Source organism: Juglans regia, chromosome 1 (assembly GCF_001411555.2).
Source record: "Juglans regia cultivar Chandler chromosome 1, Walnut 2.0, whole genome shotgun sequence".
In the NCBI taxonomy this organism is placed as follows: domain Eukaryota; kingdom Viridiplantae; phylum Streptophyta; class Magnoliopsida; order Fagales; family Juglandaceae; genus Juglans; species Juglans regia.
In genome coordinates, this window is record NC_049901.1 from 10875961 (window position 1) to 10936908 (window position 60948).

At 35.9% G+C, this 60948-nt stretch overlaps 7 protein-coding genes and 1 long non-coding RNA gene across 13 annotated transcripts; 3 read left to right on the forward strand and 5 right to left on the reverse strand.

Moving 5' to 3' along the window:
- The first annotated feature begins 2130 nt into the window (after positions 1-2130).
- Positions 2131-13619, forward strand: LOC108996276 (probable LRR receptor-like serine/threonine-protein kinase At5g63710). Of its 6 annotated transcripts, none has more exons than XM_018972070.2 (13): positions 2131-2317; positions 2423-2517; positions 4554-4724; positions 5096-5228; positions 5403-5474; positions 7192-7335; positions 7582-7653; positions 7793-7858; positions 9780-9850; positions 9928-10071; positions 10420-10761; positions 11973-12367; positions 13038-13619. In XM_018972070.2, exons 1-13 carry the CDS (start codon positions 2265-2267, stop codon positions 13044-13046), a joined length of 1767 nt encoding a protein of 588 aa, XP_018827615.1. In that variant the 5' UTR covers positions 2131-2264; the 3' UTR covers positions 13047-13619. The 6 variants fall into 6 exon arrangements, with proteins under 6 accessions (XP_018827615.1, XP_018827608.1, XP_018827611.1 ...); XM_018972063.2 differs by having other exon boundaries at positions 2142-2317; positions 13050-13619; XM_018972066.2 differs by having other exon boundaries at positions 2142-2273; positions 13050-13619.
- Positions 13620-14848: 1229 nt separating this feature from the next.
- Positions 14849-19636, forward strand: LOC108996396 (uncharacterized protein At1g10890-like). The gene is made up of 4 exons (XM_018972279.2): positions 14849-15099; positions 15286-15501; positions 18089-18308; positions 19183-19636. The coding sequence occupies exons 1-4, from the start codon at positions 14954-14956 to the stop codon at positions 19441-19443; spliced, it is 843 nt and encodes a 280-aa protein (XP_018827824.2). The 5' UTR covers positions 14849-14953; the 3' UTR covers positions 19444-19636.
- A 2102-nt stretch (positions 19637-21738) lies between these two features.
- On the reverse strand, positions 21739-22862 carry LOC108996103 (geranylgeranyl pyrophosphate synthase, chloroplastic-like). Its single transcript, XM_018971878.2, has one exon. The coding sequence runs from the start codon at positions 22792-22794 to the stop codon at positions 21832-21834; it is 963 nt and encodes a 320-aa protein (XP_018827423.2). The 5' UTR covers positions 22795-22862; the 3' UTR covers positions 21739-21831.
- A 7800-nt stretch (positions 22863-30662) lies between these two features.
- Positions 30663-32020, reverse strand: LOC108996098 (geranylgeranyl pyrophosphate synthase, chloroplastic-like). The gene is made up of 2 exons (XM_035695808.1): positions 32003-32020; positions 30663-31931 (listed from the first exon to the last, which is right to left on the reverse strand). Exon 2 carries the CDS (start codon positions 31715-31717, stop codon positions 30755-30757), a length of 963 nt encoding a protein of 320 aa, XP_035551701.1. The 5' UTR covers positions 31718-31931; positions 32003-32020; the 3' UTR covers positions 30663-30754.
- Positions 32021-37571: 5551 nt separating this feature from the next.
- On the forward strand, positions 37572-41097 carry LOC108996071 (trafficking protein particle complex subunit 2-like). Its single transcript, XM_018971831.2, has 6 exons — positions 37572-37676; positions 38174-38260; positions 38850-38935; positions 39074-39135; positions 39784-39869; positions 40724-41097. Exons 2-6 carry the CDS (start codon positions 38180-38182, stop codon positions 40814-40816), a joined length of 408 nt encoding a protein of 135 aa, XP_018827376.1. The 5' UTR covers positions 37572-37676; positions 38174-38179; the 3' UTR covers positions 40817-41097.
- Positions 41098-41211: 114 nt separating this feature from the next.
- On the reverse strand, positions 41212-44687 carry LOC108996069. Its single transcript, XM_035695774.1, has 4 exons — positions 44616-44687; positions 44034-44152; positions 43764-43841; positions 41212-43615 (listed from the first exon to the last, which is right to left on the reverse strand). The coding sequence occupies exons 2-4, from the start codon at positions 44133-44135 to the stop codon at positions 41300-41302; spliced, it is 2496 nt and encodes an 831-aa protein (XP_035551667.1). The 5' UTR covers positions 44136-44152; positions 44616-44687; the 3' UTR covers positions 41212-41299.
- Positions 44688-47541: 2854 nt separating this feature from the next.
- LOC108996283 lies at positions 47542-50250 on the reverse strand. Its single transcript, XR_001996984.2, has 4 exons — positions 49859-50250; positions 49672-49737; positions 49502-49571; positions 47542-47903 (listed from the first exon to the last, which is right to left on the reverse strand). It is a non-coding gene; the product is annotated as an uncharacterized LOC108996283 (long non-coding RNA).
- A 1299-nt stretch (positions 50251-51549) lies between these two features.
- Positions 51550-60687, reverse strand: LOC108996282 (CBS domain-containing protein CBSCBSPB3-like). The gene is made up of 14 exons (XM_018972081.2): positions 60264-60687; positions 59978-60146; positions 59760-59892; positions 58608-58775; positions 57138-57216; positions 56924-57037; positions 56383-56449; positions 56077-56182; positions 55902-55960; positions 54999-55105; positions 54790-54917; positions 53023-53105; positions 52814-52903; positions 51550-52142 (listed from the first exon to the last, which is right to left on the reverse strand). Exons 1-14 carry the CDS (start codon positions 60401-60403, stop codon positions 51966-51968), a joined length of 1620 nt encoding a protein of 539 aa, XP_018827626.1. The 5' UTR covers positions 60404-60687; the 3' UTR covers positions 51550-51965.
- Positions 60688-60948: the final 261 nt, after the last annotated feature.

Consider the following 60948-nt stretch of genomic DNA (forward strand, 5'->3'; position numbering starts at 1 on the left):
AATCGAGAGCTACTACTTTACCATGTTCCAAATTTATCAATGAACCCTATTTAATAAAGAGAGGGAGTGACTTATTATGCGTTTTGGTTATTTTTAAGACATTTCAGCCATAAATCAGAAGGAGAGAATCCAAAATACCAAGAACTGGTTGGCCTGGTACACACAGCTTATTCAGTAAATTGGCATTGCAGGCATCAAGGGTCGCTTCCATACAGTTGAGCTCAGAGCAAAAGGCCGATGCGATAAGAATTAAGCAGCAGAATCACGTTCCCTTGGTGCAATGGCACAGAAAGAAAGGGCCATTTATTTATGCAAAGTGCCCGCTAGTTTACATGAGCTCTGCAAGTGTTGGCATCATTTCAGCCTTTTTTCTAATGCCCAAGTACAGACTACAGTAGGGGTTTCTTATTCTATCCACTTGTCTGCCCAATTTCCAACAGAATCCTCTTTCACTGTCAGCTTCTCCTAGTTTTGCTACTTAATGCTCTTATCTTAACTTAATCATGTTTTGACATGGATGGACCTTCTTGTGTTTTTTACAGGATACCTGCTCTTTCAGTTCCTCATTTCCATGGAACAGTACTCAACATCCCCAAAGCATTATTTCAACTGCCTCGTTATCATTAATAATTTATTCGTAAATTAAATTAAGTCACGTAAGTCATTCGAAATGAGTATATATCAACATAAAAATGTAATTTTTGTTTTGCTATATTAACTAAGATAATCATTCATTCATCTATTATTCTTTTGGAAAATGCTAGAGCTCCCGCTGGGGGCTCCCGCTGGGAGCTCCCGCTGGAGCTCTAGTGTATTTTTTTATGTGTATTTTTTAATTTTTTTTTATGTAGATGTTTTTAATGATTTTAAATATTTGTAAAAAATAAAAAAATTTATAATATTATTAAATAATACTTGCTTAATCACGAAGTAAAATATAAAATATTTTTAAATATTTTATATTTTACTTCGTGATTAAGCAAGTATTTTTTAATAATTTTTTTTTACTTTTTGATTAAGAAAGTGTTTTTAATAATGTTCTAAATTTATTTTATTTTTTAAAAAATATTAAAAAATATTAAAAAAAATTATATAAAAAATAACTTAAAAAAAAACACATACAAAAATACACTACAGCCCCAGCGGGAGCTCCCAGCGGGAGCCCCCAGCGGGGGCTGTAGCACGATCCAAATTGATAACACTGGGATGTTAAAAAAGTACAGAATATTATTATACAACAGGGAATAATAAAAGAATAGGGTGGTGCTACAGCCCCCGCTGGGGGCTCCCGCTGGGAGCTCCCGCTGGGGCTGTAGTATTATTTAATATATATTTTATTTAAATAATTTTTATATAGATTTTTTAATATTTTAAAATATTTTAAAAAAATAAAATAAAATAAAAATATTATTAAGAAAATATTTTTTTAATTCAAAAGTAAAAAATATATATTAAAAAATACTTTCTTAATCACGAAGTAAAATAAAAAATTATAAAAAAATATTTTTTTATAATTTTTTATTTTACTTCGTGATTAAGAAAATATTTTTTAATAATATTATGATTTTTTTTAAAAATATTTAAAATAGTCATATTACAGCCCCCGTTGGGGGCTCCCATTGAGCTTAACATGTACTTTTTTATGTGTAATTTTTTAATTTATTTTTTATATAGATTTTTTTTACACTTATAAATATTTTTAAAAAATAAAATAAATTTAAAATATCATTAAAAAACACTTCCTTAATCAGAAAGTTAAAAAAAAATCATTAAAAAACACTTCCTTAATCAGAAAGTAAAAAAAAAATCATTAAAAAACACTTCTTTAATCAGAAAGTAAAAAACAAATCATTAAAAAACACTTCCTTAATCAGAAAGTAAAATACAAATCATTAAATATTAATTTTTATTCTACTTCGTAATTAAGAAAATATTTTTAAATAATATTATAATTTTTATTTTATTTTTTAAAATATTTAAAATTATTAAAAATATCTATATAAAAATAAATTTAAAAAAAATATATAAAAAAATTCTACATGCCCCAGCGGGAGCTCCCAGCGGGAGCCCCCAGCGGGGCATGTAGCATTTTCCTATGATAAAATCAAATCGTTCAAAGCTTGCCCAACTGAAGTGACTCCTCGAGTCCGACCGAGAGTCTCTGCTCTTAGAAAAGGCTTAAAGCTACAATAATGGAGATATTATCAAACTAAAAGCAGAGTGACCCATTAATTAGTGGGATTCTCATTCTCTTTCCATTACCAATGCACCAAGTAGCTTCCATATTCCATGCCATTAGCCTTCCCAGGATTGATTTGTATTTTCCACAATTGCTTTCCCTGATTTTTTCTTCCTTTTGGCATAATATTGCGTAGTGGGACCCTTGCACTAACCCATCATCCAATTCTCTTGATCATGACAGTCATGATGATCTTGGAAATCATACTCGATGTCTCCCTCTTCTTCTACTCTGGCATATTTTCTTTTGGTGGGTTGCAACAGCCATGGCTGAAACAAGTAAAGTGTCTTTCTTTTCTTCTTACTCCTTTAATTTAATCTTATTATCTGTTTCTGCAATTGTTTGTGCGTTGAATCTTTGTTCCATTGTGTTTGGTTTGATGTTATGTTGCACCCGTGATATGCATTCATTTCGTCCTATCATGGGTTCTTTGAGGTGGGAAGGTTCTCGTTATCTACGGTTTCTAGCTCTCATAGAAGATTACTTTCTAGCACTGTTTGTTTATCTATAATATATGCACGTGCATGGAGGGTAAGGGGCCGGGGTTCATTATTAGGTGGTATATTTTATAGCTGCAGTTTGTGAGGAAGGATGCAGCTCTAATCCGCCTGTAGAGATGTTAAATTTGTAGGAGAAGAGAGTAGGATAAATTTGAGTCAAGTCTGCTGCGTTTGGTGTCCTATGAGATTTATGGCTCCTAAAAAGGGAATCCCATGTTTTTTTGTTGAATTGGGCTTTTAAAGCAGAAAATTCTGCTTAGTGGAGATGAGTCTTTCAAATCCTTTGAAGAAAAATCTTGAAAAGTTGAATCTTATAACTTCGTTTTGCGACATACTTGTATTGATAGAAAAGAGAGAAAGCAAGAAGAGGTAGATAATTATTGGTAGTTGCAGGGCTAGATATATATATATATATATATATATAGAGAGAGAGAGAGAGAGAGAGAGAGAGAGAGAGAGAAATATGTGATTGTAGTTGCAAGCTATGATGAAGTTTCCATGGCGGGCATTTCGGAGTTTGGATGGTACACAGTACACCTAATCTATATGTGTATCTCTGGATATGTTTTTAGTTTAATCACTTTTTATTCAAACAAAATTTTCTCAGATTTCAAGAAGATGATCACACAAGCCTTTACTGTTCTTTTCTTTTGGGGTGGAGGTGGGATTTACATGGGAGGATTATAGAGTACGTATCAACTTGATTTATCATATTTTCTCTTTTTGATTGCAGATAGTGTGTAGGAAGTGAAGAGAGTTTACTTTTGGGGAAATGAATTTTTGTTGAAGAGGAGAATATTGAAAATTTGACTACTTATGAAAATGATTTTCCTTTTTCTCTGGGTAAAATAATTTCTGTTCGATGAAGCCTCTTATATATGCCTTGGTGGATATGTATTTTACACTTAATTGAACAGTATAAGCAGAAAGATAAGAATACAATTTGTTTCTAGCAAACCAAATAGGGTAAAAGAATTAGGAATTAGAAAACAATTAGCAAAATCATGAAATAGCTGAAATTGATTGACTCGGTTGTGTCACCTAGACTGCCTCTTGATGGTTTTTAAATGGTTGAAATGGTGGTAGTGCATCAGGTTTTAATTTTGGATCATGTATGTAAGAGGATATCAATGCTATAGCCTCCAGCCGAGGAAACTTTGTTTGACTAGTAGGGAGATTTTAAGGGATTGGTATCAACTGGCACCCACTTTAAAGAAAAAATGACTTACCTTTTTGCGTTAACAAACTTATTATTGTTGAACTACTTTGAACACTCTCATGACTTTGCTTCGACTGTTTCTGCTAAAATGTATTTAATGGTAAAAGCCTTGGATTTCCAAGTGCAATTGAAGTATTGAAAGTGGTAAATTCATGCAAAAATGCTGAAGGGTAAGACTATATCCAAGCCACGACTCTTAGGACCTCTCTTACGTGGGACCAGCATTGGATGCTGATCTCTGCCTTTTGTTTTGTTGTCATTTTATTATTATACGGATGGTGAGTTTTTACACTCCGAGTCTCTCTGCCCTATAATATAGGTGAATTTATAAACGACTTGCACGTTAATGAAACAAAATAAGCATGTTCCTAAAATGCGCAAGATCAAGTGGCAGACATGAGCCATAGGTAATATATACATATATGGTGTTATTAGCAATTTAAGAAGATTTTTATTCTTTTATCAAAAGGCATGCCATTTTTAAACTCTCATGTATTGTGGGACAAAGAGAGTAATGGATGAAGTGTTATTTTGCATTTCCAGACAAATAGTATTTAACAATGTATTCCTTGGTGCTTTATTTTCCTTTATGTAGAGTTCCAGAAACTGGGCAGGAGGTCACCAAGCGAATACTCCTTGGAAGTTGAGGACTGTTGCATGTTTGGAAATGTTATAAGCTGGCATCCTCTAAAGCTAACCATATGCTGGCTAGTACTCCTCATTTTGCTAACCATCAGTTACTCATCCAAAGAACCTGATGTGGAAGGTATAGTGTGGTTTAACCTTTGTCCTTTGTTCCGTTTGTAACTTAGTTTTGTACTCTATTGATTAACATATTTTCCCAGAACTTCTCTAAACACATTTTAGAATTAGAGGGAGAAGACATAGAATCTCATGAAAACATGATAAACTGGTCCAATTTCCAATAGCCTCAAGACACTCTGTTAGTCACTAAAAAGAAGGAAAAGACACTGTAGCTGATCGGGTCTGAGTCACGTTAGTACATTTTCTTTAACTTCTGATTCTTCTTAATTTTGAATTTTATCATTTAGCTTAGATTCCTTTTCCCCACCCATCTTATGAGATGCTTTAATGTTGCTATTTGATGTTTGGATTCTTCATGCTGCCAATGCTCAGGTGAAGCTTTGATCGATTTTCTGAAGGTGCTCAATGATTCTAAAAGTCAAATATCAGATTGGAATTATAATTTAGTGAGTCCGTGCTTTAGTTGGTCCCACATCACCTGTAGGAATGGAAACGTCATATCACTGTAAGTTCATCAATTTAGAATATACGTAAGTATTAATATACTGGGACTGTCACAATCTTCCTGATAAGTAAAACTCCATTTTTATTCCCTGTTTTAATTCACTTGCATTGTTGTTATCAGGGAAACTGTTTATCTTGTGCAGTGCATTTAGTTTCTCCATGTACTGATTTGCAGGAGCCTGGGTTCAAAGGGATTTTCAGGAACGCTTTCACCCTCAATTACCAAACTGAAATTTTTGGTTAGCTTGTAAGTTATTATATCATCTTGATGCATAGGTTTCACTTTTTTCTTGACTTGACAGGTGGTAGCATTCATCTAATAAGCTACAGTATACTCTTAGTATGTATAGAATCTGTTTGAATTTTTTGATATGATGATCTGGAATTATCTTTGTTTAGTAAGAAAGTAAAAGATTTAGGAGATGTTTGGATTCGCAGATCATCTCAACTCATCTCACTAATCTCACTATTATTTATTACTATTCAACAATTTTAACTCACAAATCTCACTACTATTCACAATTCATCTCATTACTATTCACAATCCATCTCAATTCATCTCAAATCATCTCAACTCATCTCCAATCGTCTCAAGTCATCTTTAAATCCAAACGTATAAAGATATCGAAGAAGGGTGATACCCTAATACGTGGGGGCCCAATATAGCTTGTCTTCTCCACCCATCTCAAATGGATGACATACAACAGGTTGAAAAACAAATAAGAAAGTTCCACCTCCCAATTGTGCTTCGCTTTAATAAAATGTCCTAGGAGTCATTAGAAAACTGAAGGTGGTCTGCCACGGAAGCATCCTTGGCACGCGCAATACTGTATATTTCAAGAAAGTTACTTTAAGGACTGATATTCACACCACACGTCATTCCAGAACCCAATCTTATATCCATCTCCCACCTCATCTAAAATCAAGAAACCTCCCCACCCCAAAACATGTTCAAATATTTTTCATTGACAACCCTATACGTCCCATATTTGATGTCCACACAATGATCCAAGTCTAAAGGTATATCTTGCTGAATCTCAATGAATTTTATCTTGAGGAGTATCTTCATTCTGTTTGGACCACATTGGGTTATGCTTCAGTGGAGCTCTTGGCTTGATGGAAGGACCAGTTGGTTGTCTTCAACGTGAATCACTATCGTAAATGATGCCACCATATCTAATGCGGTACATTTGGATTGAAAGAAATTGTTGATGTGAGAAGATGGTGGCTGACCTCAAAGATTTTTTGTTTAGAACACCTTTTTATAGATAAAATAAAATTTTATTGATAGAAGAGAATGTTATGTTTAGAACCCTTTTCAATATGGTTGTTGCTCATTACCCGTTTTTCTGTTTCTAGTTTTCAAGACTTTATTATGGTTTTCTTTTTTCTTTTTCTTGCTACGTGTACCTCTTGTATACTCACCGTGTACTTGGGTATCACTCCTTTTATGATGATTAGTAAAGTGCTTTACAATGCATGGACATTGACTCACAAGTGTTGATTATGTGTGTTGTGACTCTTACACTATTGGTATGGGATAAACTAAAAAAAAAAAAAAAGTTGCCTCTGAAAACAGCCTTAAGACACATTTTTCCGGAATTTGGAACAAATGTTATTTCCGATTTAAATTGTAATGATAAGGCTCCTGTTAACATTCGGTGTTACACTTCCCACAATTGAGGAGAATTTAATTGGTGTATTGACAATTGTTTGATGCCTGATGAATGATAATTCAAGTGATGATAGGATTTTTCATTGGTACCATTTACTGGTACGAAATTCCATATTAATTCAAAGGATATATAAGATCTAAACATATAGTAACTGTCCCTCTTTGTTTTTCCATATTGGAAGGATTTCCAATCTTTCCTGACTTTTCGAGAGTTTTTTAATCAAATCTTTGAGTTACTAAGCGATGATGAGAAATTGCTAGAATGCTTTACGTACTCCATCTCTTGCAGGGAATTACAGGACAATAATTTATCTGGTGTACTACCTGACTACCTTGCCAGCATGGCTCAACTTCAAAACCTAAATCTTGCTAATAATAATTTCAGTGGCTCTATTCCTACCACTTGGGGTCAGCTTCCCAGTCTAAAGCATTTGTAAGACTAAAAAATGTGCTTCTTGTGTAGTCAAATTTTCTTACTATTCTCATATTTATGGAAAAACATATATTGTCTTGGAAAAGTCCTTGAGCTTGGTGATTGTTTCTATCAATTTATCTGTTTATAATCATAAAATTTTTGAAAGTATAATTCTTTAACCAAGTCTAGTGTACACATATCACTATTCTATCATTCCGGCCAAAAATAGAATTTGAACAGATGCTGCTGTTTCCTTTGATTCAGGGTATTGAGGGGAAACCACTTGTCTGGAACCATTCCCGATTCAATTGCAAATATTACTGGGTTGACAGAACTGTAAGGACTATTTATTTTTAAGGCTTCTGCTGCTGTTAGTCTTTACGACTTAATTTAAATCTCCTGTCCTATCTTTAGCATTTATACTGTATGCCAAAATTCATATTGTTGATGTTTTGTTGTTTTTTTTCCTTTACAGGGATCTTTCATCCAATGATTTATCCGGAAGAATCCCTGTGCAACTATTTTCGATTCTATCATTTAAGTAATTCAATTACAAGTTCTATATCTCTTTATATTTTTCTAACCTTATATAATGCAAAAATGGAACATTATCTCAGTCTCCCTAAATAAATAATTGAATTGCCAAGAGTGTCACAATGAAAGTTAGATTTTAGCATCTTAGTTTTCTTTTAAAAAAAACTTGAATTAGTGGGAGAACAACATTTCTGTTAACCCAATAAATGATTTATCATGATAGAACAGAAAGAATCATGTTTCTGTTTAATCTTCTATGTAATCAAGTTTGTTACTAGGGACTTGTTCAGAAAACAGCTGCCATACCTATGCAGCTCAAAGGCGGGCCTTTTATTACTTAAACGAGTGCTGCTGCCTTGTTCTAGCTGGATTTTTTAATACAATCAGGATCACAATGTGTTAATGAAGATGCCAACTTGCACAGGGTAAAGTTTGTTAGTGGTGATAAAGAGGACTCAAGTCAATTTTTTTCCGGCCATATTTTATTTGCAGATCCATAACATGTGTCTTTTTCTGATTTTTTTTAAACCTGAGACGGCGAGCATCATTCTCTTCCACATCTACTTTCTGTCACTGTCTCTTCTTTATTTTGAACTCATATATCTTTGCAACTGTAGATCCAGTCTTGGAAGGTGCTTATGAAACCTTAATTTAGTATTAGGATTAGGCAGTATAATGTGGCAATGTTATAAGTTAAATGGTTAAAGCCTTCTCACTGATCTTTAGTATTACCAAGTGGTCTTTCTTTTGGTATACTTGATTATTAGCAATGTTAAATCTACACTATTTTATTGTTTGCGAACGATTCTTACTCTTGTATCTGTTCTTGACATGAATTCTGGATGTCAGTTGGGAGATGAACTTGTAAACCTACTATAAAAGATTTATACAGTACTGATATGACAATCTTTTTATTCTCATGGCTATGTTTGATCAAGTGTCTTCTAATGTTGTGCTTTAGTAGCAACAATCTGGCCTGTGAAACTCCAATAGCATGCTTGAAAAAGGGTAGATATTCAAGTGGGAGAAATCAATTGAAAGAAGTCAAAATGAGACATTTAGTTGGGGTTATGTAAGCAAATGAACTCAATGTTCAAAAGAGATATTGAAGGGAAAAGAATACCTGAATAGATGTCAAAGATAGAGTATCTTACGAGTCATAAAGAGTTATCACTTTGAAACAAGCCTGCAACCCAGAAAAAAATGTAGTCTGTAGTTTGAGGGTAGTTGCACTGAGAAACTAGAAACTTTGTTTCCCAAAAAGACTAGTCAATGAGACAATTGGAGCCCCATCAAAACCATTATAAAGAGCAAGAACTTTTCCCTCCCAAGCAAATGTGGGACCTCATACACCACCTACACTCATCAGCCAATATGGGGTATGACAATCTCCCCCCTTAAATTCCCAACGTCCTTGTTAGACCATTCCATTGTAAGTGACATGGCTCAAATCCGACACTTCTGGTTGGGATAGGCCCTGATACCATTTGTAATGCTGCAAGAGAAGGCCCAAGCCACATCTGGGCCTATATTCCAAAAAGATTAGTCAATGGTACAATTGGAGTCCCATTGGAACCATATATAGAGCAAGAACTTCTCACTCCCAAGTAATGTGGGATCCCATACACTACCTACACTCATTAGTCATTATGGGGTATCACGTATATTATGCAACTATCATTGCTCCAATTATGTTTATTAATTGTGCTCCGTCAATCTAAAGTATCATTTCTGAACAAATCAAGACCAAAATTCTATTCCAAAATTATTGATTTGTTAGCCTTAGTGTATTGCTTATGATAATTCTGAGGTTTCTCTGTGGTGTAATAGAGAAATGTTTGAGTTATATGCGTACCTTAGCCAAAGATGTATGCTTTCTTGTAGATCACTTCATGTGTGGCTTGTTATCAACTGCATTGTTCTGTCAGTTTTACAGGAACCCGTCTTACTTGTGACCCTGGAATGGAGCAACCTTGTGTTTCTCGCCCTCCGCTTCCAGGTTTATTGATATTTTTTTTATCATACCCTTCATGTTTAAATAATCAAGGTGATACTTAACTTTTAAATATTTTGCAGTTTCAACCAGAAAATCAAAACTTGGAGTGGTAGTAACTTCTGCAAGTTGTGGTGCATTCCTACTCTTGTCACTTGGGGCTATGTTTGCATACCTTCACCATTATGTGCACAAACTCAAACATGATGTGTTTGTTGATGTTGCGGGTAATTTTGCCTTGGTCTTTATGATCATTTACTGGTCTTATATATCTCTGTTTGCAATAATGATATTAAACTATGTCAATCTGATCTATTTACCTTTTTGAGTCTATCGTCACCATATCATTACCTAGGATATTTTTTTATAAGTCATTAAACGAGGCTGATAAGAAATGATTCTCAAAGAAGGTTAATAAATCGCTGATGTATGCATGGACTCCCTAAGATAACATTTGTGTTGCATCTTTTCTACAAACTGTATTCACATTCTCGTAACTCAATTGAAGTGGGTGAATATTTGTTAATCCTGAATGACTCATGTGAAAGTAGCATCGAATATTTTGGCCATTTTAGGTGAAGATGATCGTAAAATCTCCTTCAGCCAACTGAGAAGATTTTCTTTGCGTGAACTCCAACTTGCAACTGAAAATTTCAGTGAAAGCAACATGATTGGACAAGGAGGCTTTGGAAAAGTTTACAAAGGTGTCCTCTCAGACAACACAAAGGTTGCTGTTAAACGCCTTACAGATTATAACAGTCCTGGTGGAGAGGCTGCATTCCAAAGAGAGGTTCAACTTATAAGTGTTGCAGTTCACAGGAATCTATTGCAGTTGATAGGATTTTGTACAACCTCGTCGGAGAGGATCCTTGTTTATCCATTCATGCAAAATCTTAGTGTTGCATACCGCTTAAGAGGTATATCCTTTAACAGTCACGTTGCTTTAGTTCATTCTATTCTGATTTTATCTAATTCTTTGCAATTATTAGTGAGACAAACTTGCATGGAAGTATTTTCTTACAATGGTTTACGCATCATAAGTGGAACAAAATCTTGAAGCTGTAAATGCCTAGTCGAAATTGCAGTTTCAAGACCTGAAAACAGGCATCATACCAGTCAGAGGAATGAGTTGCTTGGATATTTTCGAGTAAAATGGGACAAATAAAGAACTATGAAGAAGTACAATGTTGTAGATTTTGTGTGGTGGCACATTTTGGAAAACTCTGTTTAAATAAAGGCCCAATGCAAAGTTTGCATAATCGTTTGGATGGTAGAATCTCAACCTTCTCGGGGTTTCTCTAGTTCATATAAAGTCAATTAGTTCAGACCAGTTTCAGTGGGCTTCTACTAAGTAGTAAAACTATAATGCCAGAAACAGATAATTTCCTGTCACTGTCACCAATTTGACTGGCGATCCATCCTGCAAAATGCAGGGGATTCTAAGTGGGAAAAACTTATTGAACCTTACTACACAAATATCTTGAAATGTTTGTTAGGTGGGAGATGCACTTGGCAACAACCTTTTCCTTCCATGTGCAAATTCTTTAAATTAAACAGTGCATGTCAAGGTTGATACTAAGGTGAAAACAGACCCATGTTTCAACTCTAGTTCAATCAGGTGGTTCAACGGCTCGATATGGCTTTTAAATCAGATGGTTGATAAGGTAGAACCAGAAAAAACTTAAAGCTGGTTTATCATTGAACTGGCTCAGGAGTCATTCAAATCATTCTGTTTTCTAAAAAGTGTGCACATTATATCTTGTTTAACCTTTTGATAATTTTTCACCAATTAATGACGTTTTACAAGATCAATATCTTATCAAATACACGATTGGATTTCATCAAAATGAATCGGATGTATATCTCATGCAATAAGTCAAGTTTATATATTTAAACTGCCTATTAATAGCATGAATTTTAATTAGATATCAGATGACAACCAGGAAATTCTTTATGCATGACAAGCTTGTAGATGACATGCTAAGGATGGGCAGGAAAAAAAAGTATGCTGAATATAAATAAATTGAGAGATGTTATATTACAAAGAGCTGCACCTAATGCAACTTGAAAATTTAGTCCATCTTTGTTATCGCCATCTTTCTAATTTTTTCATTAATGTGTGCCATAGAATTGAAACCTGGGGAGAAGGGCTTGGACTGGCCAACAAGGAAACGTGTGGCTTTTGGTGCAGCCCATGGCTTGGAGTATCTACATGAGCATTGTAATCCTAAGATCATACATCGTGATCTAAAGGCTGCAAATATCCTATTAGATGATGATTTTGAAGCTGTTCTTGGGGATTTTGGGCTCGCAAAGCTGGTTGATACAAAATTGACCCATGTTACCACTCAAGTTCGTGGAACCATGGGTCACATTGCCCCAGAATATTTGCACACAGGAAAATCTTCAGAAAAGACAGATGTCTTTGGATATGGCATAACTCTTCTCGAACTTGTCACTGGTCAGCGTGCAGTAGATTTATCTCGCCTTGATGAGGAAGAGAATGTTCTTCTGCTTGATCATGTAAGATTTTAAATCTATGGTCTTAACTATGCTAAATGCTGTTTATCTGCTACTATGCATACCTATCTCTTATCTTGAGGCTTTTCTCTTTTCATTTCTTTCCTGTATCGTCTTTATTAAGATATATTGGCTAATGAAAATCATGGCCTTTTTATTAAGAGATAAATAAAATATATATTCTTGTTGACACTGTTCTCTTGTATGAGACGTGTCTGTCTGTTTAACCTGCATGTTAGGGAAGCACTGGTTTTCAAAAAGCCTTTGTGATCCTAGCACTGAAAGGAGCGCCTCCTGAGCTGTTCATAATTCCCATCTAGTTCTCAATCTGAGAGTGCAATGTGATATTTAAGGCCTTTATGTCTAGGTGAGAGGGATTTGTGTTTTCAATTGTATAGCTTTGTAAGTTCCAAATTATTGATAGTCCATATTTGTTCAAACTATTTCTGCAATGCGGGTACTTCAAGTTTTCAATTAGTGAGCCAAAGTGGACATCACATCATATGCACTCAACTTCATGTCTTCCTTTAAGCTGCACTAGCCAACAGCCTCCATTTGTTGTTATTAGAAATCCAGATTGTATGAGGATCCAGTGAACCTGATAGTGTTGTTGCCCAAGAAATGAGATGCTTGTACCTTAATGTCTTTTGAGCTCTGGTTATATAGTTTGTAGATTATTTGACAGATCAAGAAGTTGCAGAGAGAGAATAGGCTAGATGACATTGTGGATGGGAACTTGAAGACTTATGATCCCAAAGAAGTTGGGACTCTTGTTCAGGTTGCATTGCTGTGCACTCAAAACTCACCCGAGGACCGTCCGACAATGGCGGAAGTGGTACAAATGCTGCGGGGAGTGGGTCTGGCAGATAGATGGGCAGAGTGGGAGCAGCTTGAAGAAGTAAGGAATCAAGAGTCCTTCCTAGTGTCTCATAACTTTCCTTGGGTTGAAGAGACAACGCACGATCCAGAAGCTATACAGTTGTCCAGGGCGAGATAGATAGGGGGCATCTACACCTGAAAATCAAATTTGAAATGAACCTTTTGGAAGCATATGGTTCTAATATTGTATATCTCATTACAAAGAATACATGCATAAAGAAAGAAAGAACAAGGAAGCCATGTGTGGGAGGGAGAGGGAATCTTGCCATGGCCATGTATCTATTACACCCGATACCTGTGTTTTGCAGTATTAACTATGTTTGCTAACTTTGGTCGTTTAGAATACTTCTACAGCTTCATTCACTCTGCAACTGTATACACTCGGCTCCTTATTCAGCTGCTTTTTGCATGAAGTCAGAGAATCAAAAAATGAATAAAGAAAATCTTATAAATATTTTTATCAAGTTGCAACATTTTATGTTGTTATTGCATTCTAAGATGTTGGTTGTGTAGCCAACAATAATAAATAAATTTTAATATAAAAAAACAAAATAGTAAATGTCTCAGAAAACATATTAAGGTGTTGGTTGTGTTGCCACCCCTACATCTGCAGCCACTGCTGCAAATCATTTTGGTTTTCTTTTAGTGTCCTAATCTTAAAAATATATTTTTCTTGATTCTTATTTTTGTTGATCATTTTTATTAATAAACAGGATCTTGTTAATGAAACTTGATCAAACTGAAAGGTGGGGAATGGATTAAAATGATCAAATTCAGAACTGAAGTTCAAAAATGAGAATAAGATCCTTTAATTAAACCTAATTTAATATTTAACTGTATATATATTTAAAGATAATTGTTACAGACACAAATAGATTACATAAAAGTAAACTCACAAACTGACGTGACTTTACGTGATCCGTTAGATCTATTTTACAATAAAAATAACTTTACAATCTGATATACTGCATCAAGTCACGTCAATTTGTGGATTTATTTTTGTGTAATCTCTTTATAGCTAAAGTATTTCTCATATTTAAAATGTTATATATTATATTTTTATTTCATTTTATAATATTAATGTATAATTATTTATAACTAAAAAAAAGGGAGCATACCATATTAACAAAGAAAATGCTAGTGTGCCCTTGGGTTTGTCCCATGTCTCTGGTGTATTTTATTTTATTTATTTATTTTTAAATAGTTAAAAAAGTTATCATAGTAAATTTGTTTTTTTTTAAATGTTTAAAAAATGTTAAAAAACAAAACAAAATAAAAATAAGTAAATAGGTAGAAGTAATAATAAGTAGAATTGATAGTGTAATATAAAAAATAGGAAAATAGGGGAGAAGTTTCCGATAAGGAAATAAAATAATATATGTTTTTCTTTGTTTCAAGAATTTTTCTATACGACCTCTAACATATTTTATATTTTATATTTTTTTAATTTTTTTTAATTTTTAATATTATTTTTAAATTTGTTTTTGAGTTTATTTTTTTTAATTATTTTTAATTTTTAATTATTTATTTATATAATAAATATTTAATAAAAAAATTAATAAAAATTAAAAATAATATAAAGTGTGGAGTATTAAGAGATTGGAAAGATTTTTTTTGTTGTTTCAAGGGTTTGGGCATTTGGCATCAAAGTTACTTTGGTGGTGGCGACTGGCCGTGGGAATGAGGGTTTGAAACATTGAAACAGGAAAGATGCCCCGGAGTCTGTCGCGCTCTCCATCTTACCGACGGAGATACTCACCGCCGTCCCCAGCGCCTCACCATCGCCACAATCGAAGAAGCCGAAGGGATCGAAGTCTAAGCCGAAGCCGCTCTCCCTATTCCAATTCCCACTCCAGGTAATACCGATTCTTCCGGCCTTATATTTTATGGACCATAGGAAGTGCATTTGCTCACTTCTCCTCGCTTGGTTGTGCTGCTTTCTTCTCCTCGAAGGAATCATGCCATTTTGCACCCGAACTCACTACCGATTGTAACATGTTTTAACCCGGTCAATAAGCTAAAGTTGTATTTTTGCGAGGCAGGCGAAGAAGTCGTTCTAGTTCCTCGCGTCGCCGTAGAAGCCGCTCGCCATCCTATAAGCGCCGCAATCGATCTCGGACGCCTAGGCGACGCAGAAGACAAAGCAGTAGGAGTACTTCGTTGTCTCCTTTACCCAAGTCTCGTAGTCCAAGTGTTGCATCTGCTGAACGCAAATCTGCCGCTGAGAAACTTAAAAGAGAGGAGGAAGAAAATAAGAGGTATCTTTGTCGCATTTTATTTTCATTCTCTGGTAAACTTGTTACTTATCAAAAATAAAATCTTTGGTACGCTCTTCTAACCAGTAAAGAAATTTTCTGTCTAGTTGAGCTGTTTACTGTGAGATTAACTAAAATAGAGTGGCAAATCTACGTGAGCTAAAAGTGTTGGCAAGCATTTTAAGATGTGAATGAAGTGAAAATGAAAACTGGAAAATTTGTGATTTTTCCCATCTCTCTCCGATCCTCTCAATAGCATTTTAGTGGCGGGCACGTTTGTTTTATTCTTGAAATGAAAGATCACCTTTGAGTTCTTTTAACATTTTGGTTGTGAGAGGCATCCTTAGGCAATGTAGAGGACTTCTAAAGGTCCTGTTTTGTGAGTTCTATAAAGAAGAAGTTGCACACCAAAGAACTATAAGATTTTATGTTTATGTTTCCAATACTTATCTTATTGGTTTAGATCTTGTCTTAAGAGTTGTTTTATGCAAGTATAATATAAATACATAAAAAAAAAAAAAGTTGTTGTATGCAAGTTTATGAGTGGCCCTAGCTGATCCCATCTAAGTTGGGATTGCTTAAATGAGTTAAGTTAGTATGTGTCCCTAGCATGTATTGAAAAAGATTAAGTGGCTTTTTTTTTTTTTTTCCTGTTTTGATTGGGATTTTTGAAAGTGCTAATATCCTTTTGGTTCGCCCCACCATCCAGTATCATCTTCTCTCTTCTTCTGAATTATTTCCTTCTTGCTTCTTTACCGATAAAAAAAAAATTATTTCTTTCTTGCTTCTTTGAGGTAATCAGGCCCCTCCATATTACTGCACTTGTGGATATGCCTGCAGCCATCTAAGCTATCAGTTTCTGTTCTGGACCACGTAGATGTGCTTTTGAAGCATCCAGTGCAATGTGATGATCTTAGAGTTTCTTATAGAGATCGTAAAGGGCACCTTCAATGACTTTGTTATTGCTTTTGAGAGAGAGAGAGAGAGAGAGGAGGTAATATCTACGAGAGAGGTGAGAGAGACAGATCAGAGAGTGAGTGAAGAAGTGATAGGGTTGTCCTTTGACCCAAAAAATGTAAACTTGACTAGTGGTTTTCAAAGGTCCCAAACTTGGCAAATTGAGTATCTCACTTAAAAAGATTTAAATGTTTGCTTAAATAGGATACATGACCTTGAAAGGCAACAGGTTACTTGTACGTTCTTCCATACCAGCTTTTGTGAAGGAAGCTGTTGTGTAGATGAAACTCTTTTTCTTGTCCAAAAACAGGATAAAACTCTGTGGCACTGATTCTTATATTTTGTTCCATTAAAACCTCATTTTTTATGGCTCAAAAACTTGTTTGAGAGGTATGCCTTAGTAGGAAAAACTTGTATTTATGCAATGACCCATGGAAAGCGCTACTCACATATGTGCTATAACTCCAAAAAAACTAGTCAATTGGAAGCTTCTTAAATCACTGAAAAGCCTAATTTCAACTAATAAGTAGCCAATGTAGGAGGACTTAGCACCCATGACTACATTTTTTTTTTTATAAGTAAACAATATTATATATAAGAATAGGCAAAGCCCAAGTACACAAGATGTTATACATTAGACAAAGACCTATCTAGGTCGCAGAAGTGAGAACAAGAAAATAATGTAAATTAAGGCCATTAAAATCTATAGCAATGGCCCATAAAAATAAAGTATGGAAAAGTAAAGATCGAAGCTCCTCTAGAGTCCGCTCCTTATCTTCAAATGTCCGATCGTTACACTCTCGCCATATGCACCACATAATGCAGATAGTGACAATCTTCCACACGGCTTTGATTTGTGTAGCACCTCCCAAAAAAGTCCAGCTGGCCCGTAACTCAATCACTGTGGCAGGCATTACCCAAGTTAATTCTACTCGGCTGAACACTTCGATCCACCCATGACTACATTTATAACCTATGCATTCTGTTTGAGTTATTCATATTCTCAATGTGGGACTGGGGTGTTACAAACGCCCCCTTTTAAATTGCTGACGTTTTCCTCAGGGCCATGTCATATGCTCCAGTATCACATGGTTGATATCATATGTAACAAAACATAGGGAAAGGGCTAGCTAAATTTGCTCTATAACCTCAAAAAGACTAGTCAGTGTATCCTTATATCTCTTGCACCCTCTTAGTCAGGGTTGTCTCTGTATATACTGGGCTAGGCCTATTCTTGGAGTAATATAATCTGTTTACTTATCGGAAAAAAAAAAAGGACTAGTCAGTGTAAAGGTAGAATTACTTATAAAGCGCAATTTTATCTAGTAAGTAGCCAATGTGGAACTTGGCATCCATGAATACCTTTACAGCCTACCACTCTGGTGGATTATTCATATTCCCAATGTGGGATTGGGGTGACCATCGTAAAGATAAGATGCTTAATAAACCTTATATTACATTTTTATTACTTATAAAAAAAAAAAACCTTATATTACATTATAAAAATGAAGTTTTGCAATTTTACTTTATGGTTTGATTTGCTACATTGGCTTTAAGTAGTATTGACTTTCCTTTTGTTCTTTTTTTTTCATCAATGGTCATTCTAGGCCTGACTTTTTTCATTCCCTACTAGGCGTCAACATGAGGAAGAACTGAAACAATTGGAAGAAGAGACTGCGAGGAGGCTGGAGGAAGCAATTCGGAAAAATGTTGAGGAGAGGTTGAGTTCAGAAGAAGTCAGGTTAGAAATAGAGAGGCGAATAGGGGAAGGTCGAAAGAAATTGTTTGATGATGTTGCAACTCAACTTGAAAAAGAAAAGGAAGCTGCTCTTATTGAAGCAAGAAGGAAAGAAGTAAGCATCTTGAACCGAGGCCTCTGGGTGGCTGGATAAACATGATATGGAGTCAGATGAAGCTGTTTATTGCAATTTTGGGTAGAGTGTAGATTTCCCATTAATATTTAGATGTCTTTTAGCATCATATCTACAGTATCAAGCTGCCTGGGTTCTTGAATGAGTTAGCCCACTTAAACATGTGTAAAATTGGTAAGATGATAGGATGTTTTCTGGGCTATATTTTTAATGTTTAACTTTTTTTGTTAATTTCTTTTTAAATTATATTCAAATAGTTTTTAAATGGTAGAATGGGAGAGTAATAGTTCAATCAAAATGATTCTCAGTGTTGATGATCCCTAATTGGAAACTGCATGAGCCTCTGCTTACCACGAGCCCCGTTCTTCTGATCATGTATGGTATTATGCGTGAATTTGATTTTGGAACTTTTGCTGTGGATTTTATGACTTAAGCAGAGACTTTCACTTTATTAGATTATATCCATATTGATTATATCCTCATTATCATCACCTTGGACATTTACTGGAAATCCAATAAATCCAAGGCAACTTTCCTTCCCACATGTGGAAGTGATTCTCTTGATCGAAGTATATTAGCTTCTTACTAGTGATTAGGAGGGGGAAAAAGAAAAAGAATTGACAAGGCAAGATATATTATCAGATTAAAGTCACTTAATTTTTTTCTATTCATCCTGCCTATATATTATATTGTATTGCCAAAAACTCTTGTCATAGCTGAAGGTCTCCTGTTATATGCTTTTCAGTAAATAGGAGACATTAAACTTGTGTATATACTTCCAGAAACATTCTTTCCTTTTGTTTCTCTCCCATTAAACTAATTATAACCATTTTGATGTGATCATGAAATCCCACAGGAACAAGCTCGAAAAGAGAGAGAAGAGCTAGATAAGATGCTAGAAGAGAATAGGAGGAGAGTGGAAGAGGCTCAAAGAAGAGAGGCTTTAGAGCAGCAGCGGAAAGAGGAGGAACGCTACCGGGAGTTGGAGCTAATTCAAAGGCAGAAAGAGGAGGCATCTCGGAGAAAAAAGCTTGAAGAGGAAGAAGAGCGTGCAAACCAGATGAAATTGTTGGGTAAGAGTAAACCCAAGCCGAAGTCTTCTGGTAGTGTCATATAATGATAATTTCTTTGCGCCAACGCTGTGCCCTTTCCTTGCAAACTGTTGACTAGAACTTTGATATTTAAAAAATGTGGAAGATAGATAGATGGAAGGCTATTTATCTTCCACAGTTTTTTAGTCTTCTTTGGCTGCCGAAATTTCTTCGTAGAATTGACTTGCAGAAGTTTGGAAGTGATACTCATTGTTCGTACATTGAGGGTTGTTTATTGTTCACGTTCTTGGAAAGATTCTCCTTTCTAGCAGGAGAACTGCTCTTATAAAATGGACCTCGTTTTTCCATAGGAAGCACAGCTGGGGAAAGGGATAAGAGGAACGAATTTCATTACAACTGCTTCCTCCGAGACGGCTACAAAAGTCTTGCTCGAAGAATCTGTGAGGGCAAGCTAACCCATGATACCTAAAGCAACCGGAGATTTCTCCTTAAGAGAGAAGTCTCCGAACCCCAAACATAGCTGTCACGCGAGTCTCGAGTCTAGGCTTTAACTAGACCATCAAAAGATTGTAATTTGATCAAGACATTGAAGATTATCTATCTATAAGCCTCACAATATTCACTCAGACAAAATATGGCTTGGGACTGCATCCAGTAAGGCCTGCCTTTGAAAATCTTGGTGATTAGCATTTGGAAGGGGGATTTTAGACCTTTGGAATTCAATGTGAGGACAAAACATAGTTTTCCATTTTTCAACAATGGATGTTATAGTGACAAAAATAGGATGGAAGAGAGCTCAATCTCATTTGAAACACATACGGCAGTAGCATGACTGAGAAGCAGTCTTAGAATCCATTAAAATTGGAGAAGCAGAATCAAAAGAAGAGGAAGAGTTTGCCAAAAACAGAGATTTAAATTTAATCTCTATTGTTGGAGTTGTAAAATAGACAAAAGATTTATTGTAACTGTACATATTCAGTCAATAGGAGACGTTTGAATTCGAAGATGATTTGAGGTACAATAGTAATGAATAATTGTTTTGGGTACACAAGGAACAACTTTCCATATTGTTTTACTTTGCTTATAGGTATGGGGACTTTTCCATATTGTTACAGAATATTCAATGAAGTCTGCTAAAAGTGTTAAGATTTTGTAGAAGATTTTACAGTCATCAGTTCTCTCAAGTCTTCCCCAACCCCAATACAATTAATTAAATCAAGTCATCTCTGGATATGTACAGAGAGAAGACTTGGAATTCAAATGGCATAGGAAGAGAGAAGAAGCTTGCGAGAAATATCTTTCTCTATCCGTTAAAGTTTCGTTTGAATTCAGAGTTGAGTTGAATAAAATATTATTTTAATATTATTATTATTTTAAAAAATTATAATAATAAGATAAATTAAAATAAATTAAAGTTAGTTTTGAATCATAAATTTATTAGAAAGAGTTCGACATAAAACATGAAGAATTAGTGAGTAGTTGTGCGGCTTGTGCCAGTGCTATGCACTGTACAATAAATGAAAGGTCTTTAATAGCAAATAAAATAAAATAAAAGTAAAGGACGCGTGCTTTTTATTCGTTAAAAATCAAATTAAAAGTTCTGTAGGAATCCTTAAGCAGTACTTTCTAGAATTGTAATTTGTAATTGGAACAGTTATGTAAATAAGAAATAATACTCTAATTTTATTATTTTTAATATATCACAATTTAAATACAAATATTTTAGTTATAAGATTTTTTTTTTAAATAAATGATATTTTCAATCTTATGACTAGTTTATTTACATAAATTTTTTCATCTAATCATTATAACTTTTTTAAATTTTTAACTAAAATATAATAAAAAATTTAACTTTTTAAATCTTAAAATAAAAAAAATATTTTAATAATATTTTATTTAACTTTTAACCTTAATATCATTTCATATTATATCATCTATATAATCAATTAACTAGACTTTAAGATATAATTTTTTATTTAATATTTAATTTTAATTTAAACTTATCCCTTCTCAACTCAATACCTACGTCTCGTCACATGATTGTTTGGTTAATAGAAGTAATAGGTTAAAGAACGTAGCACCCAAAACTTGTCTGATATTATAAGAATTCTTATATGTATTTCGCCTACGTACGCGTATTCACCCACCCACTCGTTCGTCCCACCATTTGCATTTGCATTTGCATGTAGGTTTGACTTTCTCGGTCCCACCATTTCCGACCACTTGGAAGATTTATTGGACCGTATTACGTATACGAGTCTAAGACATTCTGACTACTTCGTTGTATGATCTTTAAGTGAAAGACAACAAAAACACAAATTCATAATTATATATAAGAATAATACATTTATTTATTTTTATTTTATTTTATTTTTACAGCTAGCTAGCTGCCATTGATGGATCACACAACTACTTAATTTGCTTAGCTACAGCAAAACATGGAAGTAATACTACTAGTTTTGCCTAAGAGCAATGTAATTGGCCAGAGCAAGCAAGGGTTTGGCCTTCTCCGGATCAAACCCAGATAGCCAGCTCTGAGCTTCCTTGTTCAGTTTTTCGGCAAACTCCCTCGACTTCTCGATTCCCATTAGCTTTGGATACGTAGCCTTTCCAGCTACCAAGTCCTTTCCGGCCGTCTTCCCCAGTTCCTCCGACGACTTTGTCACGTCAAGAATGTCGTCGACCACCTGGAATAGCAACCCAATACACCTTGCGAACCTCCTCAACTTCTCTACCTCCTCGTTCGACCCGCCTCCCAGAATCGCTCCCACAACGACTGAACCTTCCAGCAATGCTGCTGTCTTGTGCAGATGAATGAATTCGAGCTGTTCTAACCCCACTTCAGAGACAGGGAGCCCTTCGCAACTCATATCTGCTACCTGCCCAGCAACAAGCCCTTCCGGCCCTATCGACCTGGCTAACTCGCCAATTGCGCGGACGACTCTTGTCAGCGGCACGCCCGCGGTGGAAACTGCTATGTGCTCGAACGCCAAGGCCAGAAGCCCATCTCCGGCAAGAACCGCAACAGCTTCGCCGAAGGCCTTATGGTTCGTTGGCCTTCCTCGGCGGAGCTCATCATTGTCCATGCAAGGAAGATCGTCGTGGATCAGAGACATGGTGTGTATCATCTCGACAGCACATGCAGCGGACATGGACATGGACTCAGACCCGCCAACGAGCTCACAGGCGGCAGTGCATAGGACCGGGCGAACTCGCTTGCCACCGGCCAGAAGGGAGTAGCGCATGGCCTCCTGGATCTTCTGGCCCTCTTTCAGTGGAACGGCGGCGTCTAGAGCTTGGTTGATGGATTTGGCTTTCTGGATCATGTAGGCTTCGAAGTTGAAAGTGGGTTTTGATTCTTGTCCTTCCTCTTTGAGAGTGGTGAGGGTACGTATATGCACACTCGCACAACTCATCTTTATATCAGAAACTTAATTTTACAGAGAGAGAGAGAGAGAGAGAGAGAGAGAGAGAGAGAGAGATCTAGAGAGAGAGAAACTGGCTTTGGTTTCTTTGTAGCAAGAGATTAGAGAGAGAGAGATGATATTGGGGCTATGCCAAATGCACCTAATCTGTATGCCATTGCCATCTTTGCAGTGACACCTATATATAGAGTGAACAGATAACTGATTAATCAGTGGTCTACTAAAAAGGTTAAAAAATGTAAGACTTACAGAGAGGATGGATATAATTATTTTAGTCATGATGAGTTGATCTCCCAAGTCTTCCCCCACCCAATCACATGAATCAAAGTCCCTGCATATAAGGAAATGTAGAGAGAATATTTGACTTCAAAAGCAGGGGGCAGATCAAGGAGGGAGATGATCTTCAGCTTCCATCCACTAGGACCGTTGTTGTTGAAACATATATGCAAGAAAGAAAAAAGAAAACAAACAGACAAACAAAAGTGGGCCGGAGAAAAATAATAAAAACCGGCCAAGTTGAACAAGCTCGATCGATCGATGTAGCTAGCTAGGAACATGCATATATCAGAAGCCCCACCCGTGCTATGCACGTTACACGTACACCCGAAACGAAAGTTCTTAATTTTGAATATTAGAGCAAATAAAAACAAAAATAAAAATTAGAAGTACTCACAGCTTCATGTGCAATATGCTTGGGTCAAAAGTCAGACTTTTTTGTTTTTCTTTTTAATAAAAAAAATCATCTCAATATTGAGACGTGATTTGATGCGCACGTCAAACCGTTTATACTTAACAAGACTCTTTTTGAAGCCATCGCTCACAATCTTGAGCAAGTTTCTTGCAAGTTTGTGTACGAAAAATGGCGGGCAGAGGGAGCACATACACAAATTCAAACCTTGTAATTAAAGGGGGGTGATCGATAGTGCATATATAAATATACTACTGATAAAAGTATCATTTCATGACAGATTATAAAAGAAAGAGTATGAAGAGGATATATGACATCTTCAAAGGGTTTTCACCTTCTCTCTCTTCCTTCTGATGATTCCTATCTTTGTATTATTGCAAAGAAGAAAAATGGAGAATGACATGAGAACTTTTTTTGTACGTTAATTTTATAGTGAATTCGTGAACATCATGATAAACTTTAATGTCAAACCACCTAAATACTAATGGCATCTTATTTATGTCATGATTACATATACATTCCCTCTCATCATGAACATCATGGGCATGCATGCAGCACTATTATTTCATATTTTTGTAGGGAAAAAAACAGATATGGATCGATCATAATGGGACGAGTAATTAATTACGATCTATTATTTGGTGGTTTTAACATTTTTATCATTTCACTATATATATATATATATATATGTAGTTCCTGAAATAAGTTAATATCATGAAGTACTTTCCGGCCTAATGTTGTTCTCTCTCACCAGATATAATTAATGACTTTTATATGTTTATTAGTGTGGTTTTACTACAAGAAAATTATTTATTTGTAACCAGTTATTTCTTGTTAAAATAAATTTATTTTTGTCTTAAATAATTATTACTGTCACAAATAATCCGTCACAAATGCTCAATTTTCTTGTAGTGTTTCCTTTAAATGAAAAATAATGATAGAAATGTTTTGGTTCATAAATAGGGATTAATTGAGAAACAGATAGCTAGGCAGATCAAGTGGATTTAATCCTATAATATTTATTGATACCCACATAAATATTTTGGGCTGGTAGGATTAGATGAACATTAATATTAAGAGAATAACTTCTTACCGGCTGGTCTGCTATCTTCCAAATAACAGCCTTTCGATGAATGAGTGCCAAGTAAGCTTCCCATATTAGCTCTCATGTGTCTACACAGCAGAAAAAAGCCTTCCCCTCTCCTCCCTCCCAAAAATCTTGACAGCTCCCCCTTCCCCACACGGAAACAAAAAGTTTTTCTATATACTACCGGCTCTTGCAACCGTGAGGGAACCACGTCAGCCGATATATTATTTATTTTTTTTAAAAAAAGGGAACGAAAACGAAAACAAAACACAATGAAAACGGAGGAAAAATTGTTGAAAAGGGAAGCTGGAGGTTGTGTCGTTTGGAAGAAGGGGAGAATAGCTATGCTCTGCTCGATCTCTGAACTGGAAGAAGTGATTTCACTGCCTGGGTCTGGGAACTGGAGATCTCATAGTCTGGGTTTGGGACATTTCGATCTCGGGTTTGGGAAGAAAAGCTGGGAAGAGAAGTTTGGCTCTGTTCGATCTCGGGTTTGGAAGAAGGAGAGATCGCCGCCGCCGTCCTCATCGTCTTCGTGTTTGGAAGAGAAAAACTGCTTGAGCTCAGGTCTGGTTTTTTTAATCTATTTTGCTCAAACTCTTCCTTATTTTCTCATTTTGGTTTCTGCAAACTCATACTGGTACTGGTTTGTTTATAGTTTCTGCAAACTCATATTTATTTTCTCATTTTGTTGGTTTTCTTTATGGTTTTGTTTTGCTCTTGATTTATTCATATTGTGTGAAGATTTCATTAAGATGGGTATATATTTTGTGTACATTGTAGTCCTGAAGAAGCATACTCAAGACCACTCTCGCACTGTGTGACTCTATCACCATTAAAGCCAGTCCTCATATTCTCGAGTTATAGGTACAAATTGCAATAGTCCTTTATCAAAAAGATCATTTTTTGTAGGTTTCATTTATGTTGCTATGGTTTATATTGTGATTTGTGATAGTCCATTGTCTAATCTTGCAGTAGATGAAGTTTTCGGATGCATTTACTAAATACAGTTGGGTGACATGTGTCTTGTTTATAGCATGGATGATGAATTCATTGTTCATTAAATTATTGAAAAATGTTGAAATGTATTAATTTTAATATGCAATATAAAAGAGGAATTGAACCTAGCATTATCTTTGTGATAATTAGGCTAAAAGCTAACATTTTTACAGCACTGAACTAAACCTACCTATTGCATTATCTGTTTGATGTGTATGGTTAGAATTGATTGCACTATATATGCTTGGTTGGTTGTATTTGATGTGTATGGTTAGAATTGATGCTAGTTTTGTCTTATTTCATGTGTGTGGGATTACCAGCATGGAAAAAGGAGAAGAACACTCATCTCCGCTAACACCATCTAGTTCAAATCCTCCAAGCGCGGTACGTTATATCATTTTAAAAATTTGTTGGAATGTGTTGAGTTATTTTTATTGACTGATCATATCAACCACATACTTGCTAATTATCATTATTATTTTTTATATTACGACATACCAAAAACTGCTCCAAACCTTTCAAATCACATGCATGGTTGGCATGGACCAGTGCCTGCATGGTCACCAACCTTTATGCCATATCTATATGGATACCAATATCCAAACAACATTCAGGTGGTGATGCAACGATGTTTGTGTCTTTTTTTTATAACTTTGTTTTTTCTATACGTTTAATTGCTTTCATTTTTGTATTTTAAGCATAATGTTGGTTACAAATTCCAATATAGGATGAGACCTTCCATTCCTTTCATCACTAGAAGCTCTGCAACAAGCTCAAGAGTTCGTACAGAGGATCCACCAGATTTTAGGGAAACTAAAGCACCATGTACCTCATCTAGACTTGATGAGGAGAGTAAAAAGGATACACCAGTTTCACGAGAAACCGAGGATGGCAGTGCCGGGGCACCTGAGTGTGTCCAAATGGATGGTGGTGATGAAATTGAGGAACCAAAGTCGGGAACGAAATTTCATTCTTTTGAAGAATTATTGAGCTACTATAAGCAATATGGTAAGAAATGCGGGTTTGGGGTGATGACAAAAAGGAGTGAAAAGGCGGACGATAGGACTATAAGATATGCCACCCTTGCTTGTGCCCATAGTGGGAAGGCCCGGAATAAAACGTTGAATGTTATCAAACCACGTCCGACAGGAAAGACTTAATGTAAGGCAAAAAATATTGAATGTTTTTTTACTTTTTATAATATTGAGAATGTATTTTAGGGACATTTGGCCTTATTGGATATTTTTTGAAGTATTTAATGTATTCCAAGGACTTTGTTGGAAGTATTGAATGTATTTTAGGGACTTTCTTGGAAGTATATCTGTATTCAAGGGACTTTGTTGAAAGTATTGAATGTATTCCAGGGACTTTCTTCGAAGTATTGAATGAAGTCCCTGGAAGTATTGAATGTATTTTAGGGACTTTTGGAAGTATTGAATGTATTTAGGGACTTTTGGTAATATTGAGGAAATATTGAATGTTTTTTTAGGGACATTTGGTAAATATTGAGAATGTATTTTAGAGACATTTTGGCCTTATTGAATCTTTTTTGAAGTATTTAATATATTCCAAGGACTTTTTTGTGTATTGAATGTATTATAGAGACTTTTGGAAATATTGAATGTATTTTAGGGACTTTTGTAGTTCAAGCTAGGAAAATTGTATGGCATGCCCTTTGCACATTCCAACTGGTTGGACTTGGCTGCTCTAGTGCTGCTTCTTATCGCATGCAACATCTTGATAAGAGACCATCATTCAGAAAATAAAAAGTGCCTAAAGCGCAATGTCCTTTCTAATACATAGTGATAATAATGTTTTTTATAAGAGAATAGGAAGTTGTGCAACCTGACCATCATTCATTATTCTTTCTACTCATGCGGCAAACAACCCATTATTCATACTGCAAGTATTTGAGATCACATTTAGTTGGCAAAGAACTCAAAGTTTGAAACAACCAAGTTTTTGCAACCAGAATTGTGGATCAAGAGATGCAAGATGCTTGACCTATAAAAATAATTACAAAAAATTATATTCAAAAGACCTAATTCACCAACCGTAGGGTTCTTATATCTCAAAGAACTTACACATTCTGTATTAAATTGGGACCTTGTCATAATCATATATGAATCAGAATCAGAATCACAAAATTTAATCCAAGGCCATACAAACACTGTTAGTTTAATAATAATGATTTTTAATTACAAACAGTTGCAGTGTGGTAACTACCTATTTATCACAGCATGTCCGAAATCACATAGCTAATACCAAGTAACGCAAAACAATAACTACAAAAGCCCAATACACCCAGAGCAGTGTTAAATAATGCCTTATTTCAGCTTGTTGCTGAAGAAGCTCTTTCTCCTTCTTCAAAACCTCCACATTTCTATTGGATAGCATCATCTCTCTTCTCCATCTCATTCACTTTCATTCGGAACTCAATCTCACTCATTTCGATTTCGTCGAGTATCTTCTCCAGCTCTTTCTCTTTCTTTAACAAAACTCAAGTTAAGAGTTAAAAGCTTTGAAACAGGTAAACCTGCAATTGTGACAAAACTCAAGTTAAGAGTTGAGAAATTAGTTCAACCACTATAAGGAAACTTGAACTAATAAGTAACAACTAACAAATAAATATCTAGCCAATTTCTAAAACAAGTATCTTATACATATATAAAGGTTTAGGTAAATGGGATATACCATACAAACAAGCACCAACGCAGGGGAAAATGTCATTTATTAATAAGAAGCCAGCAAAGGTAACCAAAAAACTACTTTACAAACAACAAATGCTTCCAATAATAGTAAGTGTACAATTCAAACATCAAATGCAATTGCAGATTACTTGACTTAGTTGTTGGACAGGTAATAATGCAGCTCAAAATTGTTTGCAGCAGTACAACCAATCTTCAAGTTCCATCATGCTAAACACCAAACTACCAGATTACCCAGTACTAGATTGATAACTAACAAAGTAGAAAGTTAAATAGATAGAACATGTAATTTGCAGCCAACACCATGTAGTTTTTAGGGTTGACCGATTAGAGTACATAGACAGGACAGGGAAACAATTAACTTCTTATCTCAACAAGACTTACTCATGCAGATAAGGTAATTTACATCACATACTTGCAGAAGAAAGAACATACCAATCATTTTCCAGACAACTGAAACTCAGCACATCGTTTGCTCCTAAATGAAAACAACTACACCAATTTCAGCTATTACTATTTCCTTACTAAATATAATATTCATAACATATATGATAATAGAGAAACATACAACAGATGATAATCGCGATAAATACAACAGAGATGGTAATCGGGATTTAGGGTTAGGATTTTGATATTTAGGGTTAGGGGTTTCGGGATTTAGGGTTAGGGTTTTGGGAGTTAGGGTTAGAGTTAGAGTTTCGGAATTTAGAGTTAGGGTTTCAAAAGAATACCTTGTGCCTCGGAAGATTTGGGGAAGACAAGGGAAAGGCAGAGATTTTAATTTGCTGGAAGACGAATGGGTGACTGGTGCGTCTGTGTTGTCTATGTAAGCTTGAAGGGGAGACGAATGAGTTGTAGAGATGAAGGGGAGACAAAGCAGTTGCAGAGACGATGGGGGGAAATGCCATCATGCTAAATGGATTGAAATGGTTAAAGACCAAAAATCGCTGGAGTGAACCGAATATTCTTGAAATGGAATAGAGGGTATGAACAACATAATGGAGTGAAATCGCTAGAGGGAAAATTGTTGAAGATAAAGGCTCGCTGGAGGAGTGAAATTGTTGAAGAAGAAGGAGAGAGGCAGAGAAGACGAAGAGAAAGACGAAGGAAGATGAAGAGACGAAGTCTGGAGGAGTGAGTTTCGAAACTGAGGGAAAGGGTGAAAGAAAACGGTCTATTTCATTCAAAACGCGTCATTTCACTAGCCACGGGGGCAAGGGTTACCCCGCAGTTACCCAAGGCAGTTGCATATATAGTTTTCGAAAACAAAAGACCCCCTTCTCCTAATACCAGAACCTCCCCTCTCACTCGTGACCTTCCCCCCCTTCTCTCTCTCCCAGTACTATTTGAGATAGGTTCTTTCTCCTTCTCATACCGCAACCACCATGAAAAATGGGTGAAAGAGACTGCCATAGTGGATGGCAGTGGAGACTGCCAAAATGGGTGAAAGAGACTGCCATAGTGGCTGGCCGTTGAGGAGCAAGGAAACTTGCTCTATTTCGAGTGGTTCACAGCATTGGAGAGGATATGGGCTACTCCAGATGGGTGATGGCAACTGGAAAAAAAAAAACAACGGAAACGACGGGAGAAGTCTAAAAATAATATTAAAAAAATTATATTCTAATAATATTTTATTTAATTTTTAACTTTTATTTCATCTCATTTATATAACCAAACAAGACTTTAAGATGTGTAAGTATTGCGCACTTCTTTTAAAAAAAATAAATATAAAATTCACACAAAAATTATTTTTTTAATAATAAATTTCAATTTTTAAAATAAAATACTCAAGACTTTCTCCCCTAAAATTTAACACGTTTAAAAATATTTGACTTAGAAAGTGACTAAATAACGACAAAACTTTTATCTGATTTGAATTAAAAAATCTTTCAACTCATCTAACTTAATCATTATAAATATAAAATATAATAAATAATTTAATTTTTTAAAATTTTCAAATAATAATAATATTAAAATATAATATTTTATTTAAATTTAACTTTTACGTTAATACAAATCATCTCAACTTACCCTCCAAACCTCTGCCCTGGTTGATTTGTTTGCTTAATGGAAGTAATAGGTTAAAGAACATAGCACCCAAAACTTGTGATCAGATATTATATGAATTCTTATACGTATTTCGCCTACGCGTATTCACCCACCCACTCGTTCGTCCCACCATTTGCATTTGCACGTAGGTTTGACTTTCTCGGTCCTACCATTTCCGACCACTTGGAAGATTTATTGGACCGTATTATGTATACCAGTCTAAGACATTCTGACTACTTCGTTCTATGATCTTTATGTGAAAGACAACAAAAACACAAATTCATAATTATATATAAGAATAATACAGTTATTTATTTTTATTTTATTTTATTTTTACAGCTAGCTAGCTGCCATTGATATTGGATCACACAACTACTTAATTTGCTTAATTAGCTACAGCAAAACATGGAAGTAATACTACTAGTTTTGCCTAAGAGCAATGTAATTGGCCAGAGCAAGCAAGGGTTTGGCCTTCTCCGGATCAAACCCAGATAGCCAACTCTGAGCTTCCTTGTTCAGTTTTTCGGCAAAATCCCTCGACTTCTCGATTCCCATTAGCTTCGGATACGTAGCCTTTCCAGCTACCAAGTCCTTTCCGGCCGTCTTCCCCAGTTCCTCCGACGACTTTGTCACGTCAAGAATGTCGTCGACCACCTGGAATAGCAACCCAATACACCTTGCGAACCTCCTCAACTTCTCTACCTCCTCGTTCGACCCGCCTCCCAGAATCGCTCCCACAACGACTGAACCTTCCAGCAATGCTGCTGTCTTGTGCAGATGAATGAATTCGAGCTGTTCTAACCCCACTTCAGAGACAGGGAGCCCTTCGCAACTCATATCTGCTACCTGCCCAGCAACAAGCCCTTCCGGCCCTATCGACCTGGCTAACTCGCCGATTGAGCGGACGACTCTTGTCAGCGGCACGCCCGCGGTGGAAACTGCTATGTGCTCGAACGCCAAGGCCAGAAGCGCATCTCCGGCAAGAACCGCAACAGCTTCGCCGAAGGCCTTGTGGTTCGTTGGCCTTCCTCGGCGGAGCTCATCATTGTCCATGCAAGGAAGATCGTCGTGGATCAGAGACATGGTGTGTATCATCTCGACAGCACATGCAGCGGACATGGACATGGACTCAGACCCACCAACGAGCTCACAGGCGGCAGTGCATAGGACCGGGCGAACTCGCTTGCCACCGGCCAGAAGGGAGTAGCGCATGGCCTCCTGGATCTTCTGGCCCTCTTTCAGTGGAACGGCGGCGTCTAGAGCTTGGTTGATGGATTTGGCTTTCTGGATCATGTAGGCTTCGAAGTTGAAAGTGGGTTTTGATTCTTGTCCTTCCTCTTTGAGAGTGGCGAGGGTACGTATATGCACACTCGCACAACTCATCTTTATATCAGAAACTTAATTTTACAGAGAGAGAGAGAGAGAGAGAGAGAGAGAGGCTTTGGTTTCTTTGTAGCTAGAGATCAGAGAGAGAGATCTAGAGAGAGAGAAACTGGCTTTGGTTTCTTTGTAGCAAGAGATTAGAGAGAGAGAGATGATATTGGGGCTATGCCAAATGCACCTAATCTGTATGCCATTGCCATCTTTGCAGTGACACCTATATATAGAGTGAACAGATAACTGATTAATCAGTGGTCTACTAAAAAGGTTAAAAAATGTAAGACTTACAGAGAGGATGAAACATATGAGTTGATCTCGCAAGTCTTCCCCCACCCAATCACATGAATCAAAGTCAAATATAAGGAAACGTAGAGAGAAGACTTGACTTCAAAATTAGCAAGGGGAAGATCGAGGAGGGAGCTGATCTTCAGCTTCCATCCGCTATGACCGTTGTTGTTGAAATATAAACGCAAGAAAGAAAAAAGAAAACAAACAGACAAACAGAAGTGGGCCGGGGAAAAATAATGAAAACCGGCCGAGTTGAACAAGCTCGATCGATGTAGCTAGCTAGGAACATGCATGCATACATCATGAAGAAGCCCCACCCGGGCTATATATGCACGTTACACACCCGAAACGAAAGTTCTTAATTTAGAATATTAGAGCAAATAAAAACAAAAACAAAAATTAGAAGTACTCACAGCTTCATGTGCAATATTCTTCCGTCAGACTTGGATCTGCATGGTAGGTATATTTTTGAAGCCATCTCTCACAATCTTATCGTGGGAAGTGAGCTCCACTTGAGCAAGTTTCTTGCAAAAGGGCGGGCATGCAGAGGGAGCATATACACAAATTCAACCAGCTTGTAATTAAAGGCCGGGTGATCGATAGTGAAATATATATGGGAAAATGATAGTTGTAGTCGTAAGTGTGTAAATGTCGTGTAGTCATTTAAAAAAAATAAATAAATATAAAATTCACATGAAAAAAATTAATTTTTTAATAATACATTTTATTTTTTTTAAAAATAACTGTATAATATTTATATAATTTACGATTATATGTAATATTATTCTAAATTTATATATATTATATGTACACTACTGATAAAGTAAAAGCCATCATATCATGCCGTACAGATAAAAGAAAGAGTATGAATTGAAGAGGAGATCATATATGACATCTTCAAAGGATTTTCACCTTCTCTCTCTTCCTTCTGATCTCAATCTTTGTATTTTGTACGTTTTTATAGTGAATTTGCGAACATCATGATAGACTTTAATAATGTCAAACCACCTACATACTAGGAATCTTATTTATTTCATGATTATACATGATTTGGCCTCCCATCAACATCAATTTTGAATTATCAGCCCAACTATTAACTGTTATTAAGTAATCTAACGTATGACATCCTTAATATGTGCGGTTTCCTTTAAATGAAAAATAATAATAGAAATCATGTTTTGGTTCATAAATAGGGATTAATTAGGTATCCTCAACCAAGAATAACATATAGACAGATAAAGTGGATCCTATATATAATATTTATTGATACCCACATTATAAATATTTAGGGTAGCATTAGATGAATAATATTAAATTAATGGTGTAAGGAAGTACTTGAGGAAATCTTTTTCTCTCAGAGAGATGATCATATTACATAAGTTTACAAAAGATTAATAGAAATCTTTTCATGATAGTCATAATTAATTCTCAAGTACTAATTTGTGGTCTACTACGTACCATATTGATGATCATGACCATATATATATAGAGACCTTGATATTATATCAACGAAATCTTGCTCTAAGTGGCTCTAGAAAGACGGTAGAATCTCAAAGCTCTTTAGTACCATAACGGCTTTAATTTACTCAGTATTTAAACTAAATGATGTAAACACTTTCATGTTTTATAATAACTGATTGCTCTCCAATTCACTTTTCAATTCATTCATGTTACTTCATTTTGATGCATGAATTTCGAGAGAAAGATTTGGATTTGGGTTTTTAAAATCCAAATCTCTTACTTGGATCACATTTTAGAATCTAGATTTGGATTTACACTGAAGTTAACACAAGCTTTTATGCATTTCAAAATTTTAGATCTGAAATCATGTGGATGTTTGGGGAATGAGATGAAATGAGAATTTTGTGAATAATAGTAAAATGATTTCTGAATAGTAGTGAGATAGTTTGAGTTTAATATCTTTTGGATTTTTGGAAAGGAGAAAGAAAATTTTGAATAAGAATTATTATAAAATTAAAATATTGTTAGAATATAGTTTTTTAATATTATTTTTGTTTGAAATTTTGAAAAAATTGTATTGTCTTTTTTAAAAGTTTGGGAAAGTTGTAATGATTAGTTTGAAAAAAGTTGTAATGATTAGTTTGAAAGTATTTGTGTTTGAGTGATATTTAGGAAGGAAATGGAATGAGATGAGATTAGAATTTTGGGATGGAAACTTTTTCCAAACAAGCCTAATCCTAATCCAAATCCAAATCCAAATCTAAATTCTTTGTAACGACCTGGCCCATTAATTCTAAGGCCGGAATATTGATTATTTTTATTGAGCTTAAATTATAGTTAATGGGCCATATTAGATAAGCTCATGAGAGATAAATTATTGAGATTGATTAGGAGTTTTAATTAGACTCAATAATTAAGTTAAATCTCATTTATTATTTATTGAACAAGTTAGATTCCTTTTAAAATTTAAAAATCGGTTATTATAAATTTATTTCAATTTCAAAATATCACTGATTAAATTCCCCAACGTAATCTCAGTCACTGCCAATCCTACATTGAATGAACTGCTAAATCATTTTTTTAAATTCAAACTTTCTTCTTGAATTATGTCGACCAAGTCCAACTCAAACTCGAACTTGAACTCGTCGGCACACTCTCCCAAATCTCTCTATAAATATCTTCCATTCTGTGTGTTATTTAGAAAAAAATCATAAACCTCCATAATTGTAGCGGCTGAACCCAAGATACCCAGTCCAGCATCGAGCATGTCCCATGTTCACCACGCATAGCCAACTGTCTCATTCCTCTCACACCATCACTCATGTTTCTCTCTCCTTCTAGTTCACATGATCGATTTCATGTCGAAAATATTAGATTAACGTTACGTGGTAAGTTACTTGATCATAAATTAAGATTAGTATATATTAGCTAGTTATATATATTATTATTAAAGCTATTTCTTTGGAAGCCAATGTTTATGTACCACGAATGTTCATGATATTTGCAAGCACGTCATTCATCATGTTTCATTTCGCATATTATAGTTTTGTATGTATTATGCATCTCATGCATTTCACGTTGCATAAGAAATGTAAGTTTTCATAAGATCAAGTATAAGATAAGCTCAAAACAGTTAATCAGATAGTCATTCAAATGCATTGTACCAATGCAATTTCAGAGTGAATGTACAAGCCACAGACTCAAGCGTGGTCCAGCGTAGTATACCATAATATTACTTAGCGGCTCCCCTTGCGGCCGTGAGACGTGGAGCCAATACATAACCTCACATGTAGAGTTTAAGTGTATTGGCCAGATAAATCAATTAGATCAGTCAGTTAATTCAAATAAATCAGTCATGCATAGCATCAACATCAATATGAGAAATTATGATTTTAAATTCTCAGCATGAAATATTTTATGAAAAATCTTATATTAAGTATGTTTACGTTATGATGGATTTCTTACTAAATCATCGACTCATTTTATTTTGTTTTATGTTTTTAAACCACCCCGAGTCAGAGTATTTATGAAGGTAAAGCTGCAGGGTGAGACTTAGTCCAGGGAGGCGTGGCAGTGACTTAGATCATATACACAAATGTTAAGTTATGATTTTATAGCATAGACTTTGAGAAATTTAATAAATGCTTCTGTGTACTCTTTTTTATGATTTCATTAATTTATATATAAAACGACTTTATTTATTATAATGAATATTTGTACATGGCACTTTTGTAAGAAAATTAAAATTTTAAGTCATGATCAGTAGTAGTACTTTGGCTTCCCTAAAAATTTTTAAAAGTGATTTTACTCTTAACCATGGGGAGTGGGGTGTTGCATTCTTCTATCCAAACGTAACCTTAAGAATTTGGCTTGGTTCAATTTTTGTTGGAATCTGAAATGAAAATAAAAAAACCACATATTTTACATCTTGTTATAAAAACAGGTATCCCAAATTTAGGGAATCCAATTTCAACATAAGAGCATTGACAGTAGTGTATACAAATGCAAATGAAAAATCGCATGTTTTGAAAATTTTCTTTACCATTCAAGAAAAACTCTTATATTAGATTATACATCTTTGAGCTAAAATAATAATAAAATATTATTTTTTATTGTAATTAATTTCTTTTACTAAAATTAATTTTTTATATATATTTTACAATTAAAACCCACTACATAAGATTAGAAATATGCACCAATTGTGCTGTCTTAAAATTGCACATCAACAAATATATGGATAGTGGGTGTAATGAGAGAGAAATAAGTAGGGGTGAAAAAAAAATAGGTGAACCGGTAAACCGGACCGGACCGAACCGGATTGAACTGGTAGGTTGGGTTCAGTATAGGGTTTGGTTCGGTCCAATATCGGTTTTACTTTTATCAAAATTAGTCCGGTTTCGATTTTTCTTTTTCTAAAACCGAACTGGTCTATATATATATTTTTTAATTTTTTATATTGTATAAAATATTTTTTATATGATTTTTTATATTATATATAAAATAAAATTTTATATAATATATATAGGTATATATAAAATAATTTTGCATTATATGATAAATTACTAATTAATATAATATTAAATTTTAAAATCTTATATCACTATAGTCTATTGTATTAATAATTATAATAATACTATATCCCTATATATTATAATATATCACTATATTCTTATACACTATAATATATTATATTATATAATATACTTGAAAAATCGGACTGGAACCAGTAAAATAGAAAGTATCGGTTTAGGGGTGTAACCGGTGCGGTATTAGTTTTTCAAATCTCAAAATTGATATATTCTAGTTCAGTTCTAAAATATATCCAAAACTGGACCGGTTACACCCCTAGAAGTAAGTGATAAAATAATGAGTTAGTCTACATACAATCTCCATTTGAGAACTGCTCATGCAAGCTCTTATAATTATGTTTAAAAGAAATTTAAAAATTTCAATAATATCCTTTTTAAAATAATATTTTTTCCCTTTTACTCTCATTCATTAATGAGACTACACACGTAATCCTCCATTCAAGACTGTAAATTAAATTTTTATAAAATAATGTATGAATGGTGAACAGTTTTTCACCAAACATGCAAAATTACTATAGCTTGTAAAAGAACAAATGCATTTACATAAATCAATGTAGCGGATTTAATGAACTTATCAGGTAAAAGTTGGTTTGCGTAGGTGTTTGCGTAGGGAGTAGGGCTACTCTGCCACCCCACTCTTACTAATGGGCGTACCGCCTAGTATTTTTTTTTCGTATTTTTTAATATATTTAAATATTTTTAAAAAATAAAAAAATATACCAATACACTTAAAATCACTTCCTTAATCATTAAATAATAATAAAAAAAATTTTTGACCAACGGTCAAATGGAGTGGTCAAAGTGTGGAGGCAAAATAGCTTTTTCCTTACTATAGACCAATGCGAGTCAAACCGTACTATTTATTTACAATGAACCTACGGGCCTTATAACTAAACACGAACAAAATGGGCCTTTTAACCAACCATTTAAACTGTTGCTCAATGGGCCTCCGTGTCGAGACCAACCAAAGCCCACCAGACAAAAATAATTTTCAAGAAAAAAAGAAAAAGAAAAAGAAAACCAGAAGTGCCATCGGCAAGCTTTCGCTCGCTATTCTCATCTTCGAAGTAGAGGAATTGGCTGATATTGTTCAATTCATTCAGCAGAACCTGCCTTTGAATCAGGTACTCTCTCTTTCATTCCTACTGAATTATCAGATCCTTGCTTGAAAGATAGAAAAGGTCGATATTTGGAGATGATATTTGGGATTTGGGGGCACTTGTGATTGCTCCGGCCATGCTCGATCCATGGATTTGGGACAAGTTGCATGCGTTTTTGGGAGAATGATTCGGAGTTATTGGGAATTTGTTCGATGTAATTCACGTGAAATTTTCTAGTTTGTGGGATGATATATGTAGGTCATTTGTCCGCATCATTTTGTTTTCTTCGTTCATCTCCCTCTTCATGGTTATATACTATCAGTTTCACTGGTTGGCATGATGCAACGCTGAGTTCTTTGTCTTGGGTATAATTCATCAAGCTGCAACTTAACTGCATTTATCGCGAATATTCGTTCAACTCGTGGTTTAGACGATGTTATCTTCTGCCCCCATTGAAATTTCCGACACAAACATACTGACTTCTTGCTCATAAAATTTTGTTTTTGTAATGATATTTTCAGGTACTAATGGCAACCACGGCTTGTTTTATCATTGTGAGCAGGAATGATATCCCTATATATGAAGCCGAAGTCGGATCAGCTACAAAAGTATGACATTTTTAATTCATCTTTGTATCTAGTTTTCTTTTGTATTTCAGCATTGAAAGTCCTCCGTGCCTTGTGACTTTCTTCTTCTTCTTCTTCTCTCCTTCTCTCTGATAATATACGTGTTTATATATTTAAGCGTGTGCGTGTGTGTATTTTTCTATATTGTCTGTATCCTTACTATGAATTTCCTGTAGTAATGTAAGCGCTACTGAAGCAATCCATATTTTCAAAGCTAACTAGTGCCTTCAATAAACATTTCACATTTTTTGTTGAACTTTGATTATAATTCACCTAAATTTAGAATCTAGATTTCTGTAGCATCCCATCTCTGATACCATGAAAAGGGAAAAGAGTTCAATGCTGAAAGCAATTTTATGGTCAATATCATGATAGGTCAGAAAGCGTTCATTCAGATTCATCACATGGTTTCATGTTGTTCCCTGCGTTGCTGCATTAGGCAATCATTATGATTCTTCTTCTCCCCTGTAAAATTATTAGATGTAGGTACGTCACAACCTTTACACGGTATATGTTGTTGATGAAGTATTTCCTTGTAATACTGATAAAAAAAAGTATTTCCTTGTAATAGAGAGAAGATGCTGCTCAGCTGCATCAGTTCATATTACATGCAGCTTTGGATATTGTTCAGGACCTTGCATGGACTACAAGTGCCATGTGAGTTATGTTCCTCAAGATAATCTTATGTCGATGTGTGTCTAGAATAACACCTATGTGTTTCCCCATTGTGCTGATGTTGCACTTATTTTTATCTTCACTGTACCTTATAAAAATCTCCTTGCATTCTTGATGCAGGTTTTTGAAAGCAATCGACAGATTTAATGATTTGGTGGTTTCAGTATATGTTACTGCTGGTCATATCCTCTCTACATTTGGATTGATTTATAAATGGCATAAAATGTCTTTTGCTTCTCTCTATCTTTGTCATAGGAGAACTTATAAAAAATAAATAAATAATCTTATCAAATATCTTTGTCATAGGAGAAAGTTTAATTCAATTTTTTCTATATAATTAAGACTGGAATTTTGCATTGGTACAGTTGTCACCACCATTGTTTATATTGTGTTAGCTTTGAAGGCTAAAATCATTGTTATCAAAGTGTTCCATTAGAGGAGTTTTCCAAGTTGATTAGGCCATCTCTGTCGAATCTTCTTTTGTTGATGGGGTAATTGCTTAGTGGTCTGTTGTATGTGTGTTGTGATGAATCTGGATATTTTTAGCCTTTTACAATTGTTAAACCCTTTTTCCCATAGTTTAAGAAAGGTTATTAAAAACTGACAATGACATGTTGTACCACACAGAGAAGCACGTTTGTATGGAATAATAATGATACCCATATTTCTTCTTTATTTTCATTAAGGCCCATTCCGTGGCTGTTGTCGTTTGTCACTGTAGTATTGTTTCAGCTTACTACGGAGTTTGAGAGTGCAAGGGCTTTTATATTTTATTGTTGTTTCCTCAGATGTACAGGTGAAAATATTATATTTTCTTTGACTAAACTTACATACACGATTTATGCTGCTTCATGACTCCCGTAATGATGATGGAATTAAGAGCTTTTTCCAAGAGGTTCATGAGCTTTATATAAAGGTAAATTGTGGCTTTCAAGTTTCCATTACTATTTCCCTCTCATACTAGTTCTTTTAGTATGTTGTATGTTCTTTTTTTGTACACTGGCTCTCGTTATAAATGATGATGATTTGGTCGAGCAGTTACTCTTGTCCCCTTAGGTGTTATAATAATGTCTTCTTAAGAATCTAATTTCTTTATCCTGAAGCCTTAGAATGGTAGGACGGGAACTTCCAACAATATGTAGTTAGTTCCTGTTGCACCTTCTGCAATTACAGACCGTAATGTTTGCAGAAAATGATACTTACAACTATTTTACAACTTCATTTCAAATGGAAAGTAGTTATGTAAAATTGAAATTATTTTTAATAAAATAGCACAATTACATTCTTTGATTATAAATTGATTGTTAAATAGTTATAAAAAGAAAAGTTGTAGGTATATCATTACCCAAAATCAGCAGTGAACCACTTCACTTTCATGAAAATGAAAGCATGAGTTCAGGTAGATTTATGCCTCATGCATGCTTCATGATGAATATAGACTCTGATCAATGGCAATCAAAGGATTTCTTCACGTTGTACAAGATTGTTGACATTTCCATTGCAGCATTCTCTTACAATATTTATGGTTAGTAAATAGATCAGTTCCTGATAGGTAGCCACCATTTAGCTTAGCTGTACATTCAAACAAAACAATTTAAAGGCCAAGGAGCGGAAATAGATCTGCAATCTCACCCCATCATCTTTGCTTTCTTTAAAAGAAGGTATCAATATATAGGTGCATCTTATTCGGCAACACATTGCTGCTCCCTTATAGAAACAGAACGTTTATTTCAGCTAATATATATATATATGGTTTGTGGCAATTTGCAGATTCTTCTCAATCCCCTGTATTTGCCCGGTTCTCGCATCACGTCATCACACTTTGATACGAAAGTTCGTGGCCTTGCACGAAAATATCTGTAGATCAGGTCTGGACTCATTCTGACAAACTCAAAGTGCATGGGAGATTTTAGTAAGGGTTGCTTGCAAGTTTTTAAATAAAAGCTTAGAGTTGAAATATCCCCTACTTCTGATCCGATCTGGGATAATCTCCAACCTTTTATTTTCTTTTAATGATTTCATAATTGTGAGGGAAGTGTTGTTTGCGGTGGCATTCATATCAGGTAATGAATTAGTTGCCTGCTGACATATGACCAGTTCAGTTGGAACACATTAGCCTCAATATTTTGTATCTATTTTTAACTGCTTTCAGGGTTATACTGTTTGATTTTATAAGGGATTTAAAATGCAGGTTTTTCGAAAATGAGATTTGAAGAATACAAATAAAATTAAATGAACTTTGTCAAAGGCCTGTGACTTGATTGACATAACCTCCAACTTTCAAAATAGAGGAATGCAGTTCGAAACCCCCCTCACTTAGATGTATAAAAAAATTGAATGAACTTTTTAACTCATTTTAAGCAGCGGTGTTTTATTCTTCTTCTTCTTCTTGAAATACCTTACTCTTCTTACATGCCGTCTTTTTGGAATCTTCACTCCACCGTGGCGCCTAAACATCTTCCACCACTGCAACTTCTTTGCCCCCTTCTTACCACCACGTGTGCCAATATTGTCCCCTAACCCTCTTGGCGGCTTTGATCTCCTGGAATGCCGGACATGCCTCAGCAGCCCTTCCACCAGCGCATGAAAATGTCCAACTTGGTGCTTGCTCGGGACATTATTCACCTTTGTTCTTTTCACCTTCTGAACCCTTGGATCGTGGCGGACATCATGTATGTTCGACCGTTGAAACATCTTCTGCGAAGACTTCCATAGAGATTGATTGTGGTTGTCCACTTGGGAATGACCACCGTCATCGGGATGGTGATGGTGATGATGGTGGTGGTGGTGGTGGTGAAAAATTAGCCCCAACTTGTTTTTGAATCTCCTGAATCTTCCCATTGCATTCCCCGAATTCCTTCTACGGTCTGATCTGTATGTTCTACTGGGACCTATTCTATCCGCGTCTCTAGAGTGGGTTCGCGGAACGCTAGTGCCACTCTCACTCTCTCTCTCCTCCGGCATACTCTCCTCCAACTCAGAGCTACTCTCCTCAGATCTGCTTCCACGTGTCATTCTTGCTGACGTTGGACCAATACGATGGTGGGCCCGCATCTGACTGGGTAGTGAACTAAAAGAGGAAGAGGAGGAAAGGTACGAGGAGCGGATCTGACTGGGCAACGAACTAGAAGAGGAAGAGGAGGAAAGGGACGAGGCCGAGGAGTGTGGCGATTCTTCATCCCAGCGAAGTGGCGAAATCTCTCTCTGTAGGCTCTCGTGAGTCATCTTGTGGTGGGTCCCTCTTCTTCTATCTCTGTACACTTGTTTTGTTTCGCTAAACTCGTGATCTAGCAGAGTTGGTTTGATCGCCATTCGATGTGGAAGCTGCTTCTCTCTGATTTGACGCCGACTACTCGGCCTGTTTGTTTGACCACCACACCCGACAGAGGAACCCGTGGATTCTACTCGCTGAAGTGCCATCGACGGTCTGGGTCTGTCTGCTTTCATGGTCATCGGACTCATCAACGGAGAAGGTGGCCTCTTGGGAACGCGGCCGTGTGTCGTAGGGACCTCGAACCCTTGAACATAATCCCCAATCTGACTAGTTGAATCGTCGCTCCGACTCGGTGACCCAATGGGCTTCGTCTTTTGTCTGAGCAGCTGCTGTGCTGGGCTCAAAGTCGTGCTTCCTCTGTCTGCATTCATTGTCGGCGGACTCATCGCCAGAGACGGAGGCATCTTGGACAAGTAGTCATCGCGGCCGAGAGTCGTAGGGACCCCGAACCCGTGAACATAATTCCCAATCTGACTCGTTGCATCGTCGCTTCGACTAGGTGACTCAATGGGCTTCGTATTTTGTCTGAGCAGCCGAAGCTGCTGTGCTGGGCTCAAAGTCGTATTGTATTTCCTACCGACTCCAGTCGCTTGCCGACCCAGTACTACTTTTTCGCCACCATAACTGAGCTCACTCCTAGTAGCCAACCCTTCTTTTGACAGCATTAGAGGGGTTTCAGACTTGGGTATCCCCCCCCAAGCTGCACAGGCCTTGGTAGATTCCACAGTCTGAGAACAATATTGTTGCAAAGCTGAAATACGGGACTCGATACGTTTGACTGCATTGGTGACATCCTCTGAAAAATCACTGGCTTCGTCTGGTATCTTCCCTGTCTGATTGGCCACCTCAACTCCTGTTTCGATTTCCCCACTAGCCAAATGGCGTGAGCTATTAACCATGCTTTGGTGACAACTTTGAAGTTGATGGGCTGTTTTCGGCTGCCCAAATGGATTTTCGTTACTCCTCGGGACTGACTCAACACTCTTCACTTCTACGTCTGGTGATCCTTTTGCTTGCCCGTTGTCACCATCGAAAGGGCTTGACTGATTGCGTCGCTCACCATCTTGAGGATTACCGCCTTTGTTTGGACTTGTTTTCCGCGGCTTCATTCTCCGACGCCCACAATTCCGGCATCGTTTCTTTCTATACTCGGGTTTATTGGACCTATAAAGCTCGGACGCTGCCCCCTCCAAGGTTGGCTTCTTGGGCAGCCGCTCATCTTTCTGTGAAGTAACAGTTTGGCATTTTGAATCTACGCTGGAGTTTCGAGTGATGCTGGGGAAAGCTTTCAACTTATCTGGTAAAACAGGAGAATTTGACTTTAGCGCGGCCTTGGGTGGCTCGGATGGGAAGGGAGTTTTAGAGACACCTGATTGTGCCGCTATAATCTGCCATGCTTGACAGTGTGAGAAGCTAAAACAGAGAATAATTATCAAATCAATTAAAAGCAGTTTCGTTGGCACTCTAGAATCCAAGGTCAATACTTCGTTGATGTTGAGCTATAAGAAGCACGAGTGAAAATCTAACTAAATGTACCTTTGAATGAGTCTCAAAAAACCTCTCTGTAGCATTGTCGAGCAGATTCTTTAGTAAAAGTCGAGCGTGTTCATCCAACTGTTCCAACAAAAGGCCATATGATAATTAAATGTTTCTTAAGTTGATATAAACAACTACAATAACAGGCCCATTGCCCCGCTCGTATTATATACAGAAAAGATACCTCTACTAAGACTGACTAATGTTATGAAAGATCTCAGGGGATCATCATTCAAGATCGAATCTGTAAGCAAAAATTAGAGTGCTTACATTTTCTGAGCTTTTGTTTCCAAAGCCGTATCCAATATTCTGAAGGAGTCCATATAATTTTCTCAGGGCAAGAAGATCAGACAATACTTCCTCAATCTCCATCTTTCAGCATATGCGATCTGCAAAAATTATATAGATGTAGTTTAGCAAGAATTACAAAATAACCTCAGAAAACTTTACAGCTTCGAGATGTTGTAGTTCTCCCCAAAGCCTGAGAAGTAGTACTAATAGCATTATCTGATGATTTTATGACAATGGATGCATTGCTACGATGTCTCTGCACCAATCATGTCATCAATAATGTGGAGAGGAGGAAAAAGAGAAGGCTTAACAACGCATAACACATTGGCATGCCAGTCTGTTTGTTAACTATCATATTTACGCCGAGCAGGAACACCCAGTGCAACATCAGATCGTAGTTATTTCTAGTCTATCATGTCTGATAATTTCCATAAAAATACTTTCTCATCATCAAAGATACGAAACTCTTAAGAACTCGCGCTAAATTCTTCTATCCATAAACAACAGAAAATAGGGGCCCAAATGCGACAGAATCTGTCTGAAATAGTTGAGACATTCCACCTGTATGTATTTCCCCGAGAAAAACCCAAAGCGTGCATCCCTCGAGTACATGGAGAGTGTCAAGAAACATACCTATTAAAAGCATTGTCATCAGATATAGCACAAGGAGTCCAAGAGATAAGGAAAAAACTGTGAACAAAGAACACAGAGCCTAAACCTTAACAAAGAACACCCGAAAGCTCAAATAACTCCCCAAAGTTAGCATTATTATAATGCTGTATGTTTATCATAAACTAGACAATTTCAGAAATATATGAATGGAATTGAGACCCGTGACCATATCCCTAAAACCCCAATCCAAATTCCAAAAGAATAATGCCTCAACAAACTAGCTAGATATCATAAAAACCAAGTCACATTCAAGCATTTGCGAACCTAAACCACAAATTAAAAGGACCATCCCTCAAATGAGCACAAAAGAGAAATTGAAAATGATATGGTTTGAACAACAGACCGACCGCACAGTCTCTCGAACAGGCTAACTCGCTTTATTTTTTCCTACTTTTGAATTGTTTATTTTCGTTTCAAATAAAAATGAAAGTTGAGAACTTGAAGTAGCATTTTATACCAACTCATTATAACTTACCAAAATAAAATTAAAGTCGAAATAACAGTTTGAGTTCCGTGCTCGATGAATCGATTTTTCTTTTTTATGTGCTCAATCCAAGCACAGGTCAGGTTGAATGAGTCCAGTTCGTCAAGATAGACTGTAATTAATAAAACTATGTTTCTTCTGTACCTATTGCAATTTTTCTATGCCCTCTATATATCCTTAGTAAAACATAACTGGATAATACTTGTCTTAAATGGTACGTGACCTTTAAACAAAAACAAAAAGCCAGTTAAATCGTATCGTAGAGAGAGAATTCCCAGAGTGATGTTATACGCAAAAAAAAGCAGTAACCCAAGGTTTTGAGTCTTGTGATCATTGGACAACCACAGCCCACCCTCCCTAGTCACGCGAATGTTTGTGTAGATTGTACGAATAACACCTTCAACGTTGTCAGACTTCTCTCTAAGGAAAAACAGGTCCGTTATCAGCAGCAATGATACTTCCAAGCCCAACGACTGACTCTGGGTTGTCCCATCATTACAAAAAAGAGTGAAATCTCCGAATCTAAACATAAATCATTTCTGCGTTTTCTCGGGAACCAAACAGAAGCCTAGAGTTTGTTTGGGAAAAATTGTTGTGTTTCGAAATCGGTACCTTATTATGCCAAAATACTGGACCGGAGGATGGGGAATGGATTCTAGTATTCTGAGAGGGATATATAGAGTCCGAGAGAATTCCCGGGGTTTATTTGTTTGGAAAAGAAAATGGAATTCGGTTACGTTGGAAAGCGGAAGTTACAGTGGATACAGCAATGAGATGTTTTGAACAGAGGCAAAACGGAGACTATCAATTCATTATTAAACGGTAACCTTTATACAGTTTCTAAACGGTGCTTGTAGTTGTCGTTTCTTCCTTTTTCATTCGAATGTTTTTCAGCTTTTACGTCTTTTTTTTTTTTTTTTGTAAAAGTACCGAGACTCTTCAAACGACCAATCAATCTATGACCATTCTCCAATTTTGACAATTACTTTCAAAACTAACAAGAACTTTAAATTTGTAGATCTAAGAAATTAAAAAAAAAAAATCTAAGATTTTGAAAAAATATCGAGACGGGAGACACCGCAGACGCATGGAGGAAAAGAAACCGACGGTGAGGGACAGTGGTTGCTCATGACGAGGGGCAAGGTTAGTGACGGCCACACGGAGGGAGAAGAAAGATAGAGAGAAGCAACGGCTCACGGGTCTGAGACTCAGAGTGAGATTGAGAGTGAGTGAATAGTAAGGTCGCAAGGCCATGGGTGTTAGGAATCCTAAGTTCTAACTAATCTAGACAACGTCTTTTTCCACTAAAAACAATGCATTTTTACTTGAATTTTGGCTGCGTTGGGAAGTCTTTTTTATCAAATAGGGCTGGGTTGCTGCTATTTTGGCCCTTTAAGCTTCTAATCCCTCTTTTTACTACTCTAAACTCGGTATTTTAGGCTATGTTTGAAAATTGAGTTGAGTTAATCTGAGTTCTTTATGAATAATAGTGAGTTAAAATAATTGAATAAATTTTATAAAATCTACTTAAAATGAATTTAAAGTGTGTTTAAATGTTAAAATGAGTTTAATTATATTTATAAAAAGTTATAAAATTCTTGAAACCCACTACCGTTCACATCATATTTTTGTCTCCCACGCGCCAAACTTGCAGAGGAGACTTCTGGAAAACAAAAGTTGTCCCCCACTACGGCACAAACCGATTTTGTCACGAGAGAGAGAGAGAGAGAGAGAGAGAGAGTTGACAATACCAAAAATAAAGCTGCAGAGGAGATCAACTTTTGTCAACCAGCCTAGTCACGTCCATCTATAGGAAATGAACCCACCGAATTCATGTATAATGAGGTGTTTGGATGATTGAATGAGTTTAAAAGTGGACTACACTCATTGCAATCAAAGAACCAAACAGGGCTGTTAGTATTTATTATTATTTTAAACCCTAAATTTAATTTTAAACTTTGTTTTAGTCATAATTTTTTTATTTATAGTTTTTATAATTTTTTTAGCACTAAATTTAGTTAGTATTTATTATTAACAATTACGAATTCACTAGTGTCTAATTACATATTATTTTTTTGATAAGTATCTAATTACATATTATTATATTATAGTATTATGTGTTATTAACTTATTATACTAGACTTATTTCTATACTAATATCTAACTTATTTCTAACTTATCTCTATACTAGCCTAATTTTTAATATCTAATTACATGTTATTATATTATAGTATTATGTGTTATACATATTTTCATAATAGATGTACAAATCAAAGTCAGGGTTGGAGTTGAAGGATAAAGTCAGAGTCGAAGTTGGGTCATAGCGAAATCGGTTAGAACACATGTAACACCCGGTACCTGGAGGGTTAGGGAGTTACTTCCTGTTACCTAAAATTATCTCCCAACAGTACAATATAATATATACTCCAAAAGGCTTTCTAAACATAAACTCATTTGTTCACACTAAATATCAATGTTCCTCTACAAGGACCTTAACATAATTAATCAACAATTCCACAAGTGTCGATAAATTATCAACATCCCAATAAACAAAATCAACTTAATAAAATCCAATCTACTGAATAAAATTCTCAAATAATCAAATTACCCTCTTTGTGTACTTAATCCACTATGCTCATATAGTCTTGCACATATTCTCTATTCTTGATCATTAGCTGAAACATCCAAAATATCTGAAAGCATTGTGGAGATAAAGAGTGAGTTATCAACAACTCAATAAATAGAGAACATATACTAGTGTATAAATATGAGTCATTTACATAGTACATAATGAAGAATAAAACATTTTTAGTTTCAAAATGCGGAAAAAAACATGTTATCAAAATATCAGAGAGACAATTTTAGAAGTATTCATATACAAAAGCCATTTGGCATAGCATAACTGACACCATCATCATATAATATCATAACAAAGGCCATGTTTAACTCCTATAGTAGAGTTGTGCTATCCTCGACGTACAAATCGGGCAGAAAAATGAGTGAATCTCCCTCTTCATTCTTAGAGACCCAAGTGTGCACACAGAGACACAGAAAACTACTTTGTTTCCAAAGTAGGGGCACTCAAAAACAGAAAAGTTGGTACCAACCCAACAAAGGCCACAATTTTACACCCGTTGTAAGGTTAGAACAGAACCAAATACAGAATTAAAATGTCATGTCAAAAGTTTTCAAATGTCACATCATATCAAAACAAAGTACTAAACAGATTCATATCATCTTTACATAATCAAAACATATTCAGAGCATCTTCATATGATCATGCACAAATTTTCATATTTCATATTTGCTTTTTTTATACAACTAAAAATTGAATGTCAAAGATTGCTTATGTCTACACCAGTCATGACAAAAAATATTCTTCTCTTTTATATAGATTTCATGAGTAAAGCAAGACAAATAACTGAAATTGTTTTAAATCTTTTTTCAAAACAAAACGTGCATATTTTTCACATATCAACCTCAATCTATTTTTTATGCAAAGTCTAGCATAGGAATTCCGCCTACTTGACTTTTGTAGTGTATTATCTTAGCCTTGGTCCAACTCTAACAATATCACAACCTAAGAAAACATTTACTAAAGTGTTAATAACCTCAAACAAGCACAAAAATAACTTTACTAATGAACCTCAAACAAGCACAAAACTAGCTTTACTATCGATAATCCATAACCCGAATCACACATTCAACATGCACAAATCCATCACGACATTCAAAAAAATTCACTACTTCCCAAAGATCAACCCATATTTGCTTTGCTTAACCACCTCCTCATATTTGCTTAACCATTTACCATAAGCCCACTACTATTCTCAAACTCATTCACGACATGTTATGCAAGCGGTCTACATTTTCAAAAACAACTTACACTCAACTCTTCAAACAAATAAACATCCTCATTTACCCTCTACATGTCGAACTGACATGCCCAATAACCAAAACAGTCACTATTGTCTTCTCCGCCCACAAAACTACAAAGCCAAGACTCCCTACATGTCAAACAACCAACCATCCCACAAACCGACATATCAAGAAATCAAACAGCCCCCTCTCACTGCCGACACGTCAATCAAACACAAATAGCCCACTTACAAGGCAACTCCTTCCTCAGTCTCCAACATTACATCGAGAACTACCACAAACCAACCCACCATGACTTCACATAATTTACAGATCTACCATACAAAACTGAGGCTTAAATTTCCAGCAACCATCAATCATTCATGTCACAACAGTACAGTGCAAAATGCAAGAATGCTCGAAAATACCATACCTAATTTCGTGCGATGGCCCGTCAGATTTAGAGAGTGAAATTGACGTTGTCTAGGGATGTTGAAGGTGCCCTGTGACACAAAACAACGGCGTCACAAACCGAATTCCCATGGTGGAGTATTACACGACAGGGCGACCAAAAGAAATCGGACAAAATAGGAGAAAAATTACCTTGGAGAGGTTGTCTCCGGTGGCTTCAATATGTCACAGCCTAAATCCTAGAGAAGAGGAATGCGACTGTGGAAGGCAAAAACCCGAGGGGTTAGAGAGAGAGAGAGAGAGAGAGCAACGTGTGACAGAGGGCAGTTATCCAAGAGAGAAGAACATGAGAACCAAATACAACCAAATAGAGACTCACAGGCGTCGTTGGTGTGGAACAGGGGCGGAGGCATCGGTAACGGAACCTTCGAATAGAGACGGCGAGTGGTGAGGAAGGATCGTCGTCAATCGAAGTCCTAGAAATCAGTGACGGCGGCGAGTGGTACAGAGGAACCGCTGAGGTGGAGCTTGGGCGGCGAGATTCACAGAGAAGAAAAGAAAGAGGGAGTTGGGCTGGGAGAAAAAATTTTGAGAGGGCCGTTGGGCAGAGAGGTAGAGAGAAACCTTGGGGGAGTGGCGTAAATGGGGAGTGAAATAGGGAGAAGGGAGAGACGGGGAGGAGGAAGATTCGGGCGGGAAGAAACCGTCGGGGTTGGGGAGGGAAAAGGAAGGAAGAAAGAAGAGGAGGGAAAACAAAACAAAAAAAATTCTGACCTTTTCAGGCCTGGGCCGGGTGTTTCAATTAGGGGTGCTAGCTCCCGTTAATTGGTCGTCTTCGTATCGTCAAAATATATATATATTATATTATATAAATTAATCTTAACTCGATTTATTAAGTTTATCATATCAAAATCTCAAATCTTAATACGATCTATTAATATAACGGATCATGTCATGTCAACTCATTTTTACTCATTTATGTAAATGGATTGAACAGACCTAAAATTAACTTGTTTGACTTGATTAAGTTTAACATAATTTTATATAAATGTTAAAATCATAATATCTATAAAAAATATAAAATTAACTACAAGTTCAAAATTATAATCAAAGCAATAAAAATATCGAAATTAAAATCTCAATAATTTTATTTTTTAGATATAAGGGTATAATTGTAATTTTAACTTTCTTAAATGGTCAAAACGGGTTATAACGGGTTGATCCGTTATCAATCCATTAAGAAATCGTGTCTTAACGGGTTAATTCGTTTTTATCGTATCGTGTTCGTGTTGAATTAATAGATCGTGTCATATATTGTTATCCCTAGTTACAATACAGGAAAATGATTTACAACACAACCCTAACTCCGACTAGAGAATAAAAAAAATATCCTACTGCAACTGTCTTATCGAAGCTCCGATCCGACCGTGTGGAATCGAAGGATAAAGTTGGAGTTGGTTAGAACATAATTCTAATTCTGATTAGAAAATTAAAAAAAAAAAAAAATCTTATTCCAACTCCGTTTTATTGAAATTCCGACTTCAAACAATGTCGACATTGTCGAGTCGAATTTTTTAATTTTTGTGCAGTCCTAAATATAAAAATAGAATAGTAGTGTAACATATAACATAACTTTTTTTTTTTTTAAGTTTTTCAGGTTTCTAATTTATTCAATGTTCATTTGAAAGAAACTATTCATTTATTTTTTTAACTTTTTAAACTAATTCCGAATCATTATATCTTGAGTTTCTTTTATAAACAAATTTAAATATAAATTTTATTTATTTGTTTTTATTTATAAATTTTTTATCAAGGATATTAATGACAATTTTTTTTTTTTTTGGACAGGTAGATTATAACTTTTTTTTTTATTAATCTGAAGAAAAAATTTTAAATATTCCTAAAGTATGAATATTTTAATAACACGACTCATATGCCTTCTAAAAATTCTATATATAAATATATACCCATCAACATTCGAGTTATCTTCTATATATAAATATATATATAAAAGTTTATTCAAATTGATAAGAGTATTATATATAAAAATTCTAAAGGCTACACTCATCATTCCCATCATAGAGGTCGTGAAAAGTATTATATAAACTTCAATATCACGTTACAAAGGGTGCATGCCATCAAAATGGGAAACAATTTCATACCAAAAATGATTATTACATCTAAAGTACTCATCTGAGTAATGTATGATGGTGCATTTTTTAGTATCGAGCTTACTGCACATGACATGAGAACGACTTAATTCTCATTGTTTTCCACCTTGGACCAAAAGAGGAGAGAGAGAGAGGATCTGTTTCACAGTATCATTACATCACATAACATTATCTGCTCCATTTTCCACATTCGCAATGCTCCTTCGTAATTTAGAGAACATTACTTTTTCATCGATCGTCGATTGTTGGAATAAAGCCCCCCCAGTTAGGTTTATAATCCTAGAATGTAATGTAATCTTCCATAGAATCATAACCTCAGACGTTAGAGCGCTTTAGGTAGACCAACACACCGACACTTGTCAAAACGAGTGCACCTGCCAAAATGCCTAAATGAAGAGACACAAACCCAGATCCACCCTGGATAGTAGATGTGCCTGACTCTAGTCTACTCAACTGGCTTGCATCAGAAAAATCTAGGTGCAACCTTAAAACCTGCAAAAGCAAGAACACAGTCAAAATCTAAAAGATTAACACTACTCAGAGATCAATTTCCAGGCGATTTTTTTTTCTTTTTTACTGTTTTAGGATCTATGATCAAAAACAAATATTCAATGCCAAACACAAAAATGTGAACTACTAACCACCACATCTTGTTCAACTTGACAAAGCCTAGAACTAAAAATATATTGCTGACTAAAACCTGCCTTGCCATTCAGCCCCACCCACAGCCATATCCTCCCTTGTGGCCCACCAATCATATTCAATTCAATGGATGGCAAGAATACATCAGGGATACAAAAAGTAATGCAGAACTATCATTGAGCAGAACACTGGGGCATGGCATGTTGGTCTTTTAAATTACTTGCATCCAAAATCTCAGAACAAATTTTATCCTACAAGCAAGCTTTTACTCCATCCACCAACAACTTAGGTTAAATTAAACGATTTAATCAACACAAAAGTAAACCATCTTGGTGTCTAAGAAAATCCCAGCCTAGTGAAACTTGAGTATCAAACATGTATCAACCAAAAGAGATCAAACAGCCATAGAGAATAAAAAGTCAATAGATAGAAGACAGTTTGTTTTCAATACAGAAGCCCAAAAGTTCAAAAACAAAAGATCAGATCCCAATGGCAAGGCCCACACAAGCCAAAACCATCACCTTCTGTCCTGCCGATCTAGAATGGCTGACAGCAGCAGCAAGATCACTATCATTTGCAAGTAGAACTCTATCACCATCATCATCTTCATACTAAAAAACATAAATAAACAAAGTGATGAATGAGCTGCCCAGGAAAAAAAATAGGAACAAACAGAGGTAAAAAGCACCCCCCCCCCCCAAAGTATAAAAATGGAATTTTGGAAGCTCACCAAAAGCTGAGGACGATCTCCATCATTATTAGCACCAATCCTTTGTATGACTGCAGAGACAAGCTCGTCCAAATGTTCAGTGCCTGAAGAAAATCAAAAGCATAACCATGTCTGGCACATTACGATAGCAATTCCAACATACTCCTGACACTCAAGAGCCTGAAAAAGCAACTAAAAAAAGTGCTCTCGTTCTAGCAAAAACTAACTTTTTACTTAAAAAAACAAGCCTTAAATGCACCAACATTTGTTTGTCGTGCTCATAATCATTGTCAAACTACCCCCTTCAATTTTGCACTACACTACAAGTGACCTAACCCCAATTTCCACCATCCACCAAAACTGCTTTTGTCAGCTCACAACCAACATAACCACAACCATAAATATGCAAACATTATGAGCTCAAATATGTTTATATAATATACACACACATATATATTACATACAACATAAGCATCACCATAGATAGTACACTTCTGCTGTCGCCAATTACACCATTGAATCACCATATCTGTCGTGCTACTTGATGCTTGCATTCCTCAATAACCAATTTCATACCACTGTGTTGTTTCCATCCCCAATTACACCACCACAACCCCATCTGTAAATCCTGTGTTGAAACCCTCATACAAATATGTAAAGGACAAATATCTATGAACACCTTAGGGCTGTACAAAAAACCGAAAAACTGACCTAGACCGACTCAAACCGGCCGCCGGAGTTCAGAACAGGCCGAAACCAGTGAAGAACCGGTCGGCGTGCGACAGCAAATAGAGAAAACCGATATCGGCCAGTTCGGCGTTGGTTCAAACCGCTGAACCGGCCGACTAAATAAACTATTTTTTTTATATACTTAAAACGACGCCGTTCCACTTAAACTTAAATAGAACGGCGTCGTTTTAAGCCTTAGTTGTGTTTTAAACACAACTTAAACGACGGCGTTTGGTATTAAACCAAACGGCGTCGTTTAATTCATAATGAATAAAAAAAAATTAAGTAGAACGACAGCGTCGTTTCAAAATAACTTCGTCTCTCTCTCTCTCTGAGGAAGCTTGGTCTGGGAACCGACCGTGAACCGCCAGAGAAATGAAGCAACGGTTTCGGCCGGTTTTATCCCCCACAAATTAACTTTCGGTCGGCGTCGGTTTTGCCCAAAAACCGAACCGAAGGGGTCGGTTTTCACCCCTAGAACACCTAATGAAAGAAAATTGGACTATTATCATGTGATAATGGGAGTAAACAAGGAAAAAAAGAAGATGAACAAGATGTATCTAGTGAATGTTGGCGTGTGACCCCTTCCATGTGTATGGATGCTTGTAAAATTAGTGAATATGCTCTTCCCAATTCAGCTAAAAGGGGACAAATTCCAACCCCTTCCAGTGCTTTCAGAAATCATTCAATAAGATGCCTACAATTTACGTCAGAATATATTCCCAGTGTCTATGTCACATTGCCTGTCACATAGAAACGAATAAAGTTCAAAAAATTCCTACTTTTCATTTTGAACTCAACTTTAGAACTTGTGTTCTCATCAAAGAACTAATAAGACGAGGATAATTTTGGAAAGGAGAAAAAGTTTTCAATTATCAACGCATTAAGTGTTCTCCTTACAACGGAAGTTTTTTGCTTTTACGAAAAAGATGTTTATTATGTGACGGAGGAAGTATAAAAGTACAAAAGGAAATTTGGACTCTGGTCGGAGGAAGTATAAAAGTACCAAAGGAAATTTGGACTCTAGTCTACACAAAAATCCTATCCTCAATCGCTTACCAGAATTGACCCGATGTACACGACCCTTGCGATCCTCAAATTTGAAGGTGAATGAATTTCCAAGACCAAGAGACGGATAGTTAAACTTCCCTTCTGTCCCATCCGAAGCCATAAATCCAGACAATTCACTACAAATAACATCCAGCATGGTTAATTAGCAAACCAACCGCAATAACTAAACAACATACTCAAGGAAGCAAAAGTGATACCTATGGGTGTCAAAATCATCAGGTGGCTCTAACGCAAGTGCTGAATCCCAGAACTTTTGCATCATGGTGTTTGCCATGTCATTAACAGCTCCAGAACCATTTTCAGCCTAATGAAGCACAAAATAGCTTAATAAGATTTTATCTTACTTTAGGCAAAGTGAAACGAACGAGATACATGAACACAAACAAATTCCTAATGACCTGAACATAGTTTTTCATTTTGAGGTCTGACGACCTTAATGGGTTGAATTTGGGGCAATTTGCATGCCCTCACTGACCTAACTTAACATATCATTTGATGTGATACAAATTTTCTGAAGGCCTTAATGGGTTCAATTTGGGGCAATTTGCATTCCCTTATTGACCTAGCTTACCATATCATTTGGCGTAACACAAATTTGAAGGGAAAAGCCACCTTAGCATGTTCCATCAATATTATTCCCTTGATGGGTTCAATTTGGGGCAATTCGCATTCCATTACTGACCTAACTTACCATATCATTTCACATGACATAATTTTGCAGGGAAAAGGCCACCTCAACATGTTCCACCAATATTAATTAAAACAACATTCATTTGATAAAGTTGATTAGGGATTTTTTTTAAATAAAACTCGGACATTAAAAGCGCAGAGAGGCGCAACCTTAGTACACAAATGTATACAAGCAATAACCCCCTTAATGATTACAGCAAGTATCCAACTGCACCGGATAAAACTGTTAGGACCTGATTGACATTTTGTTACGGTTATAAATTAGCCAAACATTTAATGATAAAATTACATCAATTAAGCCAATACCTTAAATTTCTTATAGATTTGATATTGAAGGGTGAAAAGCTTCACCATATTCTGGAAAACATATTCTAAGCATGCAACTGTGGATTAAGAATGTAATACTTAACCATAGAGATTGCTGCATGAGTTATCTGCAGAACATCCACGCAAGCAGCCACACATCCATCTGCAAAACAGATGTCATGAACTATTTTAATTACAAAGTACCAGTCAAAATATATCCTTAATCATAAATTTGCTATCCTTACTTCCAGATGGGGGCTAAAATACCAATGCTCTCACCTCTGTCCAAAACAGGAAGATGTAGAAACTTCCCATCATGCATTATATGCAGAGCATCAAGAATTGTTGTATCTAATGTTGCACATTCTGGATTTAGCGTCATTACCTTGAGAATTACATTAGATGGAGCGGAGGGAGGGAAAGAAAACAGCAACCACAATAGGAACATCACAAGTAAGGTCGTGCTAAGAATCAGCAGCTTCAACAATTATTGGTGTGCTCATAAAAAATAAAAATAAAAATAGGTGTGCTAATTGCACATTGCAAAAGAAAAAAGCAAGTAAATGATAGGATTTCAGAACAAACCTTTTCCACCAGAGTCAATTCAGGAGAGAGGTTTTGTGACACCACTCGCATAAGGATATCCTTTGAACTGTAACACAGTTTCATAACCAAATTATAAGCAAACAAAAATATATTCAAAGACGCATTAAACGTCACCCAAAACCTAAGATTTAAGAACAGTGGTGTGACTGCCGTCTTCCAACATAATCCAGTTTTTTCAATAAGTAACATGAACAAGTTGTTGGAAATGAGAAACCACAAGATCATAAAAGGCATGCTTTATGTGTCTTTTTTTTGTGAAGTAATGACTTAAAACAAACATAACTACATTCTTTTTTTATTGGCACCGGATGTCCGGAATAAAACCCCAACTAATCCTGGGGCTGCATGGGCCCTTGGCAAGGCATTTCCCGCAAGGTAACTACATAATTGTATACTACTAACATATGAATGTAAATTTTCTGTTTACAACTTTGCATACATAACTACAGACATCTCAGGACCCAAAATATTCCATAAAAAAAACATCTAAAGATAAAGCCTATCAAGGAAAGAGACATACGTAAGTATCCCCTGAAGTTTGTTCCCCGTCATAACAACAACCGAATTTACCCGCAAGTCACGCATCCTTTTTGCAGCCACATACACAGGATCTGATGGCGATACAACTGCAACCCTGAAAACATATAAAGCTACAAAAATGGTAACACTAGAAAATCCCTAGAAATACTCTATTCCTTAACAAACAAATAATCAAGTAAAGCTTAAGAGAGTACTTGATATTTTCAGCAATGATAGTCGACAAAGAAGGCTTGAACATCCGATCCCTCAACGTCTCTATAAAAGCATGTGGAGCTGAAACAGATGGTAATAGGAAAAATTAAGTTCAGTCCTATATAACTTTATAGATACCTAGTAAAACATATGTTGCGGTCTTCATAACATTGAATTTTGTGGTTATACGATAAACCTCTGATCCAGTCAATTCCTATTCAAACAAGGAACAAGGACATGACCTAAAGTTTCCAAAAATTTCTTAGAGTTTTTATTGACGTTTGTGAAAGAAGGTAGCATAATGGAGAAATTGTCTGAAAAGTTTTTGAGAAATATTTTTAATGGGGTTTGAGAAAGTAGGTAGGTAGATTTAAAAAGTTGTTAGGATAAAATTTTTGCAGTTGAAATTGTTTCTAGAAAATTATGAAACCAAACATGACCTAAAGCTTCCAAAAAGTTTTGTTAATTATGCAATATATACACCATAAAATCACGCGATTTCAAATAAAGTTGTGAAAATCCAAATAGAACTTTTTCTGGCTTAAAAGAAAAGCTCCATGCGGAATTTCACAACTTTCTCGAAAATCACCTGATTTTATGGGGAAAAAAATCAACCTGGAACTTTATCTAAAAACTTTTGTTTTTCAGTTACAAGAACTCAATTATTACTGTTGTAACCTTTTTCTCATGATGCTCACCAAGGCAATGTCCTTGAAACCATCATTGGAGAGTAAACTCTGGATACGTGACTCTACTCACCAAACCGTGCATCAAGTAATCCAAGGGACTCCTACTGAGGAACTGAGCCCATAATATCTGATACTAAAGCTCATTCCAAGAAAAATTCCTACTAATCTAGTAGGTTCTTCGGCCAGAACCCACGTAAACAAATATGAACATAAAATAGAGCTACTTCTGGGTTTCATATAGATAAAATGTTCATTGCATCCTATGCTTGCAGCCATGCATGCAAGCTTTTCGTCATTTTTGTTTTAAAATAAAGTGGTTGGTCTCAAGACTCCGACCAAAGCACTAGTGCTAGCAGCTCGAGATTTTACCATTTCACCAAACAACTGCACCTTTTCATGTTTGTACATATCAGACAGACTTATAAGACAGGTCCGAACTATTAAGAACCTTTTGCAAGCCAAGGGATTATACAACTGTGTGCACATAGGTAGATTACATTCATGCTATGATCATTGAATTTTAAAGTAAATCAGTCAATGCATAAGTAATATGCATTCGGAAATTTCATTAATTTAAATGTTCGTATTAAGTTTTAGCAAAAAAGGCTACACTTAAACTGAATATTTAAAATTAAGCTTAAATTTATCATCTCTGATATAGGGCATGTCCTGAAAACAACCCTGGCAGTTGCAAGAGTTAATACATGAATGAACGAGAGCAATAACATCAGTCGACAGTCGCACATAAGCAGTTATACCAATACATGTGAATTATCAACCAACCAGAAAAATTGCCCCATTGGCGTTCCACCCCTTCAACTGCAGCAGCAATTGCACTGCCGTGTTCGGCAGCCTTCTCCATTCTAGATATAGCATCATAAAGACACTTTGTGATATCCAACAAGGCGATAACTTCACCATTTTCGACAACAGGAAGGTGCCTGAATTTGCCTGTGTAACAAAAAATGATTTACAAATAATAGGCCCATCCAAACAATATATTTACCAAAAAACAGCATAATGGAATACAAATGTTTGAAATTGACCACAATAAAAGTTTGAATGCAAGGAGAGACTGCTAGTCAGTAAGTACTTGGAAGTGAGAATTGCCAGGATACTATCTATACTAGGAAAACAGGGGATGTGACATCATGTCCATTGCGGTTCAGGAGACAAGAAACAAAGAAGACAGGAAAAATTGCAAAGAATTACCACCAAAAGCCTTTAAAGTGATCAAATAAAAAGTAAAATCAAATCACGGTTACAAGTGAATCCGTGTAATAAAAAGAGGCCAAACAAATGTCACCTTGCATTCAACTAAGCTATACAGACCTATAAGCTTACATTCAAAATTCCAGAGAAGGGCTTATGCCTTAACGAAAACCACATAGAAATTTGACGTCCTTAACAAATGTTTCATTCACAAAAGAAATATCACATGAAATCATTGGAAGACTGAGAAACACATCAGGAAACTAAGAAACACTGATAAGAGCAACTGACCCAAAAAGGTATTATGTATCATTCTTGGAGGTTCACACACCATTAAGTTCCAAGGCCAGGGGAGATTTGAAATATTATAAAAATCATTTCACGTAAAATTTGAGTCAATCATGAATTCAACTAAGAAGTATAAGCAGGAGACTCGAGGCATTTTCTCACGACACTGAATGTACAGCTCATTTGTTTTTCTGGCTATGGTTGTTTCTATTCTTGCTTGTCACAGTTGATTATCCGAACAAACAGATGTAACGACTCCACCTTTTTCCTAGATTTGTTGAAGCACCGAAGAGATATAAAGCCCTGATATCTATTTCTCCAGTTTAAGCAATATAGTAAAATGCTTTGTCATGCACTTGCCAAAATTTTCAATAATACCAACTTGCCAAAAATAAGTATAATAGAAAAACAATCACGGATATACATAAAGCTCACCATTAACCATCTTCTGGAGAGCTTCAATGGCTAGCGAATCTGAGGTCAGAAAAATAGGATTGCGTGTCATGATTTTCGAAACTATAGTCTGCTCCGGTCTCAAACCTTCCCCTATAACTCTAGTGGCAATGTCCTGATCACAACAAACGTACAAAATTATAAACAATATTAAAAGAATGGGAAAATCCCGCACAAGACCAGCAGAAATCCTCCGAAACCTTATCAGTAAGGATTCCAGAAAGCAACGCATTCGCATCAGTTAACAGAACGGCGTCAACGCGACGAGCAGCCATCCTCCGACAGGCGTCGGAAACGGTGGTGCCCTCGGATATCGTGAGGGCTTTCGACAACCTGAGCTTCTTCACCGTCCTTTCCACACCAACAGACCTAGATATCCATCCAATAACCCAAAATTAAAACTCAAAACAATACTGAGATTAGTGTTTTGAAGCGCTATATTCCCGGGAAATGATTAAAAAAAAAAAAAAAACCCACGGAACTTACGTTGGAGGGGCAGGAGGAGAAGAGGGTTTGGAAACGTTTCCGTTGTCAGAGGAGACTGATTTCTTGGCGGTGGAGGGACCGCGTTGTTTCTGACTCAGGCTGTTCCTCCTCGGGCCGGAAGGCGCCACTTGGCTACTCATCTTCCTCTCCCTCTCTTCTATTCTATCCAATCGCCGTTGGAATAAATCGAAATTAGGGTTCCAACTTCAAATTCCACAGAGGGATTGAGAGAGATAGAGAGAGAGAGAGAGCGGGGGTTAGGGTTGGGGGTGGCTATCACCCGCTCCCTTATCAACGAGTTCAAATTGAGCTTTGTGTTTTAAATTTGAACACAAATAAAAATGGAAAATTCGTCAGATTTTTTTTTTTTTCCACGAAATACGAATGGACATGAATTAATGTAATGAAACAGCAATTTCTAAACAAAAATAATGAGATCTATCTTTATGAAAAATAAAGCAGACGTTTGCGTTCCATTTTTTTTTTTTTTTTAAGCTGAAAGAGACGTTTTACGTTTCCTACAGTAATGTATTATATGGCATGTTTTTTAATTGGTAGAGTATCTGTCAATTTTGTCATTTAGGGTCATATAAACCTGGCACATTCTAAATTTGTTTATTTGAGTGATTGCGATATGAAACTAATTTGTTTTCACAATTTTTTTCAATTTATCTTATTAATTATT

Coding starts and splice junctions, on each gene's coding strand:
- LOC108996276 (XM_018972063.2), top strand. CDS start 2,265: ATGCACCAAGTAGCTTCCATATTCCATGCCATTAGCCTTCCCAGGATT. Junction 2,318..2,422: donor AGCCTTCCCAGGATTGATTT/GTATTTTCCACA, acceptor TGATCATGACAG/TCATGATGATCTTGGAAATC. Junction 7,859..9,779: donor TTTTCGATTCTATCATTTAA/GTAATTCAATTA, acceptor TTGTTCTGTCAG/TTTTACAGGAACCCGTCTTA.
- LOC108996396 (XM_018972279.2), top strand. CDS start 14,954: ATGCCCCGGAGTCTGTCGCGCTCTCCATCTTACCGACGGAGATACTCA. Junction 15,502..18,088: donor GAGGAGGAAGAAAATAAGAG/GTATCTTTGTCG, acceptor ATTCCCTACTAG/GCGTCAACATGAGGAAGAAC. Junction 18,309..19,182: donor TTGAAGCAAGAAGGAAAGAA/GTAAGCATCTTG, acceptor GAAATCCCACAG/GAACAAGCTCGAAAAGAGAG.
- LOC108996103 (XM_018971878.2), bottom strand. CDS start 22,794: ATGAGTTGTGCGAGTGTGCATATACGTACCCTCACCACTCTCAAAGAG.
- LOC108996098 (XM_035695808.1), bottom strand. CDS start 31,717: ATGAGTTGTGCGAGTGTGCATATACGTACCCTCGCCACTCTCAAAGAG.
- LOC108996071 (XM_018971831.2), top strand. CDS start 38,180: ATGGCAACCACGGCTTGTTTTATCATTGTGAGCAGGAATGATATCCCT. Junction 38,936..39,073: donor GCATGGACTACAAGTGCCAT/GTGAGTTATGTT, acceptor TTCTTGATGCAG/GTTTTTGAAAGCAATCGACA. Junction 39,136..39,783: donor AGTATATGTTACTGCTGGTC/ATATCCTCTCTA, acceptor GACTAAACTTAC/ATACACGATTTATGCTGCTT.
- LOC108996069 (XM_035695774.1), bottom strand. CDS start 44,135: ATGGAGATTGAGGAAGTATTGTCTGATCTTCTTGCCCTGAGAAAATTA. Junction 43,842..44,033: donor GAAACAAAAGCTCAGAAAAT/GTAAGCACTCTA, acceptor TTGTTGGAACAG/TTGGATGAACACGCTCGACT. Junction 43,616..43,763: donor TTTTTGAGACTCATTCAAAG/GTACATTTAGTT, acceptor CAAGCATGGCAG/ATTATAGCGGCACAATCAGG.
- LOC108996282 (XM_018972081.2), bottom strand. CDS start 60,403: ATGAGTAGCCAAGTGGCGCCTTCCGGCCCGAGGAGGAACAGCCTGAGT. Junction 58,776..59,759: donor TCTCCAGAAGATGGTTAATG/GTGAGCTTTATG, acceptor TTTGTTACACAG/GCAAATTCAGGCACCTTCCT. Junction 52,904..53,022: donor GAGATCGTCCTCAGCTTTTG/GTGAGCTTCCAA, acceptor TATGTTTTTTAG/TATGAAGATGATGATGGTGA.